The sequence below is a fragment of the Oncorhynchus masou genome, chromosome 33 (assembly GCF_036934945.1).
Source record: "Oncorhynchus masou masou isolate Uvic2021 chromosome 33, UVic_Omas_1.1, whole genome shotgun sequence".
NCBI classification, from domain to species: Eukaryota; Metazoa; Chordata; class Actinopteri; order Salmoniformes; family Salmonidae; genus Oncorhynchus; species Oncorhynchus masou.
Window position 1 is genome coordinate 28,694,474 of NC_088244.1, and position 71,529 is coordinate 28,766,002.

The following is a 71,529-nucleotide window of genomic DNA, read 5'->3' on the forward strand; positions in this document are numbered from 1 at the left end:
TGTAGGTCTATGGTGGCCTGAATTGGTTCCCAATCAGAGGCAGCTGTTTATCGTTGTCTCTGATTGGGGATCCTATTTAGGTTGCCATTTTCCATTTTGGTTTTGTGGGTTATTGTCTATGTGTTGTTGCCTGTCAGCACTTGTGTTATATAGCTTCACGTTCGTTTTGTTGTTTGTTAGTGTGTTTAGTGTTCTTCGTTTTAATAAATAAGAATGTATTCATATCACTCTGCGCCTTGGTCTCAACGTTGCGAGGAACATGACACTTATGAAATACTTGTAATTATACTTCAGTATTCCATAGTAACATCTGACAAAAATATCTAAAGACACTGAAGCAGCAAACTTTGTGAAAATTAATATTTGTCATTCTCAAAACTTCTGGCCACGACTGTAGATATATTGAAGCAACATCTCAAGACATCAGTCAGGAAGTTAAAGCTTGGTCGCAAATGGATCTTCCAAATGGGCAATGACCCCAAGCATACTTCCAAAGTTGTGGCAAAATAGATTAAGGACAACAAAGTCAAGGTATTGGAGTGACCATCACAAAGCCCTGACCTCAACCCTATAGACAATTTGTGGGCAGAACTGAAAAAGCGTGTGTGAGCAAGGAGGCCTACAAACCTGACTCAGTTACACCAGCTCTGTCAGGGGGAATGGGCTACAATTCACGCAACTTATTGTGGGAAGCTAGTGGAAGGCTCCCCAAAACGTTTGACCCAAGTTAAGCCATTTAAAGGCAATGCTACCAAATACTAATTGAGTGTATGTAAACTTCTGACCAACTGGGAATGTGATGAAAGAAATAAAAGCTACTATTATTCTGACATTTCACATTCTTAAAATAAAGTGGTGATCCTAACTGACCTAAGACAGGGTATTTTTACGAGGATTAAATGTCAGGAATTGTGAAAAACTGAGTTTAAATGTATTTGGCTAAGGTGCATGTAAACTTCAGACTTCAACTGTGTACATATAGATAGATAGATTAAAAACAGAAGGAGCCTTTATTAGATCTGTGAAAAAAATGACTCGGGGAGGGAGAACAAAATTCATGCTATTTCTTTAGACTTGAGACATGTCACTCTACAAATAACACTATCCACGAGTTAAACATTAGTGGTGTTATTTGAGATGACCAAAAATTAATCTCTAAATACTGTAGCAATTTTTACAGAAAATTGTATTGCTCTACGTACTCTCAGGAATCCACAGATATGTTTCTTGACTCACTGAATAATGTTCACTCTATCAGTGATAGTGAATCTAAACAGTGTGATGAACCCATCCAAATTGAAGAGATTATAGAGTCTATCAAACATCTAAAGAACAATAAAAGGATAGCTTCATATCATTTTTTTTATTTTTCTAAAGCATTTGACACAGTAGATCATCAGTTCTTCTTCCACTCCCTTGAGACTTGGCTTTGGGGATTTTTTCTGTAAGGCTATTAAGACTCTCTATACAAATGGTAACAGCTCTATCAAACTGAAACAAGTCACCTCACATAGATTTGAGTGAGGACAACCTTGTCTAATTCTTCTCTATCTCTCCGTATCTGTTTTTTTAATCACCCAACTTCTTACAAATTCTTTAAATAATAGTCCTGTACAGGGTATTTCCATAGCTGGTAAAAACAATATTATAAGCCAGCTTGTGGACGATACTACACTTTTTCTGAAAGACCAAATTCCCATATTGATCAATGTGATACAATCCTTTTCCAAAGCATCTGGTCTCATGTCTGTCAAAGATTGTGTGACACCTTCATATTATGGTATTTCAGTGAAATAAGAACTTACATATTTATGCATAACCATTACAAAGGATCAGAAGTCTAGAGGATTACTAAATTTTAACCCTCTTATTAAAAAACCCCAGAAGAAGCTAAATCAATGGCTTCAGAGGGACTTATCTTTAAAAGGAAGAATCCTTTGACACTTGTATGGTGGTCTGAGGTTTCTGGACTTTACTACCGTCAATAATACTTTTAAGATCAATTGGATAAAACAATTCCTAAGAAGACCCACTTCTGTGTGGAATTTTATTCCTCAAAATTTCTTCTCTACTTTTGGTGACCTTAACTTCATGTTGGTTTGCAATTATAATATTGACAAAGTTCCAGTGAAACTCGGCTGGTTTTCTTGTCATGGTCCTTAATTTATAAGCATACTTTTTCTCCACACAGATATTATATATGGAATAATCGGGATATGTTGTATAAAAATGCTTCTTTATTTTTAGAATATGGGTTCCGAAATAATATCCTATTGATGAGCCAACTTGTAAATGCAGTTTTTCAAAAACTTAGTTATAAGGAATTCTTATCACTTTACAAGATCCCTCTAACACTTAAAGATTTTGCAATTGTTTTAGATGCCATTCCCTCAGTTGTTGCTTTATTATTCAGGAGCGTGTCAAGACCTGACCCTCCGAACCTACCTTCCATTAACCCTATTGACTGATTTTTTTATTTTGGTCCATTCAACAACAGAGCGATACGAACCTTGTTTCAATAGGATGTTGTATCTAAACCTTATGTCATGCCTTATTGGAATGGATTTATTGATAATACGTATTTCTATGTAATTAATTTCATTCAACTTTTGGCCGAAATGTAATATTCACAAATGTAAATTTACAAACAAAACACCACATTTTCTTACAAAAAGAAATGTAACTATATTTTAAGACAATCAAATACTCAACTACTAACAAAAAAGCTGTTTGAATGATAAGTGTGTCCCTTGAGGTCCTTGTGTACTGTGAAATTGTACCCCCTAGCCCAATTGCCCTTTGTATATCATGTTTATATACTTCTGTTCCCCCATGTACTTTCTGAATTGATTTGTTGTTAATTTAAAAATAATAAAAACATTTTTTTGAGGAGATGGGAACTCCATTGGAATCGCATAAATGCCACGTTCTATATACTATACTAGTTGGTTCTTGAACATTTCAGACTTTCTGATTTGTTTAACGCGGCACGTGGATAACTAATTACAAGCAGTTATGAAGTCGGAGTCGGACATTTCCACATATTCCAGTTCCGACTGACACTTGAATGCGACATAACTCCCATTGTGTTACCCATGCGTTGTCGTTGGGACGCGAGGTGCATTTTGGGATGGGAGTCAATTGGGCGCTAGTTGAAAAACCCAACATCAGCATGAATAACGTGAACAACATGTACAACATTACAAATGTTTTCCCAAATGTGAGATAATGAACTTGTTTTCTGTAATATCGTATAGCTTTGAAGTCGTGACATTACGTGGTGTCGAGGAAAATAGGCAGGTTTCTCGACTCATACCTTGACTTTCAGAAGGGATTGCCTGACGATTATCGTAGCAACCGAGTGACGCTACGTGACACCGTAAACGCGATTGGTCGACAGTCTTTCCGGGTGGCGCGTTGTACGTTTCTAATCATTTCTCGCTGGTTTTTATGTCCTCCTCGAATAGAGATGGTTTTGGTCACGTGAGACGATTACGAAGATGGTGGAAGTTTCTTTCTTGAAGTGAAGCCGCAAAAGAACCCACAACAGACAGGGATATTGCGGAAAGTTGCCTGTAACGTCACGTCTTGAACTTCTTCTGCTCTAGGATTCGGGTAAGCGAAAGGACTGTGGTGGAAAGTTATCAACCACAATATTTTGCAAACTCACTCTTCCACTGGGCTAGCCAAGCCATGACACGAGCTAGCTAGCTTTTTTTGCGATCAGTTGCCAGATGACATTTAACACGTAAACAATAACACCGTTTCAAATATATTGAATACAAGCTCTGCATCCCGGAGTTGAATGCAGCTTATGTAAATAACATTTAGTTAGTAATCAGATTTTGGAGTTTCAAGGTTGTCATTTCACTCATTTTGAAACCGAGCTAGCTACTCAGCTAGCTAAGCTAACGTTAGCCTCCTTCCTTGTCAATCAAACAGGTCGCCACTAAGCCTTTTGCCAATGTCATGCGCCTGACGATAACGTCAAATCCTAACGATGGCAAACTAAATGCAGCCATTATTATCTGTGTTTATACTATCCAGCCCTAATATTGTTATTGAGTAAGATGCAGTTGGGTATCTCTTGCTGTCATCTGGTCACATTTGTGTAAATAACGGCATACTCTGTCATTTCACCAGCCTTACCTTTCCACTTTGTTTTGTGAGCTGAGGGGTGGGGCTGGGTAAATGTAGTTAACCTCTCACAAATGCACTGTGTGTTATGATGGGTAAGACAGTAGTATTAAGTTCATAGAGTATTTATAAGTAAATTTCTTCAAGATTCAGAGCTCTTCCTTTTGTAATGTTCTCTGTAACCATTCCATGTTTTTAAACAACGGTTAAACATGCCTGCGTGTATATCAGTAGATTTTTGTCCGTTTTGTGGTAAGTGTAATAATAGCATATTTTATTCACTTTTGATTAGTTTATGGAATATCTGACACTTTCACAGAAACACAGTCATTGGCTGATGGTGAATCTTCCTTGTCTCATCTGATGAGCTCCTGACTTGTTGTGAGTCATTTAGCTGGCTTGCAAAGCAGTCCATCACTGTGAGTAACACACAGATCCTTTCTCTGTAGGCCACAGAATCAGTACTGATAAATTATTAACTCTGGGTACAGTCAAAGTGAAAGTTTATCCAGAGCTCTTTCTCTCATTTGCACAGGGGAGGTAGGCGGGGGAACATACATTATGCAGAAGCACAGTGAAGTTACCACAAAGCATGAAAGAAGACTAGGCTATGCTTCCTGGTGCTATTTTCACCCGTTTAATATTCTCTTGTGGCATTTTCCAGAGAGCAAGCATGATTATACAGTGCAGTCAGAAAGTATTCAGACCCCTTGACTTTTTTGATATTTGGTTATGTTGCAGCCTTATTCTTACATGGATTCAATCATTTTTTCCCCTCATGAATATTAGAGGTCGACCGATTAATCGGTCGATTTATTAGGGCTGATTTTCAAGTTTTCATAACAATCAGCATTTTTAGACACTGATTATGGCTGATTACATTGCACTCCACGAGGAGACTGTGTGGCAGGCTGACTACCTGTTATACGAATGCAGCAAGGAGCCAAGGTAAGGTGCTAGCTAGCATTAAACGTCTCTTGTAAAAAAAAAAAAAACTATCAATCTTAATAAATCCTGTTGTGACTCTAGGGGCAGTATTTTCATTTTTTGGGGAAAAACGTTCCCGTTTTAAACAGGATATTTTGTCAGGACAAGATGCTAGAATATGCATATAATTGACAGCTTTGGATAGAAAACACTAACGTTTCCAAAACTGTAAAGATATTGTCTGTGAGTATAACAGAACTGATGTTGCAGGCAAAAGCCTGAGAAAAATCCAATCCGGAAGTGCCCCATATTTTGAAAGCGCTGCGTTCCAATGAGTCCCTATTGAGCTGTGAATGTGCTATCAACCAGCTTACGCTTTCTACGTATTCCCCAAGGTGTCTACAGCATTGTGACGTAGTTTTACACATTTATGTTGGAGAATAGCCGTAGGCGGCGACATTGCGTAAGTGGTCACCTGATGGCTCCCAGGGTGACTCTCGCGTAAAATACAGAGTTAGCCATTACTCCAATCGGTCCTACTGAAAAACTAATTCTCCTGATGGATATATTATTGAATAGATATTTGAAAAACACCTTGAGGATCGATTATAAACAACGTTTGGCATGTTTCTGTTGACATTATGGAGCTAATTTTGAATATTTTTCGCCGTTTTCGTGACTGCAATTTCCGGGTGATTTCTCAGCAAAACGTGAAGGACAAACGGAGCTATTTCGCCTAGAAAAATAATATTTTGGGAAAAAATGAACTTTGGCTATCTACCTGGGAGTCTCGTGAGTGAAAACATCCGAAGTTCATCAAAGGTAAACGATTTAATTTGATTGCTTTTCTGATTTTCGTGACAAGGTTGCCTGCTGCTAGCAAGACAGACTAGCATAGCATTATATCGAAAAACGTACACAAATGCTTGTCTAGCTTTGGCTGTAAAGCATATTTTGAAAATCTGAGATGACAGGGTGATTAACAAAAGGCTAAGCTGTGTTCCAATGTATTTCACTTGTGATTTCCATGAATAGGAAGATTTTTTAGGAAGATTTATGTCCGTTGCGTTATGCTAATTAGTGTCAGGCGACGATTACGCTCCCGGACCCGGAATGGGGAGTCACAAGAAGTTTTAACATAATCACAACTTAACTACACATGTTGATAAATTACTAGTTTATCTAGCTTGTCCTGTGTTGCGTATAATTGATGCGGTGCCTGTTAATTTATTGTTTAATCACAGCCTACTTCGCCAAACGGGTGATTTAACAAGGCCATTCGTGAAGAAAGCACTCTCATTGCACCAATGTGTACCTAACCATAAACACGAATGCCTTTCATAAAATCAATACACAAGTATATATATTTTTAAACCTGCATATTTATTTAGTATTGCCTGCTAACATAAATTTCTTTTAACTAAGGAAATTGTGTTACTTCTCTTGCGTTCTGTGCAAGTAGAGTCAGGGTATATGCAGCCTGGCTCGTTGCGAACTGTGTGAAGACCATTTCTTCCTAACTAAGACCATAATTAATTTGCCAGAATTGTACATAATTATGACATAACATTGAAGGTTGTGCAATGTAACAGCAATATTTAGACTTAGGGATGCCACCCGTTAGATAAAATACAGCACGGTTCCGTATTTCACTGAAAGAATAAATGTAATGTTTTCGAAATTATAGTTTCCGGATTTGACCATATTAATGACCTAAGGGTCGTATTTCTGTGTGATATTATATTATAATTAAGTCTGATTTGATAGAGCAGTCTGACTGAGCGATGGTTGGCAGCAGCAGACTCGTAAGCATTCATTCAAACAGCACTTTTCTGCGTTTGTTTCAAGCATTGCGCTGTTTATGTCTTCAAGTTTATCAACTCCTGAGATTAGCCTGGCACAACTAAATTACCTAATAGAACATCCAACAGTCAAAGGCATATGAAATACAAATGGTATAGAGAGAAATAGTCCTATAATAACTACAACCTAAAACTTCTTACCTGGGAATATTGAAGACACATGTTAAAAGGAACCCCCAGCTTTGATATGTTCTGAGCAAGGAACTTAAACATGAGCTTTTTTACATGGCACATATTGCACTTTTACTTTCTTCTCCAACACTTTGTTTTTGTGTTATTTAAACCAAATTGAACATGTTTCATTATTTATTTGAGACTAAATTAATTTTATTGCTGTATTATATGAAGTTAAAATAAGTGTTCATTCAGTATTGTTGTAATTGTCATTATTACAAATATATATATATATATTTGGTACTCCAATAATCGGTATCGGCGTTGAAAAATCATAATCGGTCAACCTCTAATACATATACACACAATACCCTATAATGACAAAGCAAAAACAGGTTTTTAGACATTTGAGAATTTTGTACTCAGTACTTTGTTGAAGCACCTTTGGCAGCGATTACAGCCTTGAGTCTGTTTGGGTATGACGCTACAAGCTTGACACATGCTTCACCGTAGGGATGGTACCAAGTATTCTCCAGACGTGATGCTTGGCATTCAGGTCCGGGTTCAATCTTGGTTTCATCAGACCAGAGAATCTTGTTTCTCATGGTCTGACAGTCCTTTAGGTGACGTTTGCCAACTCCAAGCGGGCTGTCATGTGCCTTTTACTGAGGAGTGGCATCCCTCTGGCCACTCTACCATAAAGGCCTGATTTGTTGACATGCTGCAGAGATGGTTGTCCTTCTGGAAGGTTTTCCCATTTTCACAGAGGAATTCTGGAGCTCTGTAAGTGACCATCAGGTTCTTGGTCACCTCCCTGACCAAGGCTCTTCTCCCCCGATTGCTCAGTTTTGCTGTGGGGCCAGCTCTCGGAAGAGTCATGGTGGTTAAAAACTTCCTTTTAAAATTGATGGAGAACATGTTCTTGGGGACCTTAAATGCTGCAAACATTTTTCAGTACCTTCCCCAGATCTGTGCCTTGACAATCCTCTCGGAGCTCTACCGACAATTCCTTCAACCTCATGGCTTGGTTTTTGCTCTATCATGCACTGTCAACTGTTGGACCTTTTTATATAAACAGATGTGTGCCTTTCCAAATCACTTGAATTTACCACAGGTGTTCTCCAATCAAGTTGTAGAAGCATCTCAAAGATGATCAGTGGAAGAGGGATGCACCTGAGCTCAATTTCTAGTCTCATAGCAAAGGGTGTGAATACTTATGTAAATAAGGTGTTTTTGTTATTTTAATAAGTTTGCAAACATAAAAACAATCACTTTTTATTATGGGGTATTGTGTGTAGATTGGGGGGTCATTTTAGAATAAGGCTATAACTTAACAAAATGTGGAAAGGGGATGTGGTCTGAATACTTTTCGAATGCACTGTAGATGTCAATAGGTGTAAGTAAACCCAGACTGCAGAGTTATTTGTTGTTAGGAATCAGAGTATCGATCACACATCTAGGTACTGTTTTGTATATTAATTATTTATTCATCCGTTTTTCTTTTTTCTTAACTCAGCTGGATAAGTTGGACACCCAGACTCTGACCTTGTAGCGAGGACTAGTTGGCTAATGCCTGGTACAAGCATAATCTTTTATGCTTTATAGCAATATCATGTTATTACCATTCAAAAGAGGTCAATGTGTTTTAGTCGCTGGGTGGTTATCTAATGTAATGCTGACCATGATATTTTATGTTCTTGTTACATTACACCTGTAAAGATTAGATAGCCCTCTGTCTATAACATTGTAAAGCATTTGTCACAATGCATTGAACAAAAATATAATTTCTAGAAGTAAGGATGGAAAGGCTATGACTTGCATTGTATGGAATGTGCTTTGAGCCTTTGAATGAATGGTTTACTGAATGTGTGTTTGTTTGTTGCAGGTAGCCAGCCCTATGTCATGGCCTCCAGCGTTGCTAAACCAGGCCCTGGGAATGGCTACCCCATGAAGGCACAACTGCAAATTACGGGTTTGTTCATGATCTCTGTCATTTTCATAATATGTAGTCTATGTCGTGTCATATTTTGGATTTCTTCAGAATGGAAATTAAAGGTGACATTTGGAGAATTAGGATGCACGTAATAGTGTCTGATTTTATATTTACCTTTTTTATTATGGTTTTGAAGTCTGTTGCATAGCCATGTTTTGTATTGTAGTATAAGGTTTAGTCCTTAGTAAATAGTTTTTCAGGGTGTGGACTGTTTATTTTGTCTACACTCATAAAAACAGAATAGACCCGAAGTACTATCAAACTAACTCCTACCAGACTGTCTAACTTCTAGCTCTGCCCTAATTGACACTTTTTACATCTCCTCAGTGCTGTCAGCAAAACTGAAAGAAAACAGGAAGAATTGGTTTGGCCCCAGTCCATATGTTGAAGTGGCCGTTGATGGACAGTCCAAAAAGACAGAGAAATGCAACAACACCCACAGTCCCAAATGGAAGCAGCCGCTCACAGTGTAAGTTGTCGTTGTGTTTTTGATGACAGTCAGTGTTGAGAACAACTTCTTAATTTGAGTACAAATTCTTTACACAAGTGGCAAGTGTACAGGGTTTACTGAGGATCCACTCATGATATACAGGTAACTGCCAAAATAAAGGAAACACCAACAAAGTGACTTAATAGGATGTTTGGCACAACAAGCCAGAACAGCTTCAATGCACCTCGACATAAATTCTACAAGTGTCTGGAACTCTATTGGAGGAATGCCACACCATTCTTCCATGAGAAATTCCATCATTTGGTGTTTTGTTGATGGTGGTGGAAAACAGTGTCTCGGGCACCGATCCAGAATCTCCCGTAAGTGTTCAATTGGGTTGAGATCTGGTGACTGGCATATGGTTTGCATCATTTTCATTTTCATCAAACCATTCAGTGATCACTCGTGCCCTGTGGATGTCAGCTCCTGGGGACGTACCAATGGTTGTCAAAATAATGGCCTGTCCAGCATTTTAGACATGACCCTAAGCATGATGGGACGTTCATTGCTTAATTAACTCAGGAAGCAACTGCTTTCAATATACTTTGTGTTCCTCATTTACTCAAGTGTTTACATTATTTTGGCAGTTACCTCTAGTAGTTGCAAGTGCCAACACATCCACATAATCAATCCCTTCATTATATAGTTCTGGACTCTTACTCTTCTGGCCCTTCTTAATTTAGAGTGGGCCACTCTTCTGTTTCAGTATGGCTTGGTGTGGTGTATTCAGAGCAGTCATACTATGGTGTAGGAAGCTGATGGGCTTCCACAACTGTATTTTCCTGCAAGAATTCAGGATCTAACTAGCAGCTGTTAGAGTAGGCATGGACACTTGCTTCTAGTCTCCCCGCTAACTCTGTTGAAACATTTCTTCAAATGGAATAATAATCATAATAGTAATATGTTCAGCCTTTATAGCGCTATTCATTACATAAAGAATCTGTGCTTTAAGGCAACAAAAAATACAAGAAATGTAGAAAAATAACACAGACGATCATCTTAGACGCTTTCATATATTGCCTCTCACCTACAATATCTGCTATATTTAGTGATTTAACTGTCATTCATTGTCTCTTTCATCTTGTCAATAGAATTGTCACTCCTTTTAGCAAGCTAATCTTCCGAGTATGGAGTCACCAGACCTTGAAGTCGGACATATTGTTAGGCATGGCAGCTCTCGAGGTCAGCGAAACACTCAAAGCCAACGACATGAAAAGTGAGTGCCTTCCTTGTATCATGTTATGCATACCTTGCTTGGTTATGTGATGAAGGCCTGTACTGTGTCTGTGTGCTAGTTATCTCTCTCACACACGGCACAGGCACCACTTTCCCCTCATAAAGAGTCAATTCAGTCCACTGCCAATTTTCAAATCAAAGGTTATTGGTCACATACACATGGTTAGCAGATGGTATTGCGAGTGTAGCAAAATGCTTGTGCTTATAGTTCCGACAGTGCAGTAATATCTAACAAGTAATCTAACAATTCCCCCAACAACTTCGTAATACACACAAATCTAAAGTGGTGAATGAGAATATGTACATATAGCTACAGTGGGGCAAAAAAGTATTTAGTCAGCCACCAATTGTGCATGTTCTCCCACTTAAAAAGATGAGAGGCCTGTAATTTTCATCATAGGTACACTTCAACTATGAAAAAATCCAGAAAATCACATTGTAGGATTTTTAATGAATTTATTTGCAAATTATGGTGGAAAATAAGTATTTGGTCAATAACAAAAGTTCATCTCAATACTTTGTTATATACCCTTTGTTGGCAATGACAGAGCTCAAATGTTTTCTGTAAGTCTTCACAAGGTTTTCACACACTGTTGCTGGTATTTTGGCCCATTTCTCCATGCAGATCTCCTCTAGAGCAGTGATGTTTTGGGGCTGTTGCTGGGCAACACGGACTTTCAACCCCCTCCAAAGATTTTCTATGAGGTTGAGATCTGGAGACTGGCTAGGCCACTCCAGGACCTTGAAATGCTTCTTACGAAGCCAGTCCTTCGTTGCCCGGGCGGTGTGTTTGGGATCATTGTCATGCTGAAAGACCCAGCCACGTTTCATCTTCAATGCCCTTGCTGATGGAAGGAGGTTTTCACTCAAAATGTCACGATACATGGCCCCATTCGTTCCTTTACACAGATCAGTTGTCCTGGTCCTTTTGCAAAAAAAACAGCCCCAAAGCATGATGTTTCCACCCCCATGCTTCACAGTAGGTATGGTGTTCTTTGGATGCTTCTCAGCATTCTTTGTCCTCCAAACACGACGAGTTGAGTTTTTACCAAAAAGTTCTATTTTGGTTTCATCTGATCATATGACATTCTCCCAATCTTCTTCTGGATCATCCAAATGCTCTCTAGCAAACTTCAGACGGGCCTGGACATGTACTGACTTAAGCAGGGGGACACGTCTGGCACTGCAGGATTTGAGTCCCTGGCGGCGTAGTGTATTACTGATGGTAGGCTTTTTTACTTTGGTCCCAGCTCTCTGCAGGTCATTCACTAAGTCAAATCAAAATCAAATCAAATTTATTTATATAGCCCTTTGTACATCAGCTGATATCTTAAAGTGCTGTACAGAAACCCAGCCTAAAACCCCAAACAGCAAGCAATGCAGGTGTAGAAGCACGTGGTTCTGGGATTTCTGCTCACCGTTCTTTTGATCATTTTGACCTCACGGGGTGAGATCTTGCGTGGAGCCCCAGATCGAGGGAGATTATCAGTGGTCTTGTATGTCTTCCATTTCCTAATAATTGCTCCCACAGTTGATTTCTTCAAACCAAGCTGCTTACCTATTGCAGATTCAGTCTTCCCAGCCTGGTGCAGGTCTACAATTTTGTTTCTGGTGTCCTTTGACAGCTCTTTGGTCTTGGCCATAGTGGAGTTTGGAGTGTGACGGTTTGAGGTTGTGGACAGGTGTCTTTTATACTGATAACAAGTTCAAACAGGTGCCATTAATACAGGTAACGAGTGGAGGACAGAGGAGCCTCTTAAAGAAGAAGTTACAGATCTGTGAGAGCCAGAAATCTTGCTTGTTTGTAGGTGACCAAATACTTATTTTCCACCATAATTTGCAAATAAATTCATAAAAAATCCTACAATGTGATTTTCTGGATTTTTTTCCTTCTCATTTTGTCTGTCATAGTTGAAGTGTACCTATGATGAAAATTACAGGCCTCTCATCTTTTTAAGTGGGAGAACTTGCACAATTGGTGGCTGACTAAATACTTTTTTGCCCCACTGTATATCGATGAACGATGGCCGAGCGACATAGGCAAGGTGCAATGCATGGTATAAAATACAGTATATACAGTGGGGATAACAAGTATTTGATACACTGCCGATTTAGCAGGTTTTCCTACTTACAAAGCATGTGGAGGTCTAATTTTTTTATCATAGGTACACTTCAACTGTGAGAGACGGAATCTAAAACAAATCCAGAAAATTACATTGTATGATTTTTAAGTAATTAATTTGCGTTTTATTGCATGACATAAGTATTTGATACATCAGAAAAGTATAACTTAATATTTGGTACAGAAACCTTTGTTTGCAATTACAGAGATCATACGTTTCCTGTAGTTCTTGACCAGGTTTGCACACACTGCAGCAGGGATTTTGGCCCACTCCTCCATACAGACCTTCTCCAGATCCTTCAGGTTTCGGGGCTGTCGCTGGGCAATACGGACTTTCAGCTCCCTCCAAAGATTTTCTATTGGGTTCAGGTCTGGAGACTGGCTAGGCCACTCCAGGACCTTGAGATGCTTCTTACGGAGCCACACCTTAGTTGCCCTGGCTGTGTGTTTTGGGTCGTTGTCATGCTGGAAGACCCAGCCACGACCCATCTTCAATGCTCTTACTGAGGGAAGGAGGTTGTTGGCCAAGATCTCGCGATACATGGCCCCATCCATCCTCCCCTCCAATACGGTGCAGTCGTCCTGTCCCCTTTGCAGAAAAGCATCCCCAAAGAATGTTTCCACCTCCATGCTTCATGTTTGGGATGATGTTCTTGAGATTGTACTCATCCTTCTTCTTCCTCCAAACACGGCGAGTGGAGTTGAGACAGAAATAGAGCTTTTTGGTCTAATCAGACCACATGACCTTCTCCCATTCCTCCTCTGGATCATCTAGAAGTTCATTGGCAAACTTCAGAAGGGCCTGGACATGCGCTGGCTTGAGCAGGGGGACATTGCGTGCGCTGCAGAATTTTAATCCATGACAGCGTAGTGTGTTACTAATGGTTTTCTTTGAGACTGTGATCCCAGCTCTCTTCAGGTCATTGACCAGGTCCTGCCGTGTAGTTCTGGGCTGATCCCTCACCTTCCTCATGATCATTGATGCCCCACGAGGTGAGATCTTGCATGGAGCGCCCAGACCGAGGGTGATTGACCTTCATCTTGAACTTCTTCCATTTTTGAATAATTGCGCCAACAGTTGTTGCCTTCTCATCAAGCTGCTTGCCTATTGTCCTGTAGCCCATCCCTGCCTTGTGCAGGTCTACAATTTTATCCCTGATGTCCTTACACAGCTCTCTGGTCTTGGCCATTGTGGAGAGGTTGGAGTCTGTTTGATTGAGTGTGTGGACAGTTGTCTTTTATACAGGTAATGAGTCCAAACAGGTGCAGTTAATACAGTTAATGAGTGGAGAACAGGAGGGTTTCTTAAAGAAAAACTTACAGGTCTGTGAGAGCCGGAATTCTTACTGGTTGGGCGGTGATCAAATACTTATGTCATGCAATAAAATGCAAATTAATTACTTAAAAATTATACAATGTGATTTTCTAGATTTTTGTTTTAGATTCCGTCTCATAGTTGAAGTGTACCTATGATACAAATTACAGACCTCTACATGCTTTGTAAGTAGGAAACACTGCCGATTTTGCAGGTTATCAAATTCTTGTTCTCCCCACTGTACATGTGATTTGAGTAATGTAAGATTAGTAAACATTAAGTGCAATTATTTAAAGTGGCATTGTTTAAAGTGATTAGTGATCCATTTATTAAATTGGCCATTGATTGGGTCTCAATGTAGGCAGCAGTCTCTTGAGTTAGTGATGGCTGTTTAGCGGTCTGATGGTCTTGAGATAGAGCTGTTTTTCAGTCTCTTGGTCCCAGCTTTGATGCACCTGTACTGACCTGGCCTTCTGGATTTGGGTGGACCATTTCAGTTTGTCTGTGATGTGTACGCCGAGGAACTTAAAACTTTCCAGCTTCTCCAATGCTATCCCTTCGATGTGGATAGGGGGGTGCTCCCTCTGCTGTTTCCTGAAGTCCACGATCATCTCCTTTGTTTTGTTGACGTTGAGTGTGAGGTTATTTTCTTGACACCACACTCTGAGTGCCCTCGCCTTCTCCCTGAAGGCTGTCTCGTCGTTGTTGGTAATCAAGTCCTTATTTTCTAAACACATTTAAGCCAAACCAGATAGGAAATATCACATCACTCTCCTATTTTGATGATCGGTAAATAATGGTAACTTTGGTTTGAAATAGAGTAATTATCCTATCTTAAGTCTGTATATTTGCTAACAGAACTCCTGTCTCCTCTGTTTTGATTCTCTCTCCATTACTTTTTCCATCCACTAGTTTGTTGAAGGTATATTTGAAAAGGTGATAACAGAGAGAAACATTGGTCATAGTCTTTGTGGTGCACTATCCATGCAGTACTGTCCCTCATGTCCCAAACTCGTTCGAGTCCTGGTGTAAAGTGGCAGATAAGGATGATTCAAAGGGCTGATAACGGCTTTTGACAGGCGAGGAGCTGAGTGGAAGGAGGGCTTTTGTTACATAACCAATGCTTTTGTTCCATGTCTTTTCCCCCCCAGTCTCTGAGGTGGTGCAGACGCTGCAGCTGAGTGCAGACAGAGACCAGACCGATGTCGTGGGGGACCTGTCTGTCTGTCTGGATGGCATGCAAGTGGACCCAGAGATGTTTGCTTCTGCTGCTGAGGCTAACACCCAAAGTGAGTCAGCTCTGTGCGATGTTAGCCACAGTGTTATCTGTATTGATTTGTAGGGAGAGTTAGGGTTTTCCCATCCTGCCCAGAAAACAAGCTCCACCTTCCCCTCAGTACATCCAGTTCCCAACTCTGTGTTTCTGGATCTCAGGTACATCGAATGGGGAATCGCAACAAAACGGGGATGATGTGAAGTAAGCATATAATTTATTCATGGTTACTGTGGTAATGATACTCTTGCTTATATGTGTATATTGACACTGTCTTGTCAGTGCTCCAAAGTTAATAGTTGATATTGTGGCAGGCGGAGTAGAGACAGCTCTCCTTTTGTGGATGTTTTGGAGCACAGAGCTTCCCCAAATGGTTGTGCGGTCGCAGTGAATGGCACAGGGTCTTGCAAAGGGTCTCCTGCTCTGTCAGCAGGGGGCTCCAGGGGTAATCCTCTACGCCCCCCCAGGCCCTCCCGACCCCCTCCACCCACCCCGCGCAGACCAACCTCCTCTCCAGGTGAGGCGGTCAAACTCATAACCCATCTTCAGACCAACAGCAATGCTCCTGGGGATTTATTGGTATAATATTTAGCTTTATATGTCTACTATTAAAGTGTTTGTCAGATAATGGCAGAAAATGACACTAGGTGGTTTTGTTTTCTCAAACTTACTCCATTTTCTTTTCTCATTCACTGGTTCACAGCAGCATCCTCTAATGGATCCATTCCAACTGAAGAAAGCGATGGCCCCAGCTCAGATACCCCAGTCAGTACACCTGCACCTGCAGTACCAGACCCCAACGCCCCACCTCCTACACACGACCAGAGCCAAGCAATAGCAGCCAGCCAAGCAGACAGTGTGACCCCAGGCCCCCCCAGAGCCCCCGCTGTCGCCGCAGGCCCATTGCCTCCTGGGTAAGGGTCAAACCGTCCATGGTGATCTGGCAGGCAGAAACACTGTTAATCGGTTTGTGCGGTCAATACAACTCCACCCTCAGGATCATCTTCCTGTTATGCTTTGTTAAACTTAAGAGATTAGAATGTGGCTTTGGCTGTTGTCATGACTGCAATGACCTGTTGTTATTGCTCCTGGGTTACGTGGTCTCATCACTTTTATAATTAAGCCCTACCCTACCTGCCGTGACTTGAATTTTTTAATTTTGTAGTTGGCTGACTGATGTTGTAATAAATGTTTTAATTTTCTTTGAATCACATATTCCTGTGAAGATGGGAGCAGAGGGTGGATCAGAACGGAAGGCTGTATTTCGTAGATCATGTGGAAAAGAGGACGGCGTGGGAGCGTCCTGAGCCTCTACCTTCTGGGTAACTCCCCCTTTACATATCCTGTGTCTCTTTCCAATCCATGTATTTACACCAGTTCACAAGACAAGCAGAGAATAGTGTGTCTGTTCCTAGAGGATACTAAATGCCAAAGCTCTTTATATAGACTCCCCTGTTCCTCTTTGCCCTGTATGTAGGTGGGAGCGGCGAGTGGACCCCATGGGCAGGGTCTACTTTGTAGACCACATCACCAGAACTACCACATGGCAACGGCCCACTATGGAGACGGTGCGGAACTATGAACAGTGGCAGCACCAACGCAACCAGCTACAGGGTGCCATGCAGCAGTTCAACCAGCGCTTCATATTTGGAGTGAATGGGGTAAGTGGGAACTCTGACTGGTCAAACCAAGTGCTCAGCTCTTTCAATAACAGTACTGAACCGATGTGAAACACTCAACAGGTGATGAGTTTAATGGGATACTTTGAGATTTTGGCAATGAGGCCCTTTAATTCCCCAGAGTCAGATGAACTCGTGGATACAATTTTTATGTCCAGTATGAAGGAAGTAAGAGTTTCGCAAGCCAATGCTAACTAGCATTAGTGCAATGACGAAGTCTATGGGTATCCAAAGACTTCCAGTCATTGTGCTAACCACCTCAGTCAGCTGCTATTTGCACTGTGTGAAATGATAATGCCATCAAATGGATTGGGTAATTACAGGAAGTCTATTTGGAACAAAGGAACTAGAGGGACACGTTACCTCACCCCTCGCTTCATTTAGCTAGCTGGCAAGCCATACAGAGCTGTTGTAGGAAAAATATATTATAACTCTGAAATGTAATTCATTGGGCCTTAGTGTAGTGCCCACACCATATTTTATAGTATTTGGGTGTCAGCCTTATCAGCTTCTCTCTAAGATGGTCCATGCAGTTAACCTAGCAGTTAGAGAGTTTGACAATATAATCAGCTTTATTAAAAAATGTTGCTTCTCTTAACTCTGTTTTACATATTGGGCTGTAAACAGTTTATCCTTTTTCAGTTGGGGATATTTAACCACTCTTAATCAGTTGATTTTTAACTTTGTTTGGTAATTATTATCTTTCTTCTCTTGTGCACTGAAGCTCCAGGATCAGGTTCCAGCCACTGAGAATAAGCAGTTTGATCCCCTGGGCCCGCTGCCACATGGATGGGGTAAGATCTCACTACCTCACATCTCACATGAAAAGGTCACAGATGAATCTGTTTTCTAGACTTTTGAATGAATTTGAGGATTGTACTTAAACTGTTCTGTTTCATCCCATCTACATTCTCAGAGAAAAGAACTGACAGCACCGGGAGAGTGTACTTTGTTCAACACACCACACGGACTACACAGTGGGAGGACCCTCGCACTCAGGGGTGAGAAGTTAATCTGTACTACTCTTAGTACAGATGTATCCTAACAGCTACTTTTAACGTCAGTGGGTGCTAGCCTGTAACACCTAGAACAGTGTAAGATTAGCACGGCCCCTGGATCTAGTACCCTACACATGCCCATACACTGGAATTGTGTAAATTCAGACATTGTGCAAATCTGTATCCTACTTTATGTCCCTGTTTTATGTTGACACTCTCTCCCTCAGGCTGCTGAATGAGAAGCCTCTTCCAGAGGGCTGGGAGATGAGGTTTACAGTCGACGGCATCCCATACTTTGTGGACCACAACAGGAGAGCCACTACGTACATCGACCCTCGTACTGGAAAATCTTCACTGTACGTACCAACTTTACAGTCACTTATCAAAGCATTGGACTACCTCTCTGACTAAGCATAATTTTAGTCTAAAATTTGACTCTATGTAGCAAACACGGGTCTGTTTCCTAGGCACTAGTTTGACTCCAGTAATGGAACTGTTGCTAATAATAACGCTTTCTTTCTGTACCCAAAACGTCAAATTAGGATGACTAATATGGGCTGAACAGATAATGTACTGTCTGTGTATCTTTCAGTATTCTAATGAGCCACACCTGAGTGATGATATTGGTGTACTGTCAACATGACTGCTCTCTGTTTAACAGTGACTATGCTCTGGCTGTGCTTTATTCCCCAACTAACAGGAATAACCTGTGGTGCCTTTCACAGGAATGCTGTTTCAGTCGTCTCACCTGTAACCTGCTTTGGCTTAAACGTTTATCATTATCAGTTTAGTCTGTGCAGAGTAGTGAAAACAACATTTTCTGACTGTCTATGGTTTGACATTATTGTATAGTTCTAATACACAATAGTAAAAGCCAAGTAATCTGACAAAGTTGATTCAGTATTTGGTCCATGATGCGTGACTGAATGTGCCTTTTCCTTCCCTCTATCTGCAACAGTGAAAATGGGCCCCAGATAACTTATGTTCGAGACTTTAAAGCCAAAGTCCAGTACTTCAGATTCTGGTGCCAGGTAGGTCTCATGCCTTCTGAGTTTGAGTGGTTAAACAGTGACATTGTTTTTATGGTCAACAGAACAACATGAATTCCAATGCACAGTGACATAATTAAATGAACAATGACCTGCTATTTTTGTTGGCACGTGTGTGTGTGGGGGGGGGTCACATGCTTCAAAATCACATGATTTCCTCTTCTTGTCCAGCAATTGTCAATGCCTCAGCACATCAAGATCACTGTCACCCGCAAAACCCTGTTTGAGGACTCGTTCCAACAAGTGAGTAAACATCCTCCCAAATGAGCATGTTGACACTGACCTATGTTGTCCATATTAATTTGACTCTCCATTGTAGATAATGAGCTTCAATGCACAGGACCTCCGCAGGAGACTATGGATCATATTCCCTGGGGAAGAAGGTCTTGATTATGGAGGGGTGGCAAGGTAAAGTTATAATGTACTCTTTTCAAGTGCTCCCATGCAGTTATTGCACCCCAATAAATAATAAGTCATTCAGTGGCGTTCTGTGTCGTTTAAGATTAGGTCAGGACATTGTTTTTTATTTTTTTATGAGCATGACCTTATTTCTATTACAGCATATTGGATGACTGCCTCATTAATTTTCCATTCACCCAGTTCAAAGTAACAGTGATAGGTTTAGGCTACTACATGATACTAGAATTTTCCTTATACCCATCATGAGGTTGCTATAACCTAGCCTACGAAATCAAGTTTACAACGTCGGTGCACCGGTAGAGAGACAAACTGGAGTAATCATGGTGACGGTGATTGCCAAGCAAATAACTGATAGTCACATGGTAATTGACCGTTACATAAACACATTTAGTATCTCCTGGCTTCCACACACAGCCTACAAGCCACTGATGCAGATATTAGGTGCATCTTCATTATAAAAGTCAAATGAATCCATGATATATAGCCTACTACACATTTACAATAAATCCATTATTTATTTTGGAAGGGTCTACAGAAACATGATATGAAGAAAATGTAGTCTATTTCAGAGGAACAGAATAGCATACTCTTGAGTTGTCCTTATGTTAGGCCCTGATCTGGCTATGCCATATGGCTGTGGGTTTCATTACTTCATTTGGCAGGCAAGATTTTCTTAGAATTCTGTGGCTTTATTTTATAGTATGAAGAATACAATTGAACAAAGAGGAATAAAATATAAATATTTTCGCCAAATGATTTGAGGGAGTACACACGGCTATTCTGTGTTGAGTGGTTAACAAAGAAACAGGTCCTCCCATATGCTTCATTTAGAGTTACTTAATAATGCCTTGAATTTCCCGGCGGCATCCGCTTTGTGTGGACATAGTGCCACACAAAGCCAGTGGCTGTTGTGCCCTTGGGCTGAATATTATAATTCCTTTCTCCCGGCTGCGTGTGCCGAAGCACCTCTCACTCGTATGGCTCTCTCAGATACTGTCGCTTAATTGTTATTAGCCAATGCCGTCATGTGGTTGGGTCTTTCTCACAGGCTACAAGTGAAGATGGACATATTGGGGACGCAACTGCGTACGTCCTTATCCAATTCCGAGGCGCATATTTAAGATATTGGAAGAACTGTCCACACTGTTCAACAAGATGAGTAGGCCTAACGAACAGCAGAAGCACTAGCCTATGTCGGTCTACTGTCCCCTATAGCACGGAAGATGACCTATTCTGTGCGAGACATAAATATTCCAAACATAGTTCCGAAATTAATACAACCACTAGCATCCCAAAAACTTTTTCAAGCAAATGAGGCAGACAGAATCGATCAGAATGTTTAACTTGTCGATAAACTATTAGTTTATTTCTTCACATTTTAAGCACAACAATGCGCACATGGCAGTAAGCTATAGGTGTCAATGTTCCAAAATACAATCAGTTAGCGGGAAAACGCCATTCTCAAAAGTGACTGCAAATGCAATTATGCCGTTATTATTATTATTATTATTATTATAAAAGTGCATTTCTATGGGGGAAATTATCTTCTCCAAACTTGAAACTCACAAACTGTGTGTGTATGCCAGTTAGGCTCTACACCCATTGTAAAGCGGATGAATGTGTTTAATTTTAAGAAGTTACTTGGCCACTTTGTGATGCAAACCATATCAAAACATATAAGCTATGGGCTAGGCTACAAGAGGTGTGCAACTATGATTTGAAAAGGTTTGCGCTGTTTCTTTCCTTACTGCACACAAGCTGGGCATCATTCACAAGTGATCGGCTAATATTGTCACCCATCAGACTATTCCTGTTTAGTCTTGTCTTTACATATATTATTTAGTATATGTGTGAAATATGTTTTAATTTAGAATGGATCATTATCATGCACCTGTCTAGAAACAGGCAGGGTTCATTTTCATGCCTGGCAGGTGGGCTATAATCCTGTTGTAAAGAGAAGCAATGTGCTTAATATTAGGACAGTTGAGAAATAAATATAGTAGGCCTAGCCTATAGAGAGCTGATGGGATCTTCCTCTTTTTAAGAGGCCATCACAATTCTCACGCAAATGCATAGCCTATAGAAATGTTGTGCAACATGAGCTCATAGGCTCTCATGAAGTGTTTGATTACATTTGTGAAAAATGTTCATTGATGTCAGATTGATTAGAGACAATAGAGTGCTGAGTACCAGGCAGTTAGCAAGTTTGGTAGGCTACTAATGACCATCAGAGCTTGGAGAAGCCTAATTAACGTGACTAAAAAGTCACGTGGAATATGACTGCTGTCATGACTTGTGACCGCTGGTGTGGCAGTAATATGGTCACCGTAACAGCCCAAATCCATCCACTTTTTGTTCCGTTTGCTTCTTTTAAGAAATGTTTTGAAACAGAATTGGCAGAATGAATACACCCGATCACCAGCACCTACAGTTCCCTTTCATAGCAGCCATTAAAACATTTTCCCTTCACTTGTGGAATTCAGTGCACAACACTAGCTGTCTGTCACCAGGCAAAAAAAATAACTCTCCAAGCCAAACCTTCATACAATAACTGTTACACACAACCTACATCGACGTCACCATATTTGCTGTCAACATAGTTCTAGTAGTTAATGTGTTTGTACACATGGACCCGGATTGTGGATTTACTATCACGCAGTAGTGTACATACAGCAAGCAGTTTTGCAGTTACACCGGCGGGCTCCAGTGGCAATACATTTACAGTATAAAACCGAAAGCTTACCTTGAATTGAAGTGTTGGATAGCCTTAGCCAGCTAGCTAACATGAATACCATTCCTTTCTGTTTGAGTTAGGTTGTTGAGTAGGCAAAATTAGCTGCATTAGCTAGCGTAAGTGAAAGTGCAACTAAAATAACATATTACAAAATATCTCTGCTGTTTCTCCCCAACTTAAGAAATTAATTTGTTCAAAACTGTTCCACTATTCTTTTTTTTTTGTCCACATGTTATGTGCTTCAGTGCTAGCTAGCTGTAGCTTATGCTTTCAGTACTAGATTAATTCTCTGATCCTTTGATTAGATGGACATGTCAGTTCATGCTGCAAGAGTTCTGATAGGTTGGAGGATGTCCTCTGGAAGTTGTCATAGTTACTGTGTAAGTCTATAGGACGGGGGTGAGAACAATGAGACTCTTAGGTTTTGTATTGAAATCAATGTAGCCAGGGGTAGCACCGGCTAAACCATGGTGCTACCCTACTGCTGTTGAGGCTACTGTAGACCATTGCAAAACTGTGTTTTAATCAGTTATGTGGTGACGTGAATATATTTATTATAGTTTTTGTCTAGAAAATAACTTCAAGCTGCAATGTGTAACTTGTTGGGCAACCTGACAAAATTCACATAGAAGTGTTAGTTATAGATCTATAATTCTAATTGAAAACATGTCTAAGAATTTCTAAGTCGCTCTGGATAAGAGCGTCTGCTAAATGACTTAAATGTAAATGTAAGAAGCTGTAGATCTGTTCTGTGTGCTATTTCTATGCTTCCTGTTTTGAAGGTTTGTTTTTGCATCTTTTGGTTTTGTACACCAGCTGAAAATACAACATTTTTGGTTATGGAAAAGATATTTTACAGCTGTTTAATTATTCTCTACATCAGGGGTACTCAACTCTTACCCTACGAGGTCCAGAGGTGCTGGATTTCTGTTCTACGTGATCATTAATTGCACACACCTGGTATCCCAGGTCTAAATCAGTCCCTGATTAGAGGGGAACAATGAGAGTTGAGTTTGAAAGCTCTACACTATACTTGTTTTGTCACACAAACTGAGACTAAGTCAACTTTTTAAGGAATTTACCAGAAAATGGCGGAGCGATTTCTGCATAGTGCATCTTTGTTTCACTTTTTTAATGAAATGGTCCTCCTCAGAGGAGCCGCCACCAAAGTTATTGAAGTGATGACGGAACCTTCTGTGCCCCCTGGTCTAAGGTTCAGCTACTTTAATTACCTTTTAAAACATCCTAGATAAGCGTTTGTCTACACGTTGATATTTGAGCCAGTTATGAATTGTGGTGTTAATTGGATCCTTGCAGAGAGGTTTTGTATTGTGATGAGTGTTATGAACTATTATATATTTCTCTCTTTGTAGGGAGTGGTTCTTCCTGCTGTCTCACGAGGTGCTGAATCCCATGTATTGCCTGTTTGAGTATGCTGGGAAGGACAACTACTGCCTACAGATCAACCCTGCCTCCTACATCAACCCTGATCACCTTAAGTACTTCAAATTCATCGGACGCTTCATCGCCATGGTGATTATTTTTAGTCACTGTTTTTCAACTGCAGTGTGACATTTGCGAGTGTAAAGAATTGCTGATGCAGTTCTGCATTTTTAAATGTTAACCTCCTGATCTCTTTTCGCAGGCTCTTTTCCACGGGAAGTTCATTGACACGGGCTTTTCGCTACCGTTCTACAAGCGCATGCTGAACAAGCCATGGGCACTGAAAGATCTAGAGTCAATTGACCCAGAATTCTACAATTCTCTCATCTGGATTAAGTGAGTCTGAGGAAGCTGTACTAAAATTAACTTTGGTTGTAGTAAATATTGTTTTTTAATGTTTTGGTGGCTGTGATGAACACACTTAACTTCATGGCCCCATTTTTCTTGATAACATGAGTTTTACATTTTGGGCCACTGATACGTGTCTTTGTCATCTGTTGTGCACTTCAGGGAGAATGACATTGAGGAGTGTGGCCTGGAGATGTACTTCTCTGTGGACAAAGAGATTCTGGGTGAAATCACCACTCATGAGCTCAAGCCGGACGGAGGAGAGGTCCTGGTCACTGAGGAGAACAAGGAGGAGTATATCAGGTCTGTCTCAACATATGCCCCCCCTCCCCTCCCCTCTTGGTCTGTGGTGCCTTGATCGTCTGTGTTTCTCCAAGGCTTGTAGCAGAGTGGAGGTTGTCCAGAGGTGTGGAGGAGCAGACCCAGGCCTTCTTTGAGGGCTTCAACGAGGTCCTCCCACAGCAGTACCTGCAGTACTTTGATGCTAAAGAACTTGAGGTACGAGTCTTAGTTTGGCACACTTATTTACACCAGGTTCACCATATTCACTCTGGTAAAGATGACAGCTGTTGTTCCAACTCACATGTACCAGTGAGCCAATTGTTACTTGTCAACTTCCTGCAGGTCATGCTGTGTGGGATGCAGGAGATCGACCTGGCAGACTGGCAGAGGAACACCATCTACAGACACTATGCACGCAGCAGCAAGCAGGTCCTCTGGTTCTGGCAGGTCAGTGTTACACATCTCTCCTCACCAGTGCTACAGTCAGGTGCCACATCTCCTCAGTATCATTACATTCGTGCAGCAAAGAACATCTATGAACATACTGTACCCTCTTGGACTTGCCTTCCAGCTCATCAAAGAGATGGACAATGAGAAGCGGATGAGGCTCCTCCAGTTCGTTACAGGCACCTGTCGGCTTCCTGTCGGAGGCTTTGCAGACCTATTGGGTAAGGAATTTAACCTGTAAGGGTAAAAGTTCATGAAATATAACATTTTGCCATTTCTACCTCGTAAGTAGATGGGTTAGTGACTTACATCTTTGGATTTGTAGGGAGCAATGGCCCGCAGAAGTTCTGCATCGAGAAGGTGGGAAAGGAGAACTGGCTACCCAGAAGTCACACCTGGTGAGTACTGTATGGAAGAGTCAAAACAGAGTAAAGGCTTCACTCGACAGATAACTAACCTGCCTCTATTTTCCCCTTCTCTAGCTTCAATCGATTGGATCTGCCTCCTTACAAAAGCTACGAGCAGCTGAAGGAGAAATTGATGTTTGCGATTGAAGAGACTGAGGGCTTTGGGCAGGAGTGATCCAGCAACGGATCAATAGACAGAGGAGTGTGGTCTTCGTTTGTCAGGGAGCCTCTTGAAGACCAGTGTGTTTTTGTGTGTGCTTGCCAGTGTTTCCCCTATATGCATTTAGCAGTGGCGCACCAACGCTACCTCCTGCATTTTTTACATTTTTTTTTTATGTGGCTGTATAGATGTATGCCCCAAGAAGACCCCATTCACCGCCAACCCTCCAAACTCTGCCACCTCTGCTGAAACAAATCCTAGGGGAAACACTGCGTGCTGTTGAAGGAGAGAACTTGCTCTAAAATACTGGAAGAATATTTGAGGGTATCGATCCACAACAGTAAGCTGCTCCCTTCTCTCAGAATGTCCCCCACATCATGCATGAATGCTGGAAAACCACCATCAATAACATATGGGACAGGGATATCAGAAGCATCGGTCCCATCATCCTTTGATTGACCCACCACTATTTCTGACAATCCCAACACTGACTGAGGAAAATGAAGACCTCTGATCAGGCAAAGGCCAGATCCAGAAGTTGCACTGCACATGCTTCAAAATAGAACAGTCCTTCTGTTCAAAGCTCCTTAGCATTTATCTGTGAATCAATAAAATATTGCAAGGGACAATATTGGCCCCTATATTTATGGTACAATAATCTACTATGGCCCTAGTTTTATAGGGCATTGTGACATGATCAACATTTTAAGTAATTCTGAAATGTTTGTCTGGAATATTGCCTTGATGTCTTCGGTGATATGAGATTTAACCACATTGGAGACTAGATATACATGTAGCTTTTAATAGTCTGGGAGATTTTTAAGCATATGAACTTATCGATTTTTATAGCAATGGGAGATGTTTTTCTGGCTGTGGCAAAGGCATGGGAATACATCTTTTGTTCCCTGGAAGATTATGAATGGAAATCCCAGGGAAGTAAATGTGTAAATTTGTTGCATTGCAAATAAAAAGCCAGCCCCTTTTGTGTCTCCAGATGTATCGTAACTGTTATCCCTGTATATGAAACCATGTTGTAAATTGTTAATAACGAATTTCCTTTTATAAAAAGGGGTTTATGGTGAAATGCTGTTTTGATTTATGTACAAACGATAAATGTTCCAATCATGTAGAGCTTAACTGCTTAAAGTCATGGCTATCCATTTTGAATAGATGCAGCTTAATTTATTCAATAAACATCAAGTGCATGCCTCAAGATTCATACATTACATAAAATGTTAGACAAAATAGAATTAGTGCCTAAGGTAGTCAGGAATGTCCACAATAGTGACTGTACATGTGGGAAAAAAAATACCTTTTAAACAAAGTGCTTTCATCAGGATGAAAACATTATCACGTCTGGTCACGGATGAGGCATCTCACTGTTCTGAATAACAATCACTAACAGGAAAAAGTGCCAAGCTAGAATGTTTTAATATAAAACGTATAGAAACACCTTTTAATTGGAGAGAGAGTGAGATTCAAATCCCTTCCACATGCAGAGGTAGTCTCAGGACAATATCAAGATTTGGCTTGAATGTAACTCAGGCCACAATCCATTGTCTCTAAAAATGGGTGCTCTGCTGTAAACAGTCAGTGTCACTCAGCAGTCTCCAAAGTGCTCTGCCTCTCCTCCCTCTGACTGATCCTCAACTGGAACACTTGACTCCACTGCCTGAGGGTCCTCAATCCTCTCTTCTTCCTCCCTTTCTTCCCTGCAATGCTCTGACTCCTGGTTCCCCTCTGTCCTGTGTCCCTGCCTCTTCACTCTCTTCTCCGCAGCCACGGGGCACTTGTGGTCTCTGTAGTACTTCTGTCGCGTGAAGCCCTTGTTGCAGGTGGCACAGCGGAAACGATAGTTGTCTGTGTGAGAGCGCTGGTGCTCCAGCATGTGGGCTCTTCTGCTGAAAGCTTTCTGGCAGTACCCACATTTATAGGGCTTAATACCTTGGGATGACAGAAAAAGGTATGGCTCTTGTTTTGAACCCTAACTTTAAAATGGCTGTCAAGACCGGCAACAAGGTTTATGTTTACAGCTGTAACTATTAATAATTTACAACAACAGACAGGAAACACTCACCAGAATGAGACAATATGTGTGCCTTCAGCTTGTCTGGTCTGTTAAACTCTTTAGTGCAGCCAACATGTGTCCTGAAAGAACAAAACAATGCTTTGAATATGCCAATAAAGCAGAGCTTAGTTTCATTGACGTCAAAAGGTATCCACAGCTTTTTGTTGGAATCCTTTGTGGCTCAGCTTTCCAAATAGCCTCACTTATGACCTGTTGGAACAGAGGTCTCACTTACCTAAATGGACATTTGTATTTCTTAAAGGGCTCATGAATGAGCATGTGCCTCTTCACCTTGTCCTTCCTGTTAAACATGGCCTCACAAACAGAACATTTGTATGGCTTTTCTCCTGCAATGAAATGACAGTGTTTCCATAAGCACAGCAAAGAGAATTGAGGGAAAGTTATTTGCATCATGGGCTAATGTGTCTGCATGCCTCACCTGAGTGGATACGAGTGTGCAGTTTGAGGTAGTGCTCGGTTTTGAAGAACTTTTTACATATCTGACATTTGAACCTCCCTCCGATACCATGTGTGGGCAGGTGTCGTCGGAAATACCTCTCACAAGGAAAAACCTGACAAAATGAAATGCATTCTTTAGAGTAACTGCATGGAAATTAGATGCTAACCCTAGCAGTGAATGACAACCATTTTTTCTAGACCATACCTTTTGGCAATGTGGGCAGGGGAAGTTATGGGAGGCAGTTAATAAATGCTGCTCCAAGGCCTCTTGTGTGGCGTACCGGCTTTGGCATTTCATGCACCTGAGTGTGATAGAAACACTTGTGAAACCACTAACCCTGGGGTCAAACTAAAGGTCATAACACAGAAGTTGTGATCACACTGAAAATAAAAATGTTTAACCAAAGTCACTGACTGAACTTTGTAAGCATTAGGATGGCCTAATTAAAAAAGTGGAGATGGTGAAGCTGACCTATAAAAAGTAGTCTCCTTGCGTGGGTTCTGCTGGGGACAGAAGCAATGGGAGTACTGGTGTACCCCCAGCTCAAACAGCGAGGGGAACACCTTGCCACACAGGTGGCAGCGGTAGGTGAGCTGCTCCTGGTGCGTCCGGATATGCTCCAGGAACAGATCCAGCTTCTGGAATGTCTGGGAACAGGTCTTCACCACACACTTATATACCTGAAACACAGCAGGAAGGAACATTAGAAGCTCTGTTCTCATCCTTCTAAGACATCTGACACAAATCAAAGTTTACTGGTAGCGTATACAGATTTGTGGATGTTATTGCAGATTTCAAGCTCCAACAGTGCAGTAATACCTAGCAATAAAAAAAATTACACATAATCCAGAAATATTTTAAAATAAGTTATATAGGATGAGCCATGACTACAATACAGAATGTAAACATTATTTAAAAAATGACCCGTGTTCATGACTTTGTACATTGGGCAGCAGTTTTTCAGGTGCAGCATTGAGTACCGGGTACTGGGTGGAGGCCAGCTTGTGGTGACTCTTTAGCAGTCTGATGACCTGGAGATAGGACCTCTCTGTCTCTTGGGCCCAGCTTTGATGCACCTGTAATGTATCCACCTTCTAGATGGTAGTGGGGTGAACAAGCTGTGGCTCGGGTGGCTGAGGTCCTTGATGATCTTCTTGGCCTTCCTGTGACACCGAGTGCTGTAGATGTCCTAGAGGGCAGGCAGTGTGCCCTCGGTGATGCGTTGAGCTAACCGCACCACCCTCTGGAGAGCCCTGCGGTTGAGGACAATGCAATTGCCGTACCAGGCGGTGATACAGCCCGACAGGATAGCTTCAAAGACGCATCTGTAGAAGTTTGTGAGGGCCCGAATTTCTTCAGCCTTCTGAGGTTGAAGAGGCATTGTTGCACATTCTTCACTACGCTGTCTGTGTGAAGGGATCATTTCAGGTTATCAGCACGCCAAGGAACCTGAAGCTTTTGACCCTCTCCACTGCAACCTGTGGATCGGTGCCTGCTCTCTCTGCTGTCTCCTGTAGTCCACGATCAGCTCCTTCATTTAGTTGACATTGAGGGAGAGGTTATTTTCCTTGCACCACTCCACCAGGGCTCTCAGCCCCTCCCTGTAGGCTGTCTCATCGTTGTTGGTAATCAGGACTACCACTATTGTGTTCTCAGCAAACTTGATGATTGAGTTGGCGACACGTGTGGCCACACAGTCATGGGTGAACAGGGAGTAGAAGAAGGGGCTAAGCACACCCGGTGGGGCTCCCGTGTTGAGGATCAGCGTGGCGGAGGAGTTGTTGCCCAACTTTACCACTTGGGATAAGCCCGTCAGGAAGTCCAGGATCCAGTTGCACAGGGAGTGGTTCAGACCCAGAGACCTGAGCTTAGTGATGAGCTTGGAGGGCCACTATGGTGTTGAAGGTTGAGCTGTAGTCGATTAACAGCATTCTTACATAAGTATTTATCTTGTCCGGGTGGGATAGGGCAGCGCAATGGCGATTGTGTCGTCCGTGGATATGTTGCAGCGATATGCTCTAGGGTGTCAGGTAAGGTGGTGATATGGTCCTCAGGTAGCATCTCAAAGCACCTCATGATGACAGAAGTGAGTGCTACGGGGGCGATAGTCATTTAGTTCAGTTACCTTCCCTTTCTTGGGTACAGCAACAATGGTGGATATCTTGAAGCAAGTGGGGACAGTAGACTGGGATATGGAGAGATTCATATTTGAATAACTGACAAAAAAAGTTTGCCAAATAATATTAGCACTGATTGCCCCTGTGCATAATAAGGCTTGTGCATGAATGCTTCATTATTGTTCCCGGTAGATCCTTCCCTCTGGCCATGTGGACTCACCTGCTCCCCCTTGTGCTGGGTCATGTGAGATTTGAGCTGGAAGTAGGTGCTGAACTTGCCGGCACAGAACTGGCACTGGTAGGAGCTGTCGATCAGGATAATCTGCTTGGTCTGGGGGGCCTGCTGGCCTTTCTGCTTGCAGTCACCATCTCCCAAGCTGTCCACATCAGTCTGGGAGTCACAGTCTCTCTCGTCGGGCTCACCTGGGGCTTCTGGACACACATTCAGTATACAATCTACATTTATAATACATACTTAAAACCTTATACATTACTACATATTTCATTGACTTTGGATTTTGGTAATCGTTACTTATTGCCACTATGTCATCCTTAAAAGGTCTTAGTGGCCTATAGAGAACTGATCATGATTAGACAGTGAGATGATTACCTGGCTGCTCCTCCTCTTCCTGTTGTTCCTCCTGTTCTTCCTGTTGCTCTATGACCTCCTCTGCACACAGTGGTACCACCTTGACTGTGATGGGCAGCCTGGACACTGAATTGGCCACTCCCGAAGGCCACACTTTGTGTGTCTGCATGTGCTTCTTCACATTAGACTTCTGGGCAAAGGCCCGGCCGCATACAATGCACTGGAAAGGTTTCTCCCCTGTATGACTGTGGAGACATCCAAGATTACAATATAAAACATGTGATATTCTTATCCTAGGTAGATTCAATGCATATGGATAGTGCTTTTTAATTTGGGCTGATTGGTGAACTCGATTTGTGAAACTCACCTTCTGATATGTTGCTGGAGATCAAAGTTTTTGGAGAAGACTTTGTCACAGAAATTGCACTTAAGCTTCTGGGACTTTCCTTTCATTTGTTCAGCTGAAAAGCCGATGCATAGAACGGACAACATTATTCTATTCAGCCAATAATGAGAAACATGTAATATAAAAAATAATTTCTTAGGATACAGACCTATATGTATATTGACATTTGTTTCTCAAAATCATACCTGCTGCTCCATCCTGGCCTTTCTTGCCATTTCTTGGTTGTTTAGGAATGATCACCTTGTCAAACTCTTCAAGCTCAGTTAGGTTTGCATTGATGCTGCAGGTTTTGGTCTTGGTGCCTTGCTTCCCAGGACTGTATACTGGAGGAGTGTTGAATGACTGGCTCTCCACACACTGACTTGGGACCTGTGGGGCAGAAATAATACATTTGATTTTATTATTTCACCTTAATTTAACCAGGTAGGCCTGTTGAGAACAAGTTCACATTTACAACTGCAACCTGGCCATGTATAACACATGAACTAATGGTCCAACATCTTTAGGATGTTGCCCAAACACTGCAGAGTACAGACATGTAAATAAACAAGTCTGGCATCCTCCTCATTCTGTGCAAATGACAGATTGCCTTAGTAAAAGCTCACCTGTACAGATTGGAAAGGCTGCAAGCCCAGGGTGTGAATCTCTGCACTACCACTCACAGACATTTGAGGCATAGTGCTGTAGACCTGGACCACTGAGTTGCTGATACTGGACAGCACCTGGGAGGACATAGGCTGAGACTGTCCGGGTGGGAGAGAGTGGGAGGACTGCTGATGGTGCTGGAGGTAGGGTGCACCTGTGTGCATACTCAGGTTACTCTGAGAAGGGAACGTAAACAAGATTTACAGTTGAAGTCGGAAGTTTACAAAACACTTACGTTGGAGTCATTAAAACTCATTTTTCAACCACTCCACAAATTTCTTGTTAACAAACTATAGTTTTGGCAAGTCGGTTAGGACATCTACTGTCTGCATGACACATGTAATTTTTCCAACAATTGTTTACAGACAGATTATTTCACTTATAATTTACTGTATCACAATTCCAGTGGGTCAGAAGTTTACATACACTAAGTTGACTGTTTAAACAGCTTGGAAAATTCCAGAAAAGGATGTCATGGCTTTAGAAGCTTCTGATTGACTCAAATGATGTCAATTAGCCTATTGGAGGTGTACCTGTGGATGTATTTCAAGGCCTACCTTCAAACTCAGTGCCTCTTTGCTTGACATCATGGGAAAATCAAAAGAAATCATCCAAGACCTCAGAAAAAAATATTAAAAGACCTCCACAAGTCTGGTTCATCCTTGGGAGCAATTTCCAAATGCCTGACGGTACCACATTCATCTGTGCAAACAATAGTACGCAAGTATAAACACCATGGGACCACGCAGCCATCATACCGCTCAGGAAGGAGACGTGTTCTGCCTCCTAGAAATGAACGTACTTTGGCGCGAAAAGTGCAAATCAATCCCAGAACAACAGCAAAGGACCTTGTAAAGATGATGGAAGAAACAGGTACAAAAGCATCAATATCCACAGTACAACAAGTCCTATATCGACATAACCTGAAAGGCCTCTCAGCAAGGAAGAAGCCACTGCTCCAAAACCGCCATAAAAAAGCCAGACTACGGATTGCTGCACATGGGGATAAAGATCATACTTTTTGGAGAAATGTCCTCTGGTCTGATGAAACAAAAATAGAACTGTTTGGCCATAATGACCATCATTATGTTTGGAGGAAAAAGGGGGAGTCTTGCAAGCCGAAGAACATCATCTCAACCGTGAAGCTCGGGGGTGGCAGCATCATGTTGTGGGTGTGCTTTGCTGCAGGAGGGACTGGTGTGCTTCACAAAATAGATGGCATCATGAGGAGTAAAACTATGTGGATATTGAAGCAACATCTCAAGACATCGGTCAGGAAGTTAAAGCTTGGTTGTAAATGGGTCTTCCAAATGGACAATGATCCATAAAGTGGTGATTTTAACTGACCTAAGAAATTGATTTTTTACTAAGATTAAATGTCAGTAATTGTGAAAAACTGAGTTTAAATGTATTTGGCTAAGGTGTATGTAAACTTCCAACTTCAACTGTTTATAGTGACTACAGCCAGAAGAATAGCTTAATTCAATGAACACCACTTACCTGAATAGGGGGCTGCAAAGCTGCCATGGGTTGGTCAATGGACGTGAAGGCAGAGATGGCAGACATCAGAACATCATCACTCACTAAAACATTGCCTTGGACAAGTGTGTGAGTAAGAGGAGATGGAGGCACTGTAATGTATGTGGATACCTGATGTGGATGGCAAAACAAAGAAAAAAGGAAGACCGCATTAGCCAGCATTTACAATGCAAGCAAATTATTGTTCTAGAGAGGATGCTATGGTACGACACACTTGCCAAAACAGGAGATGAGTAACTAGTTTCTCACTCATGGCACTCCACTTTGGGAAGAGACTAATTAATAACAAACATCTCAGCTAACAATAAAAAAGAAGCCAGTACCCACCTGTCTGTTGGCGGGGGTCTGTGGCACAGAGCTAATGGAGGGCACAGGGGTGTAGGCATTACTAGATGCCAGTGATACTGTAGACAGGGAGGGGGCATTGGACTGGCAATGCTCTCTCTTGTGGGTCATGAAGGCATGCAATGAATTGAACTGTTTCTTGCACTTCCCACAAAGAAAGACGTCTTCGTCGTCTGTAGAGAACAATTGGGGATATATCAACACTTTAGTATTTCAATGGCAATAAATGGAGATGCAGAATGCATGTTTGATGTGTGTTAGAGTAGTTCCTTTCTATGACAAACACAATGCAGTCATGCACTGATCAAGAGGAGAAAGGGGAAGTGAGGAGAAGCGCACACCCATTGACTGAATGGTAGATGAGCCGGAGACGTTCTGGCTGTTTGGGTCAGGCACACCTCCCTGGCCATCCAACAGAGACTGGACAGCCAGGACTGTCTGGTTGTCCATCCCTGGAACAGAATAATATAACTGGGGGTCAGAACGGTGCAAATCATGGTGCATATATCACAGTACGACATGAACAAATCAAAATGCGTGATAGTCGGAAAGAGCAGTGGCGCACCAGTCCTACAAGACTGCCGATTCCTGACATTTTCTGGTGGTGGTAAATGATTGCTATCTCAAGTGGCAGTTGTTTATTCTCAACGAATTACCAAACCAAGGGAAAAGCAATGCATTACCACAAGCAAATCTAAAGAATCCAATGAAGATTATAAAAATTCGCTCAACGAAATAATAGCTAGCTAACTGTCTGGCATCGATTATAATGGCTTTATCATACCACAATGACATAATTTCACCTCCAAGATAACTTAAAATAACCGCACTGTTGCTAGAAAGCGTTGTCTTAAAACCCACTAGCATGTTGCTAAAATAAAAGTGTGAATATGATCAAATGTTTTGATACCTTCCAGGACTTCAAATATAGCCTGCGCCATCTTGTAGTTCTTCTGTGTGTAGGCGCTCAATTAATACGACTGCGTGTCCGACAAAAGTTAGGTGGGCGGATTCCCAACAGCTGTTCCAGGACCAGTTCCAACAGAATTTGTCTTGTCTTTTTACCTTGGGATTGGGTAGGACAGGCTGATCCCAAGTCAGATGTTAATGGCTATGGTAACTCGGCGGTAACTCCTGCACCCCTCTTGATTTGCATCACAAAATAGTTACCAAATAATAAAGTGAATCAAATGAGTTAGGATATAGTCTAATATACAGTTTCTTACATTTTATCTGACAAAAACATATTTTTCCCATTCAAAACAACGAAACGCGTGGTATCACAGAGAGTGGCACTTCATTGAACCAATGACAAGTCTGACTTTAGCGGGGCGCATTCACTCAGCCAATTGAAATCGTGATATTCCTGCACATGCCAGTTTCGCGGCTAAAGGATTTGGCGGGTAAACCTCAACTCTTGTTCTGATCAGCTGGGATAATAGCACAAAATATCATAGTTGATTTGGGGCTCAGATGATACATTTTGTGCACGGATTATAGTCAAGGTGTTCATTGAAACGATCCATATGATTCGTTGATCGGATATGTAGATTTTTGGGGTGAATATTTGTCATTATTTCAGTTTTGCGGTATTGCTTCCTGGGTGTGTTGACCAAAACGAGTGGATGAAGAACTGGGTTTGCTAGTACTGTATCTCGCTAGCATGCTAACTTGCCCAAATTTTGTCATTTTGAATGAACGCATTATATAAATCAGGTTATGTATTCTTCCAAGGGAAACTAGACGTTCTGGGTAGTGCAATTTTGTTAGGAAGTGTAATAAGTATTTAGATTGTTTACTTGTTGTTGCTGATGTTTTGCTTGTGAGCTTCTTATGAAACTGAGTTGTGTTTAAAGTTAACCCTGAAGCGAACACAACCCAATTTCTTGGCTAACAATACTAGCTAACAATACTAGCAAGCCAGCTTGAGCTAACTAACTCGCTCAACTTTTCTAGGTCGTTGAATACAGTATTCAAATAACTCTGTTCGCTAGCAACACAGTAAGCAAATTATTATCATTATGTTTACAATTTGCTCCAAACTAACGTTGATGTAAATCAACGTCAGCTACAGTAAATAAATAACTAGCTAACGACAATGGACAAAGGGAAGGAGTTGCTCTATGTGGCCTCGCCGCAGTCATTGGAAAGATGAAAATACCTAACGTTAGTTAGAAAAACTTCGCAGCAAGTTAGCACGCTAGCTGACCTTGGTGCTGGTTTATTACACTTTTTTCAACTATCAATATACCATAAGTGTTGCTGTATTGTATGGTTTCAGACTAACTACTGTATATTAGACTGAAGCTGTCAGAAACCTCAACCACTGTCTCAACGTTTATTTTATAGCTGGCTAATTTGTAGGAATCACGCCCTATATTTGACCTTTGACCATACATTTTCGAATGAGTCAGCTTTGTTGAAGCTTGATTGTCAGCAAGATACTGTTAATATTAGACATGTTTAACCTCAGTATTTGAAAGCCAACTCTTTCAATACATTTACACTATTATGCACAAACATTAGAGATGACATATGTCAAAAGGTGCTAATACAACCATACCAAGCCATTGGACTTGAATTCTGCCCCAACACGATCTAGGGGACTAGAACACCCCAGTTGTGTGTGCGATGTCAGAAACGCTCCTATCTGGTCAGACGTCGGAGGATCTATTGGTAGACTTTGAATCTCTTCTGAATGCTGGGAGTATTGGCCTCTCAGAGGACCACCAAATAGTCATAATCTCCACTCCCAGCAATGTGGGCTTCAACTCTGCAGTCCCCAGCAACACTGGAGAGATCCTTCTGTTCGCCACCCCCCAAGGCCCTGCAGATGTGGTCCAGGACCAGCGACGGCCAACTCTGGGACGACCACCGGTAGTTAACTGACCATTTTGATATGGGTTTTGGCCGGAGTGTGACTAGGATGAGGTTATCCCTGTACACTGACTACAGAAAGTGTGTCTGTGTGAGAAATAATTATCTGTGTGCATCTATACTAACATTTGACCTTGTCCCCCCCTTTTTATAAATTGTGTTTCAGGTGAAGAGGAAGCTGGACTTGGACAGTGATCACCAATATGTGAGCACCTGTCGCCCCCCTTCTCTTGGGAGAGCCCCAACATCCACACCAGCACCTCCTAGAGGTACAAGACACCCTGTTTTACATTCACAACTTAAATATAACTATTAATGATAATTCAGTTATAACTATTATAATTTTGGCCAAAAGAATGAAAATACCTGTATTTATTACCTGTCTCCCTTTCTCTCTCAGTTCCAAAGCCTTCGACAGAGAAGTCTCGCTATGACACGTCTCTGAACCTGACCACCAAGCGCTTCTTGGACCTGCTAGCCCAGTCTCCTGACGGGGTGGTGGATCTCAACTGGGCCTCGCAGGTCCTGGAAGTGCAGAAGAGGCGCATCTATGACATCACCAATGTCCTGGAGGGTATCCAGCTCATCTCCAAGAAATCAAAGAACAACATACAATGGCTGTAAGTCTGAACTCGTGTACTGTACATGCAGTATGACTATGTGTTCTGGTCTTTCTGGCCGCGGCTTTTGCAGAGCAAGGGGAACAACTTCCTCAGTGTCTCAGAGCAAGTGACGTCACCAATTGAAACGCTATTAGCGCACACCGCTGCTAACTAGCTAGCCATTTCACATCGATTACACTTACAATCCTTATTGTGCTGGCCTCTACAGATATGAGTCAATGCATACATCAGTGATTTCACAGGATATTTGTATGAGACACTTTTTTTCCATTATCCTAACTATGAGGTCATTCTGTTGGTCACAGGGGGAACCGTATTGATGAAGCGTCTGTTTCCCGTTACCAGGACCTACAGAAAGAGGTCTCTGACTTCACACAGGCGGAGGAGAAACTGGATGAGCTCATTACCAAGTGTAACCTTCAGCTGAGACTCCTCACTGAGGATACCCAGAACAAGAAATATCCTTTTTTTCTTTTACATTTTTTTTTTACTGTACGTGTTTGAATATGCATTATAGAGCCGTTTTCTTTAACATAATGGCACGCTGGGTTATGTGATGTGCCAGGATCTGCGGAAGTCTTTTGACTCTCCTGACCAGCTGGTGATGGTAATCAGAGCCCCTCCAGAGACCCAGATGCAAGTCTCAGAGCCCAGTGAGGTATGTGGGAGGGTAAAATAAGAATGGAAGCTTGCTCAAGACTCTTCTTCTGGACCAAATACTGTATTCCAGTTAATGTTGTTTAAACTTCAACCACAACTGTTGATTTGTCTTCTGTTATTCTTTTGTCAGGGCTATCAGGTCTCCCTGAAGAGCACTCAGGGTCCCATCGACGTCTTCCTGTGTCCAGAGGACAGTTCTGGTGTCTGCAGCCCAGTGACAGGCATCAGCCCAACTAAAGCCACAGACCAGACAATGCCCCAGGATGCAGAACAACCACAGTGCAGCACCACACAGGAAATTACATCAACGGCTGCGTCCCAACAGAACTCCTCCCCTCTGCCATTATGTCGTGAAGCGGGTAAGCTGCTCTCACTAGTGTTACACTGTCACCCTGAGATTCAGGAATGTCTGAGATTTCTCCAAGAAATACATTACCATTCCCCAATGGCTATTTGCTGTGGTCACTAAAAGTGCATTCCCTTTACTTCTGTCTTTCAGAAGCATTCCTGGAAGGCGACCCGTTCCCCAACCTGGGAGTGCTGCCGGACTTTGACCTTTCACCCCTGCCGTCCTCTGACTTCCTCGGTGGGGAGTGCTTTGGGAACCCACTGGATGGCTTCATCAACCTGTCACCTCCACAGAGCCAAGACTACCATTTTGGTCTAGAGGAGCACGAGGGCATCAGCGAACTGTTTGACTGTGACTTTGGGGACCTGACCCCACTGGAGTTCTGACAATGTGGTGGAAAGGAAAACCCAAAGAACTAGAATGAGGTTCTGTTTCTATGGGAACACCCCATACCATCTCAGAACAAAGAAGCATACCCAAGTGGTTAAAATACAGAATTGTACAGCACAGACTGTACTAGCACTTAAGTTGCTTAGCAAAATAATTTAGTTTTAGCTGGCTATTTAATTTATTTATATACAAATCATGTTGTACAGCTTCTTTTTTGTTCTTAAGTGGTTTGCAGGTGTATATGTGGGATATGGATGTGATTATCAGCTGGAATATTATGTAAAGCTAATAATGAATTTGTTATATTAGACATTTTAGCCATAGTCTCAGGTGTAAGGAACAGTGACTTTTACAGTAAGAGTTGGAGTTCAGATGCATGTTATAAAGTTGTGCAGTATGTTGGCAAATGGTAATGGCAGGATATACACTGAGTGCACAAAACATTCAAGAGCACCCGCTCTTTCCGTGACATAGGTGAATCCAGGTTAAAGCAAATTTAGGAAGGTGATCCTAATGTTTGGTATGCTCTGTTTATATGCCCAAGATTGTTTTATTTCCCCTCATGGTGTTATTTATTTCTCTGACCTGTGGATGCCTATTACAAACCCTTCCATAAGCTAATTACAAGGCACACACACATTAATGGTCCAACTGTCTCAGCCTTCAATTTGATTCTCTTGAAATGGCAGCTGAAGTAATAGTGATTTTTTTTAATGTGAGGTATTTTGTTTATTTTGTCATTATCATGAACCTCATCACAGCTCTTTTCTGCAAGACTCATGTAGTGCCTTATAAAAACAAACAAAAAACAATCAGGATGTCTGGTGGATGGATGGAAATCAGGTGTTATGCTGTGTGTAAAGTTGAGGTGTTTATGAAAGTGTTCGATTTGAATTTCTTAACCGCACGTTGTGGATTACTATTTTGAGGGGCAGTCAGGCTACTGTTCTTGAAAATTCAGCCACTGTGCTAACAACGCACAAGGGAAACCAGGAAACTGAGCTGCAGTCAAAATTACAATGTTCTGTGCTTTGTTTTATAACAATGTTACAAGATTAACATTTTTGCCACAAATTCTGTGCTTTGCCTCAACTTAGTTTTTTAAAGAATAAAAACATTTTGATTTGACCCTACAAAATGTGTTAAAAGCAAGTTCTGCAGAGAATAGGTATGTCAACTAAAATAAGACTGAAGTTCAGTGAGGCAAAGCAGAGTTCTGATGAGACTGTACGTTCCAAGCATTCCTATATGGCTTGTCATAAATGTACATCGGTAACACAAGGCCTTGAGCAATGAGTCAATCATCGGTTGACTGTTAATTTTCTAGTTGGACAATGTCTCTTAAGAGTTGATAAAGATGTTTATCTGTATGAGGGGATGTGCAGTACCTGTTAATTTATGTTATGCTATGTGTTATGTTGGCCCCCCGCCATTGTCCCCTCCCAAGATTGTAGCAGGTCATGTCTCATTTGCCTACAGTGTCTTGGCACATAGTTCTCTCTCATCACAGACCGGTTCTCACTCTAGGATGAGCAGTCTGTCCCTGGAACTTTCAAACAACGAGGGGAATTAAGACATGCTCACCATGCGATACACACACCAGCAGCAAACAGGTCTGTTTGATCTCACAACAGGAAAATAATCCTGCAGCAACAGGAAATGTGGGTTATAATTCATCAACATTTTTATAGAGGATACATTTTTCATTAGGGCAAATCACATCTGACATTTTTAAGTGGAAATTACAAAATGTTGAAGCATTTATAAACTAACTGTCCAGTGTTTCCAAATTTCTATGAAATCTGACCTATTACTTACAATATAAGTGAAATAGTTTTGCTTTCAAGAAATGCTAAATTAGTGTCAAAAAGCAGCCTTTCTGTGTTGGATTGGTGTAGGCGTACCCCAACAGAATGGTGTGGATGCATACCGGTCATTAAAAATGTAAGTCGGCTGCTGATTGGCCAGCTCATAGTATTTTTTAAACGTTCTCTTCGAGATACAAGTTTGAAGTTGTTTTTTTGAAGTGTTTTTTTTTCTCCCATTTATGCTTTGGCCACAAATACGAGTCAACAGCATTATTTAGGTTTGAGTTATCAGACCATTAACTTTTAAAAGTGAGATTTTCACTGGACAGTTACTTTAAACCTTGAATACACTCTGCCTTTGATTTTCCAGCTGTGCATCTATACTACTTGTCTTTCTCATATGTTCAGAAACTTTAGTGTAAAGTAGATAAATAAATGCATATATTGATAGTGTGGTGGGCTTTATCAAATGTATCCTCATAAATCCATGCTTTGTGTTTAATTCTCTGTTGAGTCTGTTAAATTCTGTTCAATGAGAGAACCATGCTTTTGAATATTTAGTAATATATTTTCTGTATGTCATTGTTATGCCATTGTTTTTATTTCACCTATTAGCATTTGGCAATATACAAATAACAAATCCATGAGATTACAATTCAATGTAATTGTTTCAAGGATATTGGGCTGGCAATGGCATATTGTAGGAGCAACACTACTGTCCTTTGATTCCGATTGCACACAGCACAGACAGATACAGACAATTCCTTGTTAAATAGCGCTGTACTGCATTCCTGTCACACAATGTTGTCATAGCCATTCAGCAACAGTATGATTGAGCAACTGTTTAAAAAAAAAATGCATTATTTTTTATTTTTTTATTAAGGAGGTATCAGCTGTTATTTGAGGTAACATCACTGTCTCTTCTTATTGAGAGATGCTAATAAATTAACTACACCAGAAACTATTCCGACAGGCCTGAAGGTTATTCATTAAATGCTCTTTATAATTATAGGCAGCTCAAGGTTTTCAGAGAAGTATGTGACATTTGTCACAAGATGTCTTGAGTTGGAATAGCTATCAAAAGTGCAGTGTAGTGTGGCCTATAATATTTCTCCCACAAACACGGACACACTGTTTCACTTGCAAATATACAGTCCCATACCCCTCTCACATTGCCCTCCAGCGGTGTGTTTTCTTGCAGAGTGTACATGTCTATGCTGTTTGATAAGAGAAACGGTTTGTCTGTGTGCTTCATCTTCTTGGTGTCACTCTGTTTATTCCCATGAGCAGATCTGAGGCTGAAGCATGTCAATCTGGAAGTCCATGACAACCACACGGCCCACCAGACACTGGGCCTGAGCTCCAGGCACCTGGTGGTACGGTGTGGGAGGCCTTTCAAAGTCACCATGCTGTTACATGGAAGAGTGTTCAACCCATAGATGAAGACACTCATCTTTACTGCCCTGCTGGGTAGGCTACAGGCCAATATTTGATGTGAACTCTTTACGCTTATCCTAGCAGTTATTTGTTATCGCCTCTCTGTTAAAAGCTGTTCAGGACATATGATGAAAATATATTTTCTGCCGGTTATTGCCTGTGGCTATTTCTCACCTTTTCTGAATGTTCTGCTGTATAGGTGGGCTGTCTGTTGAAATCCCTGTCATGTTGTCAAAGGATGAGTCTATTTCTCGGTGGAGTGCCCATATCCACCCAGGGGAGAGGCATTCTCAGTCGGCTACTGTCCACGTCTGTTCCCCTGCTAAGGCTCCTGTGGGACTCTACGACCTCCAAGTCCACATTGTGTGTCTTGATGGGCAACGCAGCTTCGCCATAGGAAGCTTTGTCCTGCTGTGCAACCTCTGGCTTCAGTGTAGGTTCATGTGGTGGTGGTGATGGTGATGACCACTACTGTTATCATCATTTACTGGGATTTTGTATTTTTCAGATGATACAGTGTACATCCCTTTTGAAGACCAGAGAGATGAGTACGTTAAAAATGACTTTGGATTTTTGTACATGGGCACTCCTCACAATGTCATATCAAGACCATGGTCATTTGGCCAGGTAAGTAGCTGCAAAGAAAAACAATCTTAATTTATTGTTAATCATTGTGTCTCCTTGAGGAACCTACAGTAGTAACCCGATCCCCACCATCCTCTCTTCCTCCTGTGTGTAGTATGAACAGGGGATACTGGAGATTTGCCTTAACATCCTCCAGGTCAGCCCACACCACAGCAAAGACAAGCAGGGAGATGACCTCCTCCGTGCAGACCCTGTCTACATCAGCAGAGTTGTGTGTGCCGTGGTGTGTAAACTGTTATGCACTTTGATAGTTACAAGACCTCAAATATCCGCAGATACTAGTCAGTTATGTTCAAAATACCTGAGTGTGTTCTCACCACACCACCCTCTGTCTATGATACACACACACTCACAATGACTTTGTGTGATGCCTGTTTATAATCAGGTCAATTGTGAAGAGGATCGAGGTGTCTTGAAGGGGAACTGGTCAGGAAACTTTAAATATGGTGCAATGGACGGGCAGCGCAGACATCTTAAAGCTCTGGGGCCGATCCAATTTCAGCCCTGTACGGTACGGCCAGTGCTGGGTCTTTGCCTCAGTCATGTGTACAGGTAACTGACATTTGACAATCCATTTTAAAATGATTCACAATTAGAGGTCGTTCCAGTGGCAATATACAACAGTAAATATCATTGTCTTGAGTTGTCTTTCTGTGCTTCTTTCTTTTTTCAGTTATGAGAGTTTTGGGGATCCCATCAAGAGTTGTCACAATCTTTAACTCCGCCCATGACACCAATGGAAGCCTGGTCATGGAGGAATATTACACCAACACTGGGGGGGAAATCAGCATGTCCAAGGACAGCATATGGTTGGTGTTCAATATCTCTACATGTCATATGTTTGGATCTGCAACAAAGAGCACTTTGTTTTCTCTCAGTCATCTGGATGGTTTCATAACAATTTATAGTATTTTGTGCAATTGTTTATGTCCTAAATAAATAAATTGATTTCTGTGTCTATTTCCAGGAACTTCCATGTGTGGGTTGAATGCTGGATGTCACAACCAGACCTGGGCCCAGGGTTTGATGGGTGGCAGGTATTGGATCCAACTCCCCAGCAGAAAAGTGGAGGTCAAATACCTCATTCTATTCAATAATCACTTTCTGTTAGATCATTAAGATGAAAGCTACTGAAGACTGTGCTGTTTCAATTTCATTTTGACCTTTGACTCTGAAATATCTGATCGTCAAATGTTTGCCTTTTCAACCGATGGCCTATTGATCAGATCCGCCAATTGTTCTGACATGCCTTTAAGTGAATAGAATGATAACATCTGCAACACTCTGTGGGAATATTCTGCTGTGGTCCGTGTCCAGTGAAAGGCATCAGAAAGAGACGTTATGACGCCTTGTACGACGCTCCATTCATACAGTGCCTTGCGAAAGTATTCGGCCCCCTTGAACTTTGCGACCTTTTGCCACATTTCAGGCTTCAAACATAAAGATATAAAACTGTATTTTTTGTGAAGAATCAACAACAAGTGGGACACAATCATGAAGTGGAACAACATTTATTGGATATTTCAAACTTTTTTAACAAATCAAAAACTGAAAAATTGGGCGTACAAAATTATTCAGCCCCTTTACTTTCAGTGCAGCAAACTCTCTCCAGAAGTTCAGTGAGGATCTCTGAATGATCCAATGTTGACCTAAATGACTAATGATGATAAATACAATCCACCTGTGTGTAATCAAGTCTCCGTATAAATGCACCTGCACTGTGATAGTCTCAGAGGTCCGTTGAAAGCGCAGAGAGCATCATGAAGAACAAGGAACACACCCGGCAGGTCTGAGATACTGTTGTGAAGAAGTTTAAAGCCGGATTTGGATACAAAAAGATTTCCCAAGCTTTAAACATCCCAAGGAGCACTGTGCAAGCGATAATATTGAAATGGAAGGAGTATCAGACCACTGCAAATCTACCAAGACCTGGCCGTCCCTCTAAACTTTCAGCTCATACAAGGAGAAGACTGATCAGAGATGCAGCCAAAAGGCCCATGATCACTCTGGGTGAACTGCAGAGATCTACAGCTGAGGTGGGAGACTGTCCATAGGACAACAATCAGTCGTATATTGCACAAATCTGGCCTTTATGGAAGAGTGGCAAGAAGAAAGCCATTTCTTAAAGATATCCATAAAAAGTGTCATTTAAAGTTTGCCACAAGCCACCTGGGAGACACACCAAACATGTGGAAGAAGGTGCTCTAGTCAGATGAAACCAAAATTGAACTTTTTGGCAACAATGCAAAACGTTATGTTTGGCGTAAAAGCAACACAGCTCATAACCCTGAACACACCATCCCCACTGTCAAACATGGTGGTGGCAGCATCATGGTTTGGGCCTGCTTTTCTTCAGCAGGGACAGGGAAGATGGTTAAAATTGATGGGAAGATGGATGGAGCCAAATACAGGACCATTCTGGAAGAAAACCTGATGGAGTCTGCAAAAGACCTGAGACTGGGACGGAGATTTGTCTTCCAACAAGACAATGATCCAAAACATAAAGCAAAATCTACAATGGAATGGTTCAAAAATAAACATATCCAGGTGTTAGAATGGCCAAGTCAAAGTCCAGACCTGAATCCAATTGAGAATCTGTGGAAAGAACTGAAAACTGCTGTTCACAAATGCTCTCCATCCAACCACCTCACTGAGCTCGAGCTGTTTTGCAAGGAGGAATGGGAAAAAATTTCAGTCTCTCGGTGTGCAAAACTGATAGAGACATACCCCAAGCGAGTTACAGCTGTAATCGCAGCAAAAGGTGGCGCTACAAAGTATTAACTTAAGGGGGCTGAATAATTTTGCACGCCCAATTTTTCAGTTGTTGATTTGTTAAAAAAGTTTGAAATATCCAATAAATGTCATTCCACTTCATGATTGTGTCCCACTTGTTGTTGATTCTTCACAAAAAAATACAGTTTTATATCTTTATGTTTGAAGCCTGAAATGTGGCAAAAGGTCGCAAAGTTCAAGGGGGCCGAATACTTTCGCAAGGCACTGTATATGCATCGGTCAATACGGACGTTGTCACTGTGATAGTGAGGGATGGGCTAGTGTTGGGGAGGAGTGTGGACACGCCGAGGGTCGGATCTCACATCCTCACTAAGAACGTGGGCTCTGATGGACCCCAGAGCCTCACCTGTGCTTACAAGTCTAATGAAAGTAAGATTGCGCTAACATCATGAAATCACACGCAACTGTAGAAACATTATTCTGCTGTCAAGATGCAAAGGTCTGACAGGACTTTCATGCAACATGTGAAAGAGGTTGGTTTTAGTTTTTCCATCTTTTTCTAATTTGTTTGTTATGTATGACATTTTTTGTTGTTGATGTTTGTTATCACACCTGGCCTTTTCTCTATCCGTAGCAACAGTTCAGAGTTGAGGTTTCCCTGAAGATTGACAAAGTGCCAACGATAGGGGAGAACATTTGCTTGTTTATCACAAACAGGGCGAAAGTCCCCAAGGTTCTGAAAGAACTTGTCAATGCTCAAACCAAAGAATACAACGGCACGTTTTGGGAGGCCGATAAGCAGCTTCATTTTGCACCAAGAGCAGGTAATGAGTCACAACATTTCCCTTGTCCCTCCTCCAAGATAAATATTTCGTAATCTGTTTCGATTTAGACACCCTCTATGCTCGACACTGCTTACATTGTTACTTTGCTTCTTCCAGTTCTGTCGGTTCATCACCAGACCCCATACTCTGAGTATGAGAGCATGCTTGTTGGTGAGGGCTTGCTGAATGTGGCGGTGGTCATAAAGGATGAGCTGACCAAAGAGCGAGTCCTAGCATCAGAAGAGTTCAATATCATCGCCCCACAGATCTCTATAGAGGTACAGGTTGCTCTCTAGCAATGTATCTAGTCTTTATTGTGATAACTCTGGCTCTGGCGTACCTCCCAGAGCTCCTGAAGTGCTTTTATTCCACAGGTCGTTGTTGGAGGGGATAACATTCAGCAAAAGAAGGAGCACAGTGCCCTGATTTCTTTCACTAATGGTTTCGCTATGCCCTTGAGCAGTGCTGTGCTGACAGCGGAAGGCTCAGGCTTGTTGGAGGGCAAAGACCAGACAAAGTAAGTGATCGCCACCGGAAAAACAAAAGACTGATTATATTCTAAACTATTCCGATTAAAAACAAATAAGTTCTGGCTGAGTTATATGGAACACATTTAACACTTTCAATGTTTGAATTACAAAGGAAAACCTGTTGGCATGGCAATTTCTGGTCATTCTTACTAGAAAACTGGTTAACCAGAACACGCTGACTTCTGCCATATGGAAGCGGACACATCGTTTTCGTGAAGTTGTCAGTTTACCCATCTATAGGGTCTTAGCAACAGTGGAAGGATAGGGGAGCTCAAAGATCTTATCGTGACATCCTGGTTTATTCTCCAATACTATTTTGTTCCTCGTAGGGTGTGCCTCCTGCAGCCAGGACAGACCATTGAGAGAAAGGTTTCTTTCACCCTCACCACAACCGGCACCAAACTGGTGCAGGCAAGCCTGGCTTACAACAACGCTTCCACAGCCATCAGAAGCTTCCACAAAGTCTCTGTTTTTGCACAAAGCTCACTTTTTTGTATTTCTCTGCCTTTGGTAAATTAATATTAAAATGCTCGTTCTATTTCTTGTTTTGTATTGATAGGTATTACTGCACAGTTGTAGCTAGAAACAGGAGCATTTTGCTGTACATGCTATAACATCTGCAAAAAAATATTTACAGGACCAATGTATACGCCACCGTTCAAAGGTTTTTTTCACCTTTTTTTCACCTTTTTTGTCCATTAAATAACATTAAATTGATCAGAAATACAGTGTAGACATTGTTAATGTCGTAAATTACTATTGTAGCTGGAAACAGCTTGTTTTCTATGGAATATCCATATATGCGTACAGAGGCCCATTATCAGCAACCGTCACTCCTGTGTTCCAATGGTACATTGTATTAGCTAATCCAAATGTATCATTTTAATAGACTAATTGATCATTAGAGAACCCTTTTGCAATTATGTTAGCACAGCTGAAAACTTGTTTTGATTAAAGAATTAATAAAACTGGCCTTTAGACTAGTTGAGTATCTGGAGCGTCAGCATTTGTGGGTTCAATTACAGGCTCAAAATGGCCTTTCTTTCTTCTGAAACTCATCAGTCTATTCTTGTTCTGAGAAATGAAGGCTATTCCATGCGAGAAATTGCCAAGAAACTGAAGATCTCATACAAAAGCTGTGTACTATTCCCTTCACAGAACAATGCAAACTGGCTCTAACCAGAATAGAAAGAGGAGTGTGAGGCCCCAGTGCACAACTGAGCAAGAGGACAAGTACATTGGCGTGTCTTGTTTGAGAAACAGACGCCTTACAAGTCCTCAACTGGCAGCTTCATTAAGTAGTACTCGCAAACACCAGTCTCAACGTCAACAGTGAAGAAGCGACTCCGGGATGCTGGCCTTCTAGGCAGAGTTGCAAAGAAAAAGCCATATCTCAGACTGGCCAATAAAAAGAAAAGATTAAGATGGCCAAAAGAACACAGACACTGGACAGAGGAACTCTGCCTAGAAAACCAGCATCCCAAACACTCAGGAACATTCACTGTCTTCCTGGTAAGCAACTCCAGTGTATATTTGGCCTCGTGTTTAGGTTATTGTCCTGCTGAAAGGTGAATTTATCTTCCAGAGTCTAGTGGAAAGTAGACTGAACCAGGTTTTCCTCTAGAGTTTTGCTTCTGCTTAGCTCCATTCTGTTTCTTTTTTATCCTGAAAAACTCCCCAGTCCTTAACGATTACAGGCATATCCATGACATGAGGCAGTAACCACTATGCTTGAAAATATGGAAAGTGATACTCAGTAATGTGTTGTAACGGGTGTCGTCGTCTGAAGAGGAGGAATTGGACCAAAGAGCAGCGTGGTAAGTGTTCATGACTTTTTATTTGAAAACTGAACAAAATAACAAAGAGAATAAACTAAACCGAAACAGTCCTGTCAGGTGCAGAAAACACTAAACAGAAAATAACTACCCACAAAGCATAGGTGGGGGAAAGCTACCGAAGTATGGTTCCCAATCAGAGACAACGATAGTCAGCTGTCCCTGATAGAGAACCATACCTGGCCAAAACAAAGAAATACAAAACATAGAATGCCCACCCAAATCACCTTCTGACCAAACCAAAATAGAGACATAAAAAGCTCTCTAAGGTCAGGGTGTGAGAGTTGTATTGGATTTTCCCCAAACATAACAGTTTTTGTATTCAGGACAAGGTCAATTGCTTTGCCACATTTTGTGCAGTATTACTTTAGTGCCTTGTTGCAGACAGGATGCATGTTTTGGAATATTTTTTTTCTGCACAGGCTTTCTTATTTTCCCTCTGTCAGTTGGGTTAGTATTGTGTAGTAACTACAATGTTGTTGATTCATCCTCAGTTTTCTATCATAGCCATTTAATAACTGCGTAACTGTTTAAAGTCACTATTGGCTTCATGATGAAATCCCTGAGCGGTTTCCTTCCTCTCTTGCAACTGAGTTAGGAAGGACCTCGGTATCTTTGTAGTGTCTGGGTGTGTTGATACACCATCCAAAGTATAAATAATAACTTCACCATGGTCAAAGGGTGTCTGCTTTTTTGTTTTACTCATCTACCAAAAGGTGTCCTTCTTTGCGAGGTATTGGAAAATCTCCCTGCTTTGTAGTTGAATGTGTGTTTGAATTCATTGCTCAGCTGAGGGACCTTACAGGTAATTGTATGTGTGGGGTACAGAGATGAGGTAGTCATTAAAAAATCATGTTAGACACTATTATTGTACGCAAAGTGAGTCCATGCAACTTATTATGTGACTTGTTAAGCAAATGTTTACTCCTGAACTTTATTTAGGCTTGCCATAACAAAGGGGTTGAATACTTATTGACTCAAGACACTTTTAATGAAAAACATAACTTAACTTTGACATTATGGGGTATCGTGTGTAGGCCAATCTCAATGGAATCCATTTTATATTCAGGCTGTAACACAACAAAAGGAGGAAAAAAGTGAAGGGGTGTGAATACATTTTGAAGGCTCTGTATATTCAGCTCTCCAGCAGGAGGAACTCACTGGCATGCTCTTGTAGGTGGTGCGTGTATTGGACATTTTGACAGTGCTCTTCAACAAGCCTATTAGGACAAGGGATACAGATCAGTTTATAGAGGACTTGGGTTGTGTGTAGGGGAGAGGGAGAAGTTGAGCCACTCTTGTTTCTATGAAACCATACACAAAATTAACAATATGATCAAATATTTAGGAAGAGGTCATCAGGTTTCATGATGCTTGTATCTAAAACCAAAGTAGATTGTTTTAAGATTGTTCTGTACATTATTTGTGGTCTCAATAAGCTTCAATATGAGGTCCTAAACCTAGCATGAAAGCGCTTCCTTTCAGGTGTGCGGGCAAATATAGTCTAAATGTTTGCCTTGGGGTAAGTTGATTCAATGGCCATGTGGTAATTTGAGCCAATGGCAAGTTGAGCAAATTTAATTGTTTTCTTCCCAGGCATAATGCAAATAATTATGGCTGGCATATGAGGTAAAAACAGGGCCTGGCCTTTGTTAAAAGTATTTATATATATATATATATATATATATATATATATATATATATATATATATATATATATATATATATATATATATATTGTAAAAGTGTTTGTTATGAGTTAAGCCTGTGTTAAATTATGCTTAAAATGATTAATAGACAAAACGTATGGTGTTGAATTGTGTTTGGGAAAGAAAGATAGACATGGTTTTAAAAAATAGTGGTAATATTTAATTCAGTACGGTAATATTTAATTCAGTACAGAAATGTGTAGGTGGCTTAACTTACCCTGTCCTGCGGCTCAACTTACCCCATACCAGGTGTAAATTGTGCCAAGATACCACTTTCTTTGGACAAGCAATATTTTCAAAACTGTAATTTTTTGAATAATTCTGATTATTTCCAGGGATACACAACATCCTGAAATATATGTAGATATCTTGGAAGTAATAATATATTTCCCTGTACAGATTGATGCTGAATGTAAAAAAATGGCTCAATTTACCCCAATCTCACCTATTGTGTAGTAGGCCTACCTGTTATGATCTTGAGTCATCACTAGATGGAACCATTGAAGTTCCTCAAAATTCATGTCGCCCCCTTGTAGCTGTATGTGTTTGCCTTGTATCCCTTCTGTGTGAATATGACAAGTTATGATGTTTGTAGTTCTTTGAATGCTGCCATTGCTTTGACAAGTGTTCTGCTGTATCATAGAACACAATAAGCATGATTTTTTTGTTAAAGTTAATTTAATCTGCCTCAGTTATTTCTCTTGACATTTAACCAGTGCTGAGTGTCTTGATAAAAAGAAACACTACTGGACCTTTTTGGTCAACATCAATCTGTAACACCTAGATCACACATGAAGATCCTGAGATTTAGCTTATTAAATACAACTTCACCCAAATGGTGAGTAAGGGGCTGGTGGATCAGAAGATGACTATTAAAACAATACTTACCTACATATTGTTTGACTGATATATGGAACATCCTTGCAAACTCTCTTTTGGTGCCGTGGAAGGCTTTTACATGCAGTCACGAGCAATAATCAGACTGCACAGTTGCTGATTTTCAGACAAATTAAATGTCTGGGGAGCAGGACCGCTCCGGTGCTTTAAAAAGCTGAGGCGATCATAAATTATTAACGGCTTCTCTCTCCCTCCCTCTGCCGCTTTAAAGAGCGTCACACCAAATTTGATTTAAGAGGTACTGTATAGGCTAGAGGTAAAGTTGTTGAACTTCACAGAGGAGTGGGGGGAAACAATGTGAGCAAATAGATCGTTTTTTAAATTCAAATGAACAATGACGCAGCTGCAAAGTCAAATGTCAGTCCAACAACTCCAATGGACAAACAGAGAGGGTGCTAGGATTCATAGTTTGGGATAAAAAAGAGTGATATATCTCTTCACTTTTCATTATTCTGTAGCCTGGTGTATGATTGAAGTATGCCTTATCTTTCCAAAAACAGTTTTATTGAAGCCTTTGCAGAGGTTCACTGTGTTACCTATTGCAAATATGGACATTTAATGGGGAAGTCAGGGAGAAATTATTCAAGCTATTGCATGTGTGGTAATAATAGTCCTCTAACAGCCCTGAGTAAGAGATCTGGGAGTAATCAGATTTTGATGACTGATAATTAATCTACTAGTGACCCATCCATCTTCACCCATTAATGGGTTTGCTCCCGAGGTCACAGCTTCAATAGCTCATTACTAACATTGCCTAATGTGCCAAAGGCGCCACGCATTGGTGAAACAATCCATTTATTTAGCTGTGCGATTGTATCATTGCCTTTGCATTTGTTCTTCTCACACCACTGATCTCTGTGTGAGGTGAGTGAGGATATTTCCAATGCTACCGATACCTACTAAACCTGCGTTCTTTCATAAGCCGAAAGAGGGTCGCCTCTGGTCATTGCAATTACCCCTCTAGACAAACTGTTTTGGCTCCTGGTCAGGCTAGGTAATGGGAGTGGATTTGCTGGGGGCTGTTCTAATAGGTGCAGATTGACGGAGAAGTAGCTGTTCTGTTCTGTTGTGCTTGCCTTGTTTTATTGAGCATGTTTACTGTGTCCATGGTACAGTCTGCTGGGCAGAGGTGGGCTATTGTTCCTGCAGTGAGTTCTTAGCTTACCTCTCTTGGACCTTGTTTCTGTATTTCTTCAGTATGCTATTGTAACAATGACAATCAGATGTTGATCAGTAATGCCTGACCTGTGTCTATAAATTCCTGTCTGTCATGTGAACTGATGGAGATGGGGGTTGCTTTAAGAGAATAAAGACATGTTATACATAGCTCCTGTGTGCTACCTCTGTCGGCCCTTAACTATCCTATAGTTGTCGTTCCACTCTCCAACGCCTCTAAGCGGCAGGTTACACTATTTCTGTTTTAAAGGCTACGGTTGTTGACTAACCACATTCTCTTCTTGAATCTCTGGTATCTGGTGAAGTTGGATTGTAGTGCTACTGCAGGGTTTTTGTGGCCCCCATAACTACACCTGAAGAGCTGTGGTGGCTGGTCTGGGGGGACCTCTGTGAAAATGGGTATTTTATTACCACCATTCTGTACATCAGAGGCAGGATGGAGGGCCAGGCGACAAATGCAATCGTTCTCGCTGGTTTCCTGAAAATACCAAAGGAACAATTAATTGATGCATTTGCTATTCATGCCCAGGTCTCTGTGTTTCTTTGTAAGAGGAAAGGATTGGGATGGTCACCTGCATTGACATGAATTGCATCTGGAGTTTTAGTGCCTGTATCAGAAAAATATGATACCCCTGAAATTAAATGTCACCATGTTTACGGCAAAATCAATACTTGCCACAAACTGTTATTGACCTCTGTCTAGCCCACCTAGTCCTGCCCTGAATCACAACATGTTAAAGCTATTACTTCTCTGTAGAGCCACAGCAGGACATGTTAGAGGGTCATGTCATTCCACACTATCATGCTCCATGCCGTAGAATAGCAGCACGTGGGAAGACATGCAGTATGTCACGCGATCCAATCCAATATTGCAGCCAGCATACCTGCTACCGCCTTGTTAGAACTGTAAGGAGGAGTGGAGAAATAGAACGCTTGAATCTTTCCCATCTGTGTCACGCAAGTTAGCCATTTGTGAGTCAGCATGCTTGTTAGGGTTTAATCAGTCAATTAGACCAGGGGATGATGAATATGGCAGGATTGGCAGAGCTAGAGCTAACACAGAACTTGGCCGACCGACCATTGATCAACCCCTATTAATTACAGTAAGTGGGCTGTGAGTTGAGACCATTTTGTATGATGAAGACAAAACAGGATACATACACAAGGCATAAGTGCACCCAGAAATGAACAATTTAATCCAAACTAACATGGGTAGCCAAGTGTTCATGTAATCATCCGTTCAAATACAAGCATGATCTTTTCAGGAGTTGAAATCAGTGTAAGAAATCAATTTCTTGAAAATTGACAATCGATAATCTTGGGTCATGTAGGCTATTGAGCACTGATCAAGCCTTTCTATATGAAATTCCCTACATTTCATTAATATTGTAATAATACTTCACACTGTTTCCTACAGAAATAAGTACAGTGTAATACTTTTTACACGAGTAAAATATCAGGGAGCTTTAGGATAAGCAGCACCTGTACAAATGGAGCAGCATGCCATGCGGTGTAATTAATTCCCCAGCTCTTTCATTATATATAGATTATGAATCACAAAGAGACTAGACAGGTGAGCCAAACAGTGCCTGAACAGTGCTTACAGTATATCAGTCCCGTACCCCTGGGGTTATGACATCCATTTGCACAGCGATAGCTCGTCTGGAAAGTTGAATTAGTATTTAAAGGTTCGATGCAGCCCTTTTTTAAAAATCTCATTTTTGGATAACAATTTAGTATCGAATTGCTATTGTTTTATTAAAATGGTTTAAAAAAAATATTTAAAAAAAATAGCTTCTTAGCAAAGAGCAATTTATCAAGCAAGAATTTTGCTAGGACTGAGGAGTGGTTTGAGTAGGGTAAAACTGAATTTGAGCTGTTATTGGCAGAGAAGTTGGGAATGTTCTTTCTTATTGGCCTATTAACTAATTTACCGCATGGTGATGTCACCATGGAAGGCCAAAACTCCCGCGCACAAAAATAGGCCAAAATTTCAGGTGGTCTTTTTAAACAGCTCTTACACTAAAAGGGCATGATCATTTCCATAATTTCACAGTGTTATTCCAACCTCATAGTGTGGAAATATATATAAAACACAGTAAAATCTTGTTTTTGACTGCACTGAGCCTTGGCAAGACTATCTGCCTCTTCTAGAGGGAAATCTATATCATTGTCAGAACATACTGTACATGTCACCAAATTTGTTGTAGTTTACTGTAGATGATGACAGAGTTAGCAAACAGATGTGATTTCTTCTGTTGAGGTGAGCTACACTGAAACAGCAGGAATGGATAGTCTTTATCATTATACAACGTCATAGGATATTTACTGGATGTGTGCTACTACTGCAGATCTGTATTTTCAATGGACAAAGATTACTTGGATAATTAGGGACTGAGCTATACTGCTATAAAAACAAATATGGAAATGTGTAAAAACTGGAAATAAAATATGAGTCTGATTTCCTCCAGTAAACTCCTTTTGGCACAGAGTTCCCTTTCCGCAGAGAATGAGTCATGAATCTTGAACAATAATAAGCAGGAGATGGGGAAATAAGTGTAAAAGCATTTTATCTCAGTGGCTTGGACGAACTCCAACCTCATCAGAGGAGCACATTTATTTTGGACTCAGAATTCATTCCCTTTAATTTCACGCTGAATGCCCTGATAGCAGCCAGAAGAGGAAATGTAACGTTGAATGTTCTGCCAGGAGTTACTAGCAGAGAGAATGAACGTGCCATACACAAAGAAGAGAGAATAAAAAGTTCATTTCAGAGGTTATGTAAATTAGAACAATTATATACTTTGTTTGGATTCATTTACTTCACTTTAGCGACTTATATGTTTTTGTTTGTCCTCTCTCTCTGAGAGTTGCTTTAGAAGGGGAATAACGGACATTTGCTCTGTCTACTGTGTCAGATATGATATTGGAAGTTTGATGTTCCACTTTTGTGTTCCATTAATATTCCTCTGTGTTGTCCAGCCTGTTGATGCCTCCATGCTGTTTGGTCTTAATAACCAATTCACAGAGAGAGTGGAGATTCTCTTCATTCCAGCTAGCCGCATGGAGGATAGTTGAATTATTCTATATCAATTCCTCTTTGAGCTGGAAATCGTTGTTGGCATTGCCCATTCTACTCCAGATTTTCCTTGGTTGTTTTTGCTGTCTGTTGTCGATTCCTACTATTCATCCAACAGACACCATGGGTTTTGCCCATGGGAGTATTCACATTAGATATTTTCATTGTATATTTTTTATTTAACCTTTATTTAACTAGGCAAGTATATTACATTATCTTCTTTTGTTTGCATACTAATGATTAGTCTTATAGTGTAAATGCCCAATCCAAATCACGTCCTAGTTCATTGCAACAGCCCAAGTAACACCAACACACATATTTGTCTGTCTCTCACAATACGTCCCTTTTAAGACTCCTCGTAGTCAGTAGCTGCTGTTGATTAAACATCTTTGGACCACAATGCTTTTGTTTACACTTACTTCACGGCTGTCTTTCAACACCCCAGTAATTTGGTGGATTGTCACAAGTAGACTTGTATACAATATTGAAACGTTATTTTGTTGTTGTGTGAAATAGTTGTAGATGTACATCCGAAAAGTTGCTTTTGCTTTGCGTGCTGTTTTTTAGAATGTCCCTCATTTCTGAGTCGACAGACTAAAACAAAAGTCAAAGTATGGAGCGCTTTCTGCCACCTTTGTATTCACTTTCTTATTTGTGTGCAGCAGAATAATACCTAAAGGAGAATGAATGAGACATTGATTTAGGCCCTCTAGAGTAATAGTTTGTTTTTACTGGAGTGAGAGTGGGAGCAGCCCAGCCCATAACCCTGGCTAACAATCCATTCTTATCAATAGACATTATACTTGATATAAATCTCTCTTCTGAAATCAATGGACATGAAATATCATCATCATTTCCTGTCCATTCCCTATGCAGCACAAGCTCAAACTGCAGGGAGTATATCACAGCGAAAACAGTTTTATCTGTGTGGGCCTCTGGCCTTCAGACATCAGCTGAGAGTAGTAGTAACTGTTGCTGAAAGCCATGAAATGGGGGAAAATCGGCTTAAATCAGCATGATCATCCAAGTGTTTCAGGTTGTGTAATATCACTATAGAGGTTTAACGGTTTCAATCAACATACTGTCCACTCTAACCACTGAACTGTTACAACCAAATGAAATGTACGATTTGGTTCATTCACCAAATAATAAAGAACCACGCAAAATACTGGAGTAAAATATTAAAGTGCAAAGCAACTTAGTGGGAGGCTTTTGGAATAATGTAGCTGTAGATGGATGGCTTGTTGGATTTTACCGAGCATGTTGCAGGTATTGCTCACATGCTGAGGTCATCAATCATCCCTGTCTCTGTTGTAGAACATAAGGTCATCGTTTGCCAACTCTGCTTGTACGCTGTTGACATGGATCCAAAGGTAAACTGCTTGTCAGGAACATGTGAAGATGGATAGTGCTGGTGTGTGTGTTTCGTCTGCGCATGTTTGTGTCAAATCCAAAAATATAGACCAAATTTAGCGTGAGTATGTCAGTCATCTGTTTGCCTTTCATGTAGGTTTTAACATAGTAATGAGGGAGCGGTTAGCTCACAGTGACCTTGTTGCCCTGTGTGGAGAGTGACACATCCAGGTACTGTACTGACAGAAAAACAGATGTATCCATGTTTTCCTATCCTAACTGTTCTCACAATAGGTTCTCACAAAGGGGACTTCATGCTATCATTTTCTGGACAAGTTACATAGATGAGGTCAAAATATGGGGGGAAAAGATAAACATTTGACTCCATAGCCATGGTGAAATTTCAAAGGGATCATAATTACTTGAGTTCAATAACTCAAGCTGTTCCGAAGGTGATTGTACCTTTGTGAAATGTTTTATAGATATTGAAGTCTCTAGTTAATCTATTGACCATGGTGATTAATGTTCACACTCTCTGATGATAGATGGCCTTATAACTAAGATCTAATGACTACTTATTAGCTGCAATTAGCCATTAAACGATTATGCATTAATCACATCTATTGGCAATGTTTAAGTCCAGGACCACATGCGTATGAAGTCATTAGCAGTGTAAAAGGCATTTTGAAGTGCCAACCCCTGCAGAATGTATGCTCAAGAAAATCATTATAGTCTCAAAGGTGATTGGAACAAAGCCCATGGCTTCAGTAGAACTGAGGCATGGACTCATTCTGCATGTTGAGCTCCATGTCAACAACCTGTCAGGTCTGCCACATCTCTCAAGACAAAGCCAATAAGCTGCTTTGGGTTCAAATAGGCTGATCTTATGTATGTTCCATGGCAACGGATTGGAAAAACCTAGCTTACTGATGCTGTAGGAGATGCATGTACAGCCAGAGACAGGCTGGCACTCACACATACATGCAAACGCACACACACACACATACACAAACACACACACAGATTGTAAAGCAAGAATATGCAACAACGAGAGTGAAATAACTCTAGATCATATTGTGTAAACTGGAGAGATGTCCTCACTATCCACTGCAGAGGGAACTTAATGTTGGTGACATAGTGTTTGTTGACAGATTATGATAGATTCAATTTAACAAACACAACATCAAACAAACTAGTTACATGCACAAATTAATACATTTTCTGATGTAATTGAAATACATAATTGTTAAAAATAGCACATAATATACAGTAATCATCTATTGACATAAAAAAATGTCTTTCTGATGGACCAAAAGACCACTGCAAACTTTTTCATAATGATATTCTGAGGAGATCTGCTGCTAGATTCATACATTTAATTTAAGTTACAAGTTCTGTATAATCCATTTCTCAGCTTTGACATACTGTCAGACCTCTATATACTGCAGTAGCTTCAACTGTTCAAAGACTCGCTAGTCTTCTCTTATCTATCACCTCTGTGAGTACAGCAGAGAGAGAGAAAGGGGGGAGCAAAGACAAAGTGGTCATAACATGTGGAACCTGCTAGAAGGATTTACAGGAAGTGACTAGATCTTACCGGTAGTTCAGATTTAGTTGAATTTAAAATGTTGAATTCTACCTGTTTCCCCATAGTATCAAGAAATGTATCTTTCAGGGAAAAGTCATGGCTTTTAATATTTATTATACTCTATCTATGATCATACACAGCCGCATGGTTAACTTACTGATTTACAAAACCATCCTGTTCAAAATAGATTGCTATTCTGATGACTTTAAGAATAGGAAGCGGGGGATCTACCTTTTAACTGTACCAGGAGAGGTGGCATGATGAGAAGAATTATCACTTGGGATTAGGGTTCAGACAAGCTTTACCTTTACCGTGATGTATCTCTTGGCTGAGGGCTGAGGCCTTGTAGAACAGACATATAACATCCTTTATCTCCCTTCCCGTTTCTCATTGACCTAGGTTGAAGATGACAAAGGTTAAGCCAAGAGGATTCTAATTCCAATTCTCATAACTCCATGCCACAACAAGTCCCGATATGGCTCTGTGACCAGATATGGCTCTGTGACCAGATATGGCTCTGTGACCAGATATGGCTCTGTGACCAGATATGGCTCTGTGACCAGATATGGCTCTGGGACCAGATATGGCTCTGGGACCAGATATGGCTCTGGGACCAGATATGGCTCTGTGACCAGATATGGCTCTGCGACCAGATATGGCTCTGCGACCAGATATGGCTCTGCGACCGGATATGGCTCTGTGACCAGATATGGCTCTGCGACCGGATATGGCTCTGGGACCAGATATGCCTCTTAGACCAGATATGCCTCTGGGACCAGCTATACTAGTTAGCAACTGCGTTGGTTCCACGAATCTGTTTATTTTCGAAGCTTCCACATGGAATCATAACTTGTCCTGCCACCTTCAACCTAACCATTGACCACAGACACCTGTCAGGACCCTTTCTGTGGATTCTCCTGAGAGCTCCAAAGGGAAGCTTTTGATATCGTTGACATTTGCTTCACTTGTCCAGAGGCATCTTTTGTGTTTTATTTCTCAAATTGTTTGTGGTTTGTCCCACGGTGATATTTTATCTCTCGTGCCCCTCCTCTCACAGCTGGTCCTTTCTGTCACCTTGCTGCTCTCGCAGGCTTGACTGATGGGCTATTGAGCCGGGACAGACGGACGCCCGGTGAAGGATTGCCCCTGCCATGCGCTGACACAAACCCATTCAGCTCAGGGAAATGATAGATGTTAAATCTAATTTTAAATACCCCCAACTAAACTTTCTGTCGACAGATGATCCAGCCGGCGATGGGGACACAGCTGTGGGATTCAGATAAGGTTTACAGTCACCTGTGCCTCCACAAACCCTTACTTAAGAACTAAGGGGCCACGAATGATCAATATTACACAAAGAGGAGGCAGGGGAGAGACAGGGAAAAGTGGTCAGGTTGGTGAATTCGCCGATCCGGGTAAAGAGATAAGCGTGGCTGCTACCAATGTAGGATCTTCATTTGATCACCTTCTTGCAGGAGAACTTTCCTGAAATGCAGGAAATGTAAACCTGTAGTGTATTTAAGGTTTAAAAAGGCTTCTGAAGTTTGTAATTTCCACTTACAAAAAGCGTATCAATCCCTACAAAAAATGTCCATTAATTATAATCTATATGAATAATTCACATTTCCTGTTGCTGCAGGATTATATTCCTGCTGTAGCAAACTGGCTCAAATGTAGATCCTACATCTATATAGTATTGTGCTCCACATGACCTCCAAGCACATTGACTATTCAATTCAGAATATATGTGTTGTTTTTGATTCACACTTTTCCCTGAGAGTGTGCAGCTAAGCAAAGGGCCTGCATGCATAGCCAATGGGCTTAGGTCTAATAGTCTCTCAGGTAGGTGTAAAGAAGGGCAGTCTCAAGGCGCTGTAATGCATGGCTGATGATGATTCATGGCTCAGTGAGTATGCTGATTAATGCCAGGTAGCGTTACTGGATGATCTCTGTTTTATAAGGCTGTTGCATGGCAACCCTCCCTCACACAGGCAGAGGGAGAGCAAGAGAGTCAAAGCAAAGAGTCAAAGCCATGCAGGGAATGAAGTAGCTCTTGGTTGGAAAAAGGATATTTCCATCATACTGGTTTGATAAGCAGAAGGTCGAAATTCATCACACAATTGTTCATAGAGGCATTGTTGTTGTGCAATGGCAATCAGCATTCACTAACAAACCCTGATTAAAATAGCCCCAGGAGATATGTGATGCTCCTTTTCTTGTCTTGCTCGGCATCTGGAGATGTTCATAATCTATACCTTCTCTATATGGAGTATTGAACCGGCCGAGCACGAAGACTCCTAATATACCAGTTAACCAGTCCCTGCAGCCCTTAAATCGATAGTCTCTAAATTGTTGATCAGCGCCTTGGCCCAGGCTTGGTAAATTGATTTCAGGAGAATCCTTGTGGGCTGCTGTCTCAACAAAGGCAGATAAGCTCATGCATGTGAATGAGCAGGAGCAGTGTTTTCCACTGTGCATGAACAATGAGGCATCAACACTTTCACTTTTCATGCTTTTGCCGTGTGCTTCGCTACTGTCAGAATCACTTGAGGCAGTACGTCACACTCAACACGCAGTGCGCTGCAGCTCTGAAAGAAACCCCTTTCTATAGTAATCTGCCTGAAATTGTTACACTGTTTTTCAGGTGTTAGTATCATTATGTTATATGCATGTATTGAAAGAGAAAACACAAGGGTGTGTCTGTGTGTGTTCTTGCGTGCATCCTTGCATGCGTGTGTGTGAGAGAGAGAAAGATAGAAAGAGTTAGAGAGAGAGAGAGAGAGAGAGAGAGCGGTGTGGGTTGGCTCATTCTGCTTAGAATCTTACAGAAAATAAATCAATTCATCCTCAACCACATCTTTAATTTAAAAGCATCCAAAAAGTACAGTAATTAAGAGCAGAGAGAACTTCAAATCAATTCATTATGTTTTAAAGTTTGGGGGGAACAAAACAAAATGTATCTAATGAAGTTTAGAATGTTATTTCCACCCACTACTGCAATTTATCACATTTAGGGAACGTGTCAAGAGTAATTGGAACCAAAGTAATTGTTTGCCATAGCTCTAAGGAGAATGGACTTTGACTGCCTTGTTGGGAGGCTGGCCATCTCTATCCCTCTATCCCTTTCTGCATTGATTCTCAAGATGAGGTACTTTTGAGAATTGTTTTGTGTTCATCAACATTTCACATGGAATTCATAATGGCAGAGATTAGTATGCATTTGAAATTTAGCTACAGAGCTTAGAAGGCCCAGAAACATCCATTACGAAGCTCTTTCATTAAGCTTGACTCTCTCTGTTCTTCCAACTCGTGTTTCTCTGTCAGACAAGTGACATGACCTGAATACATAATGACAACACATATACGTACTTGTATGTTGGCCTAGCTGCAGTGAGCTAGAAATATACAGTATTTCCCTGGGCAATAAGATAACTCTAGCGGTTGCTGCAGATGACCTTGAAATCAGCAGTCATATTAACTATGGAAACGCTGAATGGAAACAGAAAGAGAGGAAGAAAGAATAAGAGGGAATGAAAGACCAGTTTGTGCTCAGTGTGATGCCAATCCAGGCATCTTGTCCATGCCAAGCCCGTAAGCCAACTTTCTGAAGGCCCACTGATTTTTAAGAGAGATAAATGAACAGAGGGCTTATCAGTGTAACACATGTCCAATAGTAGAGTGTGGGTAATTACACTGGGCCCTGTGTTCCCATCATTCCCCTCTCCTCCTGCAAAGCTGCCACTATGTACACACTCAGAGGGGTTAGGCTACCCAGCAGATAGCTCTGCAGAGGGGGGTAGGTTTTATATGGGACTTCATGCTGCTGGTCCAATCCACTAAACCCATTTTCAGCTCATGCCCTGCCATTATGGTTGTTGTTTATAATTTTCTGTGAATCGCACTGACTACGAATCTTACAGTGAGGGCTGGTGTTCTTTGAAGGGTTTTGTCTGACACAAGGTTCCCCTATTATCATTCTGGCATTGTGAAGACAGGACACTAACAATTTCACATATTCAGGTGCGTCACTAATGCCAATTACACCAGGGATAAATGTGTCATGTTGTGTTGAAAATCATCTTCTCAAAAAATGTCTGCTGAACTACTCCTGAATGCTTCCAGTCGTCCACGATTGCATGACTACCGTACCTTGGTATCTCTGTTCATACTGTATATGCTCATCCAATAAGGTTTTCCTGCAGAGGGCAATATGATTTCTTCACTGCTGGTGTTTTGAGGTGGAATTTGTATTGTGCCGATGACAATACCAGCAAGGAGAAAGTGAAAGGACAAAGCAAATGGGTGCTTAAAGTGTAATTCAATTTAGTGACCATAGCAACCTCATCTTCCATGTACAAGTGACTTAATTTAAAGGTCACCTGGATTAAAGAGATACGCTATATGTACAAAAGTATGTGGACACCCCTTCAAATGAGTGGATTCGGCTATTTCAGCCACACCCATTGCTGACAGGTGTATAAAATCGAGCACATAGCCATGCAATATCCATAGACAAACATTGGCAGTAGAATGGCCTTACTGAAGAGCTCAGTGACTTTCAACGTGGCACCGTCATAGGATGCCACCTTTCCAACAAGTCAGTTCGTCAAATTTCTACCCTGCTAGAGCTGCCCCGGTCAATTGTAAGTGCTGTTATCGTGAAGTGGAACTGTTTAGGAGCAACAACGGCTCAGCCGAGAAGTGGTGGGCCACAGAAGGTCACAGAACGGAACCATCAAGTGATGGTATGATTGGTGTTAAAACAATTCTAATTCAATTATTCAAGGAAATCATACTCTACCTTAATCACAATGTATTTGGTTTGTTATGAAAAAGAATGCTATTAAACATTTGCATTTAAAGTATAACTTTTTAATGTATATAAACGAAGTGCATATAAATCTAACCATTCAAAACTAATACAATCTGAACAGCATAATAGCATATTGCACCATATCAAAGAAAAATAAATGACATTTTGCAGAACTGTAACATCCCACAAACTGAATTGAATGTAAAAAAATAAGGATGCTATTACACATGTGCATTTAAAGTATAACTTTTTAAAATGTATATTAATAAAGTGCATATAAATGTAACAATTATCAACCACTATCACTAGCAGGCACGCTCTGCCTCACGCATCTTTTGTTCATTGATTGATACTGTGTGTCTGATTGACAGGCTAACAGGTGAGGCTGTTAGTCTGAGCAGACAGTCAGAACGAATGTGTACGTGCTTGAGCATTTAGGCCTACATTATTTATTTAATTTTTCGTTCTTTGAATTAGTTAATTCTATTCATTTAAATCTTTTGATTATTGATATCATAATTTTTAAATATTTTTCTAAATAGATTCGGCTCTTCTGATATGTGAGCCGGCTCCCAACGTTCACCTACAAGAGCCGGCTCTTAGAGCTGACTCATTCGCGAACAACCCATCGCTATTCTGGAAGCAACGTCAGCACAAGAAGTGTTCATAAATGGGTTTACATGGCCGATCAGCTGCATGCAAGCCTAAGATCACCATGCACAATGCCAAGCGATGGCTGGAGTGGTGTAAAGCTCGCTGCCATTGGACTGGAGCAATGAAAACGCGTTCTCTAGAGTGATGAATCATGCTTCACCAACTGGCAGTCCGGCGGACGAATCTGGGTTTGGCGGATGCCAGGAGAACGCTACCTGCCCCAATGCATAGTGCCAACTGTAAAGTTTGGTGGAGGAATAATAATAGTCTGAGGCTGTTTTTTATGGTTCAGGCAAGGCCCCTTAGTTCCACTGAAGGGAAATCTTAACGCTACAGCATACAAGACATTCTAGACAATTGTGCTTCCAACTTTGTGGCAACAAAGTGACAATGCCTCTATGCACAAAGCGAGGTCCATACAGAAATGGTTTGTTGAGATCGATGTGGAGCATCTTGACTGGCCTGCGCAGAGCCCTGACCTCAACCCCATCGAACACCTTTGGGATGAATTGGAATGCCGACTGCGAGCCAGGCTTCATCGCCCAACATCAATGTTCGACCTCACTAATGCTCTTGTGGCTGAATGGAAGCAAGGTACCGCAGCATTGTTCCAATATCTAGTGGAAAGCCTTCCCAGAAGGTTGGAGGCTGTTATAGCAGCGAAAGGGGGGACCAACTCCATATTAATGCCCGTGATTTTGGAATGAGATGTTCGACGAGCAGGTGTCCACATACTTTTGGTCATGTAATGTACTTCCTTGGGAAGGGATTACGATCTACTGATGTACAGTTAATAGTTTTTTGTTTGTTGATACCACACTGAACAAAAATATAAACAAAATATGTATAGTGGTGGTCCCATGTTTCATGAGCTGAAATAAAAGATCCCAGAAATGTTCCATATGCACAAAAAGCTAATTTCTCTCAAATGTTGTGCACAAATTTGTTTACATGCCTGTTAATAAGATAATCCATCGGACAGGTGTGGCATATCAAGAAGATGATTAAACAGCATTATCATTACAAAGGTGCACCTTGTGCTGGGGACAATAAAAGGCCTGTCTAAAATGTGCCGGTTTGTCACACAACACAATGCCACAGATGAGTCAAGTTTTGAGGGGGTGTGCAGTAGGAATGTCCACCAGAGCTGTTACCAGATAATTTCTGTACCATAAGCCACCTTCTAACATTGTTTTAAGAGAATTTGGCAGTACATCCAACCAGCTTCCCAACCGCAGACCACGTGTATGGCATTGTGTCGGCAAGCGGTTTGCTGATGTCAACGTTGTGAACAGAGTGCCTCATGGTGGCAGTGGGGTTAGGGTATGGGCGACGGCTAAGCTACAGACAATGAACACATTTTCATTTTAATCCACGGAAATTTGAATGCACAGAAATACCTTGAAGAGATCTTGACGCCCATTGTGAGGCCCTTTTTTAAAGGTATCTGTGACCAGCATATCTGTATTCCCAGTCTTCTGAAATCCATTGATTAGGGCCTAATGAATTGATTTAGTTTAGCTGATTTCCTCATATGAACTGTAACTCATTTAGATCTTTGAAATGGTTGCATGTTGCATTTATATTGTTGTTCAGTGTACATTTAAAACGGTATGCTGCCTGAATTAAGTACATTGTAGTGCTGCAAAACTATACAAACTGAAAATGATTTTTAATTACATTTTTAACTGAGGTTTATAGCAACATCATAAAAACAATAGACAGGCCTATAAAGTAAGACAAAGCTAAATGAGCACATTTAATCCCTGTTTAAATCCTACTGACATAGGTAGGAATATAACTTCTACCTCCATGTACATATTACCTCAACTAACCCCCCTGTATATAGTCTCACTATTGTTATTTTACTGCTGCTCTTTAATCACTTGTTACTTTTATTTCTTATTCTTATCCATATTTTTTTTAACTGCATTGTTGGTTAGGGGCTGTTGTATTCGTGGCATGTGACTAATACAATTTGACTTGATTTGATATGATATAGCTCTCCAGACTTCAACCAATACTGAATGATTTATCTGATATCATTTTTAAAGCAGCGCACATTTCTCAAATCGAAAAGCACTGAAGTAGAAAATCATTTCTTCACTCCATTTATGATGGTGTCAGTAAGACATTCCCTGAATCCTTCAATGATAAATGATTTATGTAATATGCAGCAGGCTATTAGGCTATGTATTGTATAACTGCACAATCATTATTTTAATTCAGTTGTTTTTGGGCTTTGGGCTCATATATAGGCCTATACGTCTGTATAAGCTGTAATATGCGTTTGTGTGTTCTACATGCAACGTCTTAAATGCTTTGAATGAATCATCACCTTAGAACACAGGGCCCAGTGTAATTACCCACACTCATTGTGTTTGGCTTTGACAAAACATCCGCAACGACCATGATTTCCACTCAGTTTCAACCTTTCTTCAAATTGATCAATCACAATAAGGTAAAACAATATTTTAAAAGCATGATACTGTTTTGTTGATAAGTGTGTGACGTGATTTTCCATTGCATTTGCATTAAATTGTGTGCAATTCTTCCTCACTGTGCACTTTCACCACCCTGTGAAGTTCATCATAACTTATTTTATCTGTTGCTTAATAAACTGCATGCTTTCCCGAGTTGTAGTGGGAGGACCACACACCATATCATCCGTGAATCCAAGTTTACTTAGTGGTTATTATATCAATATACACGCACAAAGGCATTTCCACCAATACCACCATGTCGAACAAACAAATTCTGTCCGAATTTAAAATTGCACCGATACATTCATTTCAGCTGTCATGATTTTGACTTTACTCACATAAAAACTGGATGGAAAATTGTTTCTGTCTGACTTTTGGTCTGTGCAGATGTTACTATAGCAACAACAACCCAGCCTTTTGCCTTGTTGCATTGGAGTGCTGGATGGAGCTAGAGCCCCACTGAACTGAAGAGACCAGTGACCACAGCAAGGTTCCTGTTATGTGTAAATACAGTACACTGGTTTCCGTTTTATGTCAAATAATTTTGGAGTTTCATGCATTGAACCTATAGTGAAATTGATGTTAGAACACTGCACTTTGTGTTGATAACTTTTTTAATTAAATGAAAACCTTGACCCAATATGATGCATTCAGAAATGGAGGAATAACATTGGAACAATGTTGGCTCAACTTTTTTGTGCCTGGTGGGATATTATGCACTATTTTCATTTTCTTCATTTTCACTAATTTATAACAAATGTAACTCGGTAGTTTTTTTTTAGCCTGTTGATATGAATAGTATTCCCTTTGAAGATTTGTCTGAGGCGCACAGTCACATAAGTATCCCAACTGGGGATTTGAATTTCAACCAAACCAAAGGATGGTGTGTGACAGAGACGATACTGCATGTCTACAGCAGTCATTTTCATGACTGATTTGCATATTAATTATATTTTCATGCTACATTTCACTTTATGCTTTGTCACCACCAACTGGGAAAAAAAGTGATATGCATAATAACAAGTCGTAGTGGCAAAGGTTGCACCGTACAAATAATAATTGTCTAGATGTGAATAATATCCTGTAGCTTGTCGCTACAACTTGTTGTCCACAGGGTAAATGTTGCTTTGGCACATCTGGTTGAATAAATTAATAAAAGAGAGAGAGAGAGAAAGAGAAAGAGAAAGAGAAAGAGAAGAGAAGAGAAGAGAAGAGAAGAGAAGAGAAAGAGAGAGAGAGGTGAAAATAATGTCCCACTTACTGGCCTATAGTTCCTGCTGTCATTTTCCTTGTAATGTTTAAAAAGTATTATTTGGTTGTTGTCCTTTATGACAATGCTCGTCTGTCCCCAGCTCTGACCGTTCTGCCTGCTTGTTTGTCTATCACAACCATTTTCTGACTGTTTTACAGTGGGACTTTTTCCAGGACTTTTTTGAGAAATTGTTGGATTTCTTCCTATGTCCTCTGCAGTCCCTTGTCCCATTGTGGAACTTAAAAAAAAAAATATTGAACCTTTATTTAACTAGGCAAGTCAGTGAAGAACAAATTCTTATTTACAATGACGGCCTACCCCGGCCAAACTCAGATGACGCTGGGCCAATAGTGCGCCGCTCATGGGACTCCCAAACACGGCCGGATGTGATGCAGCCTGGATACTTGTACTTGATGTGTCGAGTTCCTTTGAAGAGGTCCAATTTTAGGATTCTTTACTTTTTGCTCGCTTCAACCACTGGGGTCATCCTAGCCATGCCATGTCAGGGACCTCCATACCTATTTACAGTTGGTATCTGTAATGTCTTGGGTTGTTCCATGATGCATGGGAGCATCTATGTCCCTCCTGTGCCCTTGGTGCACTGGCTTTCTCACTCCCATTAGGTGATTGTGGAGGAGTTCAAAGCTTTTCAGTCAACTGCCATGTCTCTGCTTTATCCTCGCACCATCTCTACCCCCCCCCCCCCCATATTCATCAATCTCTGACTGTTGAGGGACACAGTCATTTCACAGGTCAATTAATTTTAATCATAGTATGTCAATTTAATCTTGGCTCAAACCGCTAGACGGACACTTTGTGAAAATCTCATTAACCTTCCAATTTCCAATCTCCTTACTTCATCAGTATTGCAAGGCAATTGCTCAGTCATTTCAGTTGGTAAACAAATTCTGGTATTTTAAAATGTCTAAGGCTGAAAATGCAAGCAGCATTTATAATACAGATACAATTTAATATTCCAATTCCCGACCCATAGAGGACATAACATAGTCATACCTGAATGAAGAGTCAGAGACGCTGTAGTCCGAACAGCAACAACCCTTGTAATAGAGGGATTACCAGGACACGTACTCAGAGCATGCGCTGACCAGCTGGCAAGTGTCTTCTCTGACATGTTCAACCTCTCCCTGACCCAGTCTGTAATACCTGCAGTACATTTTCAAGCAGACCACCAGTCCCTGTGCCCAAGAACGCCAAGGTAACCTGTCTAAATGACTTGCCCCGAAGAACAGTTAATCAAATGGCCACCCTGATTATTGCATTTATTTATTATTGCATCTATTTGCATTGACTCTACCTGCACACTCACTCACATGCACGCACGCACACACACACACACACACACACACACACACACACACACACACACACACACACACACACACACACACACACACACACACACACACACACACACACACACACACACACACACACTGTTTCACACTCCTTCACTCTCTTCACATACGCTGCTACCCTGTTAATTATCTATCCGATCGCGTAGTCACTTTTACTACTACATACATGTATATATTACCTCAATTACCTCAACTATCTCTTACACCCAGCACATTGACACGGTGCCGGTACTCCTTGTATATAGTCTCGTTATTGTTATTTTATTGTGTTACTATTTCCTTTTCCATTTTGTGCTAATTTGTATTACTTTTTAACTCTGCATTGCTGGGAAATCGCTCGTCAGTACGCATTTAACAGTAAAGTCTACAGCCATTATATTCTACAGCCAATTGGATTTGATTTTAATATAATTCATATATTTGCTATGTGCTTGTGTTTTATTGATGTGAACGCAGGCTTGTGGGAAAGAAGAGGAAATCAGCATATGGAGGACTAAGTACGCAGAAGAGTAGATGGCCAAGATCACACCTGCGCTTCCTTCGATCCCTGTCTGTCTGTTTTAGATGGCTCATGTAGTCATAGAAGCGGATCTCATCTCACCGTGGACCCTCTCTGGAGTCCCTCCCTGTGTTCATAGCATGTGCACTTGTGGTATACATATTAGGACATACGTGCTACATCAGACTCATAGCATGTAGGTTTCATCTGATGTAGTGGTCCTTTGTAACTCAGTTGGTAGAGCATGGTGCTTTTAACGCCAGGGTAATGGGTTTGATTCCCAGGACCACCCATATGTAAGATGTTTGCACGCATGACTGTAAGTCGCTTAGGATAAAAGTGTCCGCTAAATTGCACATATTATTATTATAGTATTCTCATGCCCTGGCCATAGAGAGGATTTTATTCTCTATTTTGGCCAAGGTGGGACAAGGGTGGGCATTATAGTTTCTTTATTTCTATGTTTTCTGTTTCTATGTTTTGGCTGGGTATGGGTCTCAATCAGGGACAGCTGTCTATCGTTGTCTTTGATTGGGAATCATACTTAGGCAGCCTGTTTTTCCACCTTAGTTGTGGGTAGTTGTCTGTGTTAGTGGCCTGTATAGCCCTAGTCAGCTTCACGGTCGTTTTTGGTGTTTCTTGTTTTGTTGGCGACATTCTTAATAAAGGATAATGTACACTCATCTCGTTGCACCTTTGTCCGGTCATTTCCCTGACTACATTCGTGACTGAACTACCCACCACAAACGGACCAAGCAGCGTGGTAAGGAGGACTGGACATGGGAGGACATCCTGAATGGGAAAGGATCCTGGACGTGGGAGGAGATCCTGGCGGGAAAGGATCCTGGACGTGGGAGGAGATCCTGGCGGGGAAAGGATCCTGGACGTGGGAGGAGATCCTGGCGGGAAAGGATCCTGGACGTGGGAGGAGATCCTGGCGGGAAAGGATCCTGGACGTGGGAGGACATCCTGAATGGGAAAGGATCCTGGACGTGGGAGGACATCCTGAATGGGAAAGGATCCTGGACGTGGGAGGACATCCTGGCGGGTAAAGGATCGCCTGCCGTGGGAGCAGGTGGAAGCAGCGAGGAAGGCGGAGGCAGCGAGAAGAAGGGCCCAGGATTACACAGGGTTACGGCTGGCATGAAAGACCGGGAGGCCAATCCCCCAATTTTTTGGGGGGGGGAACACGAGGCGATTGGCTGAGTCAGGTTGGAGACCTGAGCCACCTCCTCGTGTTTACCGTAGGGTGCGTGGTACTGGTGAGGCACTATGTTATGCGGTGGGGTGCACAGTGTCTCCAGTGCGCGTTCACAGCCCGGTGTGCTACATTCCAGCCCCCCGCATCGGCCAGGCTAGAGTGGTCATCTAGCCAGGACGGTTGGTGCCGGCTCAGCGCATCTGGCCACCAGTGCGTCTCTTCGGCCCAGGATATCCTGCGCCGGCTCTGCGCACTGTGTCTCCGGTGCGTCTGCACAGCCCAGTGCGTTCTGTGCCAGCGCCCCACATTTGCCGGGCGAAGGTAACCATCCAGCCAGGATGGGTTGTGCAGGCTCCAATGCGCCTTCACGGCCCAGTGTATCCGGTACCGACTACAAGAACCAAGCCTCCAGTATGTCTCCCCAGCCTGGTGAGTCCTGTGCCTGCTCCATGAACCAAGCCTCCAGTATGTCTCCCCAGCCTGCTGAGTCCTGTGCCTGCTCCATGAACCAAGCCTCCAGTATGTCTCCCCAGCCTGCTGAGTCCTGTGCCTGCTCCATGAACCAAGCCTCCAGTATGTCTCCCCAGCCTGGTGAGTCCTGTGCCTGCTCCATGAACCAAGCCTCCAGTATGTCTCCCCAGCCTGCTGAGTCCTGTGCCTGCTCCATGAACCAAGCCTCCAGTATGTCTCCCCAGCCTGCTGAGTCCTGTGCCTGCTCCATGAACCAAGCCTCCAGTATGTCTCCCCAGCCTGGTAAGCCCTGTGGCAGCTCCACAGACCAGGCTGCCTATACGTCTCCTCACTCCAGTGATGATCCATGGCACGAAGCCTCCAGTGATGATCCATGGCCCGAAGCCTCCAGTGATGATCCATGGCACGAAGCCTCCGGTGATGATTCATGGCACGAAGCCTCCGGTGATGATCCATGGCCCGGAGCCTGCATTTAGGATCCATGACACTGAGCCTCCAGCGACGATCCCCAAGAACCGGAGCCTGCAGAGACAGTCACCAGTCCGGAGCCTCCAGCGACGGCCTCCAGTCCGGAGCCTCCAGCGACGTCCTCCAGTCCGGAGCCTCCAGCGACGGCCTCCAGTCCGGAATGTCATGCCCTGGCCATAGAGAATCTTTTATTC

The 71,529-nt window shown here is 41.5% G+C and overlaps 3 protein-coding genes and 1 pseudogene across 8 annotated transcripts; 3 read left to right on the forward strand and 1 right to left on the reverse strand.

The window, feature by feature from the left end:
• The first annotated feature begins 3,456 nt into the window (after positions 1-3,456).
• LOC135528190 (E3 ubiquitin-protein ligase Itchy-like) lies at positions 3,457-26,649 on the forward strand. Of its 6 annotated transcripts, none has more exons than XM_064957098.1 (25): positions 3,457-3,615; positions 4,457-4,556; positions 8,926-9,012; positions 9,361-9,502; positions 10,615-10,739; positions 15,348-15,485; positions 15,631-15,673; positions 15,784-15,986; positions 16,173-16,383; positions 16,696-16,791; positions 16,947-17,130; positions 17,873-17,942; positions 18,065-18,149; positions 18,374-18,502; positions 19,105-19,177; positions 19,367-19,438; positions 19,515-19,603; positions 23,723-23,882; positions 23,995-24,128; positions 24,303-24,443; positions 24,518-24,638; positions 24,765-24,869; positions 24,994-25,090; positions 25,195-25,267; positions 25,352-26,649. In XM_064957098.1, exons 3-25 carry the CDS (start codon positions 8,943-8,945, stop codon positions 25,449-25,451), a joined length of 2,661 nt encoding a protein of 886 aa, XP_064813170.1. In that variant the 5' UTR covers positions 3,457-3,615; positions 4,457-4,556; positions 8,926-8,942; the 3' UTR covers positions 25,452-26,649. The 6 variants fall into 6 exon arrangements, with proteins under 6 accessions (XP_064813170.1, XP_064813174.1, XP_064813175.1 ...); XM_064957102.1 differs by having other exon boundaries at positions 16,176-16,383; XM_064957103.1 differs by having other exon boundaries at positions 15,829-15,986.
• Positions 26,650-26,731: 82 nt separating this feature from the next.
• On the reverse strand, positions 26,732-34,563 carry LOC135528192 (zinc finger protein 341-like). Its single transcript, XM_064957104.1, has 15 exons — positions 34,516-34,563; positions 33,947-34,057; positions 33,588-33,778; positions 33,222-33,371; positions 31,682-31,897; positions 31,262-31,445; positions 31,038-31,131; positions 30,692-30,915; positions 30,302-30,513; positions 28,436-28,644; positions 28,169-28,265; positions 27,944-28,076; positions 27,740-27,851; positions 27,514-27,584; positions 26,732-27,380 (listed from the first exon to the last, which is right to left on the reverse strand). The coding sequence occupies exons 1-15, from the start codon at positions 34,544-34,546 to the stop codon at positions 27,037-27,039; spliced, it is 2,379 nt and encodes a 792-aa protein (XP_064813176.1). The 5' UTR covers positions 34,547-34,563; the 3' UTR covers positions 26,732-27,036.
• Positions 34,564-34,997: 434 nt separating this feature from the next.
• Positions 34,998-41,266, forward strand: LOC135528193 (transcription factor E2F1-like). The gene is made up of 7 exons (XM_064957105.1): positions 34,998-36,482; positions 36,649-36,751; positions 36,883-37,102; positions 37,411-37,563; positions 37,649-37,763; positions 37,896-38,124; positions 38,265-41,266. Exons 1-7 carry the CDS (start codon positions 36,237-36,239, stop codon positions 38,498-38,500), a joined length of 1,302 nt encoding a protein of 433 aa, XP_064813177.1. The 5' UTR covers positions 34,998-36,236; the 3' UTR covers positions 38,501-41,266.
• LOC135527457 (protein-glutamine gamma-glutamyltransferase 2-like) lies at positions 40,081-58,874 on the forward strand (annotated as a pseudogene).
• The last annotated feature ends 12,655 nt before the right edge of the window (positions 58,875-71,529 follow it).

What these genes read in the sequence shown, in the direction of transcription:
- LOC135528190 (XM_064957098.1), top strand. Translation starts at nt 8,943, where the DNA reads ATGGCCTCCAGCGTTGCTAAACCAGGCCCTGGGAATGGCTACCCCATG. An exon ending in CAAAACGGGGATGATGTGAA is followed by an intron (nt 15,674 to 15,783) that starts GTAAGCATATAA and finishes ATATTGTGGCAG; the next exon opens with GCGGAGTAGAGACAGCTCTC. An exon ending in GAGGACCCTCGCACTCAGGG is followed by an intron (nt 18,150 to 18,373) that starts GTGAGAAGTTAA and finishes TCTCTCCCTCAG; the next exon opens with GCTGCTGAATGAGAAGCCTC.
- LOC135528192 (XM_064957104.1), bottom strand. Translation starts at nt 34,546, where the DNA reads ATGGCGCAGGCTATATTTGAAGTCCTGGAAG. An exon ending in AGCCTTTCCAATCTGTACAG is followed by an intron (nt 31,446 to 31,681) that starts GTGAGCTTTTAC and finishes TCTGCCCCACAG; the next exon opens with GTCCCAAGTCAGTGTGTGGA. An exon ending in AAATACAAATGTCCATTTAG is followed by an intron (nt 27,585 to 27,739) that starts GTAAGTGAGACC and finishes TTGTTCTTTCAG; the next exon opens with GACACATGTTGGCTGCACTA.
- LOC135528193 (XM_064957105.1), top strand. Translation starts at nt 36,237, where the DNA reads ATGTCAGAAACGCTCCTATCTGGTCAGACGTCGGAGGATCTATTGGTA. An exon ending in CAACTCTGGGACGACCACCG is followed by an intron (nt 36,483 to 36,648) that starts GTAGTTAACTGA and finishes ATTGTGTTTCAG; the next exon opens with GTGAAGAGGAAGCTGGACTT. An exon ending in AAGTCTCAGAGCCCAGTGAG is followed by an intron (nt 37,764 to 37,895) that starts GTATGTGGGAGG and finishes TTCTTTTGTCAG; the next exon opens with GGCTATCAGGTCTCCCTGAA.